Source organism: Ixodes scapularis, unplaced genomic scaffold (genome assembly GCF_016920785.2).
Source record: "Ixodes scapularis isolate PalLabHiFi unplaced genomic scaffold, ASM1692078v2 PGA_scaffold1__304_contigs__length_218370807, whole genome shotgun sequence".
Taxonomy (NCBI): Eukaryota; Metazoa; Arthropoda; class Arachnida; order Ixodida; family Ixodidae; genus Ixodes; species Ixodes scapularis.
Genome location: NW_024609846.1, coordinates 105,298,902 through 105,369,358, shown reverse-complemented (window position 1 = coordinate 105,369,358; position 70,457 = coordinate 105,298,902). Strand labels below are relative to the sequence as shown.

At 47.3% G+C, this 70,457-nt stretch overlaps 3 protein-coding genes across 5 annotated transcripts; 1 reads left to right on the top strand and 2 right to left on the bottom strand.

The window, feature by feature from the left end:
• Positions 1-16,536: 16,536 nt before the first annotated feature.
• Positions 16,537-35,261, bottom strand: LOC8042591 (serine/threonine-protein phosphatase Pgam5, mitochondrial). Of its 2 annotated transcripts, none has more exons than XM_029991936.4 (5): positions 35,041-35,261; positions 34,214-34,392; positions 28,325-28,542; positions 21,076-21,206; positions 16,537-16,844 (listed from the first exon to the last, which is right to left on the bottom strand). In XM_029991936.4, the coding sequence occupies exons 1-5, from the start codon at positions 35,184-35,186 to the stop codon at positions 16,694-16,696; spliced, it is 825 nt and encodes a 274-aa protein (XP_029847796.1). In that variant the 5' UTR covers positions 35,187-35,261; the 3' UTR covers positions 16,537-16,693. The 2 variants fall into 2 exon arrangements, with proteins under 2 accessions (XP_029847796.1, XP_029847797.1); XM_029991937.4 differs by having other exon boundaries at positions 28,328-28,542; positions 35,041-35,236.
• Positions 35,262-35,467: 206 nt separating this feature from the next.
• LOC8042589 lies at positions 35,468-44,355 on the top strand. The gene is made up of 7 exons (XM_002415620.5): positions 35,468-35,726; positions 35,816-35,943; positions 36,021-36,162; positions 38,456-38,577; positions 39,406-39,516; positions 40,244-40,438; positions 41,098-44,355. The coding sequence occupies exons 1-7, from the start codon at positions 35,618-35,620 to the stop codon at positions 41,212-41,214; spliced, it is 924 nt and encodes a 307-aa protein (XP_002415665.3). The 5' UTR covers positions 35,468-35,617; the 3' UTR covers positions 41,215-44,355.
• A 9-nt stretch (positions 44,356-44,364) lies between these two features.
• On the bottom strand, positions 44,365-61,614 carry LOC8042590 (sin3 histone deacetylase corepressor complex component SDS3). 2 transcript variants are annotated; one of them, XM_040214279.3, is made up of 10 exons: positions 61,163-61,614; positions 60,646-60,712; positions 58,750-58,897; positions 54,477-54,633; positions 45,639-45,734; positions 45,457-45,518; positions 45,342-45,375; positions 45,194-45,278; positions 45,028-45,112; positions 44,365-44,555 (listed from the first exon to the last, which is right to left on the bottom strand). In XM_040214279.3, the coding sequence occupies exons 1-10, from the start codon at positions 61,293-61,295 to the stop codon at positions 44,457-44,459; spliced, it is 966 nt and encodes a 321-aa protein (XP_040070213.1). In that variant the 5' UTR covers positions 61,296-61,614; the 3' UTR covers positions 44,365-44,456. The 2 variants fall into 2 exon arrangements, with proteins under 2 accessions (XP_040070213.1, XP_040358304.1); XM_040502370.2 differs by having other exon boundaries at positions 45,457-45,734.
• Between the last annotated feature and the right edge of the window lie 8,843 nt (positions 61,615-70,457).

The following is a 70,457-nucleotide window of genomic DNA, read 5'->3' as shown; positions in this document are numbered from 1 at the left end:
GGCTCACATCCAGTCGTTCGACGCGCCAACATTTTGGGGGTACAGATGGGATGGGCGGGCTGCTATGCACATTTTGAAGCACGGCCTCTAGATTGCGTTTCACCGTACTCTATTAAACTCACAGTTTTGAAACGAATGCCTAGATTTCGCTTCAAACGGCTGAAGGGAGTGAGGGGGTACCCGCCTTCGCGGGAGTACCACAACTGAGGTAATCAAGTAATGTTGACCACATTCCACATTCCTCCCCTTTGGTACGTTGGCGCGATGTCTGTGCTTGGATGGTATACTTAGGATAACAGGTTGTCTTGGGGCTGGGAAAGGAAGAGTCAGATTTCCAATACATTTCCTCCAGGGTACCAGATTCTAATATGTCACGTCTCCCTTGTTTTTAAACTTTTTCCAGTTTCTATGTCTTCTACTTCAGAGCTCAAAACTGGCCACATCCGGAGACAAGCATCAACGCCTTGCTGAGGACAGTGACTATCACCGTCTGCGCTTATTGGATCTTGCCTGCCAACAACGTAAGTTGATTCCTCAACAGCCCTCGCAACAGACCCCTTTCGAAATATTGACCTTTGTTGGCAGCTGAGACTCCCTGCACAATTGCGGACTAAAACCGCAGTGTCACGGCACACTTTATGCGATTGGTTATATTAGAAACCAAGAACACACCCACAGAAAAAGTAATGAGCTCAGTGACGTTGCGCTTTCGAAGCTGTTTAATTGGCTTCTCAGCTCCTAGCGTTGGCTGTGCTCCGACGTTCGCTATCTTCTGGAGTGACTTGCACGTTTCACGGTGTGAATTGTTCCGCCATTGTGTAGTGGTTCCGACCCGCTTATGGCCTGAATGCCCAACGAGACGGAATGTCCAACATGCCTGAATGTCCAACGAGACGAAAGATTCAATCGAGACGGAATGTCCAACGTGCCTGAATGTCCATCGAGACGAAAGATCCAATCGAGACGGAATGTCCAACGAGCCTGAAGGTCCAACGAGACGGAAGGTCCAACCGAGACGAATGTCAAACGCGCCTGAATGTCCAACGAGCCCGAATATCCATTATTGCATCTTTCGTCTCGTTGGAAATCAGGCTCGTTGGACATTCCGTCTCGTAACCTCATATAAACACGCTCACTTCAGTCATTAAGAATAGTCATTTCTGCTGATATGCGTTTCTTTTTTTTTTTCTTTCGATGGTTTCTAGCTCAACTGATTTAATTTATTTGACTACACTGTACACTCAAATCAAATTTCAGCGTCACTTTTTTTTTTGTCGACACCGTTCATGCCTTGAGGTCGAAAAGCTTGTCACATAGCAAAAAGCCCGGGTTCGCGACGCGATAGTTTTTATACGTCGCAGGGTACTAGAGTTCGAAAACACTGGTCTACGCAACACACCCCCCCCCCTTTTTTTTCTTTTCTTTTTTCCTCCGCGTTTTTGCTGACAAAACGCCCGGGCAGCGTCGGACTCGGAACCACGATCAACGCCCAATCTCCATCTGAGAACATCGGGTTGGTTTCGTTACAAGTACTTCTGTGTGCACCACCAGAACTTTAACGTTTCTTAATTTTACAACAGCTTTCAATTGCAAGTGCCAAGCGATGACCTGGAGTATACGTTTGGACGCACCACTCACCGTTTTGGGACAAAAGATCGGTTGCTTGCTTACGAGTCGGTTAGGTCTCGCCCGCCTCCCATGCCTTACGAATTCGCGTGACGCTACGTTTGTGCGCCTTGATTTCGCCGCTAGAACAGCAAGATTCTAACGACGAATCCTTATTTTTCCAAGTATCCTCTTTGTGTATACCTGCTGAGCGCTTCTGTCAACTTTGGGCACAAAAAGGAGCCAAATTTAATAAGAAAATTCGTATATTTTTTGAAGAAAACAAATGAAATAAAACTTACCACGATAAAGTTTTTTTCCCCAACCATTTCACGAAAAGCATTTTTTTTTTTTCGCTGTTGGCGGTTGCTTTTTTTATATATTTTCCTTGAACACAGGGCTAAAGTGTTACCTGTAATAAGACTGCCAGCCCGAATTAATTTGGTGCTCACAGTGAATTTGGCTTTGACGGTTTCTATTTTTACGGTAATCGTAGACGAGGAGGAGGGCGTCTATCTGCAAGCTGTCGGCGTGCCAAAAAAAAAGCACGTGGCTGTGTCATTCCTTCGTTTGGCATAATCATAGCACCATGGATAACATTTGTCCACTGCATAAGCTACGGAATGTAAACTACCCTATTGGAAAGACCAGTTTGAAAATCTAACCGGTCAGACTGGTTTTTGGACTGTTCAAACTGGTATTTGGACTGGTCGGACTGGTCTCAAGGCCCGTTCACACGGTGCATTTTTCTCGCGCATCTAGTGTCGCGAAACGTAGTTTCGCGAAATGGTTGCGCCGTATGAACGAGTCCGAAAAGGACGCGCGCATCTAAAAAAAAGTTGCGCGCACACCTCGCTTCTGGAGCGAGCTTTTCCTGAAACTGTGCCGAGTCCTGTCAATCACTCTGAGGGCGCCGCCAATGGCCGCTCAGAAACGCTCTCACGTGGCCTTTGAGGGGGGAGCGATCTGTTTGAGAAGACCACTTCACTGCCGGTGTTGTAGCCGAGCCAAATCCGAAAAAAAAAACCGAAACCACGGACGTTGGATGCTGCCGGCGCTTCCGCAAGCACGTCAAGCACCACTGAAGGAAAAGTGAGTAGCATATCAGAAAACAAATCCAGCGATGGACGAAGACGTAATTGGTGATGATGATAATTCGCGTCTATTTTTAGTTATAATTAAGAAATAAAACCTTGAGACAAGGAAACAAAAAGGGACGTACACAGTACCGTCTCAAAACCAGCACAGCGTACAGCTCTTATTTACTTCCACAACAGTCTTCTTCTCTGTCAACCTCCATCCAAATTATACATATTCAATAGTAAATAAAGTAAATGGTAGTAAATGACAATTAAAGAACTAGTAAATGACAATTTAAGAGTAAATTAAGTAAATGGAAGTAAATAACAGCTGTATGCTGTGCTGGTTTTAAGAGGGTGGTGTGTATGTCCCTGTTTGTTTTCTTGTCTTAAGGTTTTATTTCGTAATTATGATTGTTCACCAGCTCGCCTGCGTTTTGACTCTCAGAATGTGGCGGGAGATGGAGAACACGACGCTGAATGGCTAATGGCGATGATGATGATGTTGGCTTTCAACTGAAGCGCCACTTTATGGTCAACACCCAAACTATTTTCGCGAGTCTAAACGTCATCGTTGTTGCACGTGAAGCGGTACGTGTGAACGAGCACATTTCGCGAAACTTGTAATAATAATAATAATAATAATCTTTATTAGCACAAAGAGCAGACTGTGTCCTGGGGGGCGTGCGAGGCGAGAGCAGATAGGCGAAAGCCCGTACGCGAGAGCGTCTGCTGGCCAACCCCCCAGGAAACAAACAATAAAAACAGAAAACAAGCAATCAGAGAAACAACAATGAAGCAACTGGAGAAAAAAAAATCACAAATTTCAAAAAGAAAAAAAAAATAATCCAAGCAGTCTTAGTGCCGGATGTGCAGAACACTCTCCAAGGACAATAATGAACCCCCCCCCCTCCCACACACAGCACCACGAGGTGCAACATTAGGGCTCCCCACCCTGTGGTAGGAAGCTTGTCCCTTCACAAAAAGACGCTGTGAAGAAAGGGCGTGTGCGCCCCGTCCCCCAGCTCACCAGGGGTGCCATGTTGCGCCCCCCGGACCCCCAGGAGACCCGGAAGAAGGAAGTGACGTCAACAACGCAGCAAACGCAGATGGGATGTTGATTTTGTTTTCTTCTGTCAACATCCAATCTGCGTTCGCCCTAGTCGACGACGCCAGCCCCACCCCCGTAAGCCTCCCAGGAGTCCCAAAAAGCGCAACATAGCACCCCAGGAGACGAGGCACACACGACCGCCCCCCACCGCAACACACACCTCGTGATGAGTTAGGGACGTTGGTTGCCCCGGGCTCGCGAAAACGCCCGACACAGAAGCACAGAGTCCTGCCTGTCTTCAGGTAAAGGGACACGTATGTCTAGGGGAGCCGCCAGGAAAGCTTCAATTGCAGCTGGGACAAAAGAGTGGCCATGTCGGAGTGTGCGCGCCCTTAGCTGCTCAGGTTGCCCGGAACGCCTGTTAATCCGAACAACACTCTCCAAATAAATGTCACACATTGAGCCGTCCAGGAGTCGGCACAAAAGTTTGACACGCGCTACGACCCGCCGCCGCCGGTGGTCAAGAGAATGCCAGTTCACTCCCCTAAGACGATCCTCGTACGACTGGGACCTGGCAAGTGGCCAACAGGTGCGTGCCAGGAGAGTCCGTGTTGCACGACGCTGAACTCCCTCCAGGCGCTGTGAGAGGTGAGCTTGATGGGGGCTCCAGATGGCCGCACAATACTCGAGTCGTCGGAGTACCAGGGCCGTGTAGAGTACTCGAAAGGCCTCCGGGCCACAAAAGCGCGAGACCCTGGCAACGAATCCAAGAGTTCTGCGAGCCTTCGCCACAATACTCGACACGTGGATGGTGAAGTCGAGAGTGGGAGTGAGCGTGACCCCCAGAATCTGGAGATGTGTAGCCACTGGTACAGGGGTGCCAGACATCGAGTAGCATGGGGCCTGCACACTCCTTTGTGCGCTGAAGCGCATAGCGGCACTTTTGGCATGGCTGAATCTGAGGTGGTTGGCAATGGACCAGTCCACGACCTGCGTCAAGTGATCTTGAAGGAGATGGTAGGATGAGGGTGAATCCAGACGAGCCAGAATGGTGGTATCGTCGGCGTACTGGACCAGGAGGGTACCATCATGCTTTGGCATGTCGTTGACGTATATCGAGAAGAGCGTGGGTCCTAGTACCGAGCCCTGAGGCACTCCCGAGGGTACTCGATAGTCGTTGGATGTCGATCCGTGGAACACAACTCTAAGTGAGCGCCCGATGAGGAAATGTGCGACCCAGCGAAGCATGGAGCCACGCACGCCAACCCCGGCAAGCTTCTTGATGAGAAGGTGGTGATCAAGCGTGTCGAAGTCGTCGCTGTAATCAAGCTGGATCAGGTCAGTAGGAGTGCGGTCATCCAAGCCATCACTGATGTAGTGTGTGATGGTGGCCAGGGCAGTGTCGCAGCTCCTACCTGGCCTGAATCCATGCTGTGACATGGAGAGGGTTTTGCTGTCGATCAGTTAGTCCAAGAGACTCCGATTGACTAGTCTCTCGAAGGTCCTGCAGAGGATTGATGTCACGGAGACCGGTCGATAGGAAGAAACATTATTCGCCGGCTTGCCTTTGCCCTTGTGGATGGGCGTCACCAGGGCCCTCTTCTATGAATCTGGGACCACAGCATTGTCCAGTAAGGACTGAAAGATGTTGATAAGGGATGGAGACGCATGCGGGCAGAGCATCTTGAGAAAAGCAGGCGGCAGGTTGTCGGGGCCCGGCGAGAGAGAGGGCTTAATCTGACCCAAGGCATTATTGAGGTGGTCAAGTGTCAGGGTGATGTCAGGCATAGGCCTGTTGGGGCACGCTGTGCTCTCCTCAATGTCTTGTACCAGGGAGTCGATGCAGGGTGGAGATGAAGCAGCATTGAAAACACTAGAGAAGGGCCGAGCGAACAGTTGCGCAACGTCACGGGAGGACGCTACGCTCCCATTATCGGTCAAGAAGCATGGCTTGCTGCTGCTGGTCTGCAGCCTGCTCATATAAGAGCAGAACTGCTTCGGGTCCTCTTTGGACTTAAGAGCAATGTTGCGGGCGTAATTGGAGTGAGCAGTGTGAATAGAGGACTTCAGTGCTCGCTGAAGATCTTTCGCTGCCTTTAGCGTTTCTGCACATTGCACCCGTGCCGCCTTTTTGAAAAGCGCCCTTTTGCGACTGGCGGCTTTGATAATGTCAGGTGTTATCCAAGGAGCCCTCTTCCGCCGGGTTGACCGAAGTCAGTGGGGGACGGAATCATGCTGAATGGCACAGGCAAAGTCACACCACAGATCGAAGTTTGAGAGATAGTCGCTGCCCATAGTTGTCATACCCCAAGGCGCAAAGTGGGCCAGGCTTGCAAGGTGAGCGTGATCAGTCTCGAGGAACCTCCATATGGTGCGGGCAAAGTGGCCCTTCCGGGGCAGAGAGGTGGCAAACGATACCTCCACAGCCATGTGATCACTTCCACTAAGTCCAGGATAGACGTCGCAGGAAAGGATCTTCGTGAGATCGGTGGTGAACACCAAGTCCAGGAAGCTGTTCCGTGACAGGTAGGTGGGGCTGCGGCAGACCTAGAAGAGTCCAGCTGATGACGTTGCGTCTAGGAGCAGGTCGTCGAAGGCGTCACCAGGAACCGGTTCGTCATTGTTCCACCAGTCGATGTGAGAGTTGAAATCCCCGATAAGCAGGATGTCCCGATAGGGTTTCAGCAGGGCACGAGTTACCGAAGCGTCAAGTAATTGGTAGGCAGAGTTCCGCGTCGAAGGCGGGCAATACACACACCCGAGTAGAACAGTGCCATGAGGCAAGTGAAGCTCGAGGAAGATCGCCTCCAGGTCGGGGTGTTCGAGGTCGTACCTTCTATCAACTGTGAGGCCGGACGGAGTGGCGACCAGTACCCCTCCCCCCCTGCACTCCCTGTCCCTCCGAAAAATGCTATGCGGTGTGCCTAGAAGCTCACCGTCGTGCACGCTGGAGTCAAGCCAGGTTTCCGTAAGCAGAAGAATCGCATTGTCAGGCAGTGAACTTGCGGTGGCATGAAAATCTTGCATTTTGTTCTTGACGCTGCGACAGTTGGTGTACCACAGGGTGAGTGCCTTGTTCACACCTTTTGCTCTCGGCGCACGTCCACTGTCCTTTCGAGGAGGCCGGCGAACACCGCCGTCGCCGCGGGTGACGGGGGGGCCGGCGACTTTGGGCAAAGTCGCAGGTGGAGGCAGAGGAACTTCAAAGAAGTCATCAGAAAACTGGGGTAGCGAACAGACCAAGCAGAACCACGGGTCGCTGGAAGAACCCAACCGACGATAATGGGCTAATGACAGGTGGACGCAGCCGCGATGAAACCAGCCTGTGCAGGAGTGGCAGCAGAGCGCAGCCTGGTTATCCCGCACTCGCTTGGTGCAGCAGGGGCAGACAGAATGCCGGGGACCGGGATTGGACGCAACGTCACCGGCGAGCAGAATGCACCAGACGAGGTGATGCCGACGTGCATGACTTGTGAAGTCACCGGCGAAGTACCGGCGGCGTTCCTGAGCAGCCCGATTGAAGCGGTCGGGCCCGCTTGGCCTAGCCGGCATAAACCTAACGGCAGCCCAGCTTGAAAGGGACAAGGGAGCACGGGTCCAACTGTGGGATAGGCCGCCTTGAAGATGGCTGGCAGAGTACTTGGAGCCATCACGAGCCCCGACGCTTGTACAATTGTCGATTCGGAACTTCAGGATCGTGGCGAAAACCAAGAATATCCGGAGCCACGAAAATGTGCGTGCGTCCGCCATTTTGGCAGGAAAAAAGGATACATCGTGTGAACAGAAGATGCATCGTGTGAACAGACCTTAACTGGTAACCATATTGATCTAACTGGTCACCAAATTGCCTTCCAACTGATCGCCAGACTGGCCTGACTGGTCACCATATTGGCCTATCTAGTCACCAGATTGGCCGAACTGGTCACCAGATGGGTCGAACTGGTTACCAGATTGGTCAAACTGGTCAGCAGATTGGCCGAACTGGTCACCAGACTGGCCGAACTGGTCCAACCGGTAACCAGATTGAGCAAACTGGTCACCAGATTGGCCTAACTGGTTCAACTGGTTACCAGTTTGGCCCCTCTTTCTCACTTTATTTATTTGTTTTTTCATTTTGATTTATTGGCTTTCAAATAATTACGGCATGATCGAGCGTTTACTTTTTACTAAAAGATTCATCCCCTGAGCCGTTCAAAATACTCTCAGAGGTATGACATTGCTGAGAAAAAATCAACATGCTGGGAATATTTTTTATTGCTTTGGCAGTCACCGAGAAATTCCGTACATTCAAATCGACCAGCATAAAAGACGGAAACGCAGAGCTCGGAAGTAGCGATCGGGTAAATGTGCGGGAGTAGCGATCGGGTAATGTGCTGTTGTATTAATGTTTGTATGTGCCGTTTATGTTTATGCGCTCAATGTATGTTCAGCTGATGCTTGTAGTAGGCGTATTGTGTCTACATTTGTGTATAATGAAGATTTCCGAAGTGCAGTGGTGGCGTGAACAAATGAAAATATTTTTGTCGAACCAGTGCGGCCAGTTCAACCACCATGACCAGTTCAACCATCAAGACCAGTCAACCACTATGACCAGTTTAACCGCCATGACCAGTCAACCAGTGTGACGAGTTCGAACGACCTTGACCAGTTCAACCATTATGAAACTGGTCAAACTAGAGCAATAACCAAGTTTGAAACTGGGACCAGTTTGAACTGGTCTTTCCAATAGTGATGGCGTCTGAAATCTAGCTCAGTGCAGCGCTGTACCGCCATGATCTCCCGAGGGGCTGCACGTTGCACGTGCCTTGTGCACCGACGCCACCTTGCGCTACTGTTGAAATATGAAGGGGCTTTACTCCCTCGACGCGGCGCACGCCATCTGTCGGGAGCACTTCTCTCTTCGACCGCATAGTCTGCGAAGTGGCGGCGTAGATTTCCCAGCCTTGTGCCTGCTGCACGAGTCGAAATTTTAGCGCACCCCCGCGATTCCCACGTGCTTGAAGTTGTCCTAAAAGTGACTGATTTAGGGATTTTCAATGACGCTCAACAAGTTTATAGTGGAACCATATGTTTATTTACACTAATTAAAAAGCTAAAGAGTAAATTTAAAGTAAATAATCTAAGTTTTTTTTTTTCAATTTTTGACGTCTGCCATGGCTGGCAGTTTGTTTCAGAGAAGAGCTTCTTTTTTTTTTTTCTCCTTTTTTTAACACCCTATTTTAGGGATGTTACAAATTCTTCGCAGAAACACCCGGTAAAAGTGAGACTTTTATAAAAATGCGACTTATATGTATATATACTTTTTTTTTTTTTCAGCGATCGTTTATGGGGAGTTTTACTTATACAACGGTGATAGACCGGAAAATAAAGTACATCAGTTTAGTAGCGTGAACACATCTGGCTGTGGAGGTTGCATTTTTATGTCATGAATTGTTTTTCATCATTCGCTGAAGCTCTCCGAGTAGCTAGAAGTGATATGTTTCCTGCATGCTTCTTTTATGCAGTAGGTACACTTTGTTTTGTTTTTCTTCTATAGATCAAGACTTTCACACCCACATTTATCTTCAGGTTGTTGCGATGGCCTTCCTTGGCTCTGTTTGGAGTTGACCTTCACCTGTCGCCAACGGCAGCAATATCGCTTGTCCCGTTGGCCCAAGCGCGGGCCAACGGGCCAACGACGCGAGATAGAGTCACGCTCAGATCCCCGAGACTAACCAAAAAGCCTTTCCCCTCCCCCCTTTACTCGTCTTCCTCGATGTTGCGCTTTTTGGACTCCCACGGCGACTAGGGAGAAGGAAGTGACGTCAACAACGCAGGAAACGCATATTGGATGTTGATTGGTGAGAGTCGCTGATGACGAATTTCCAACGCAGAAAACAAAGAAAAAGTGAGCTTTGTTTTCTTCCGCAGAAATTCGTCATCAGCGACTCTCACCAATCAACATCCAATCTGCGTTTGCTGCGTTGTTGACATCACTTCCTTCTTCTTAGTCGCCGTGGGAGTCCAAAAAGCGCAACATGGGGCCACTGGGCGCTTGACAACAGGCCGCCATCTTTTTCGAACATCACGTCATCGTTAGTCGATTCGATCAGGCCTTGGACTTCACACCAAGCAAGCCAGACCGAACGGGTCGGGCGGGCTCAGAGTTCCTCGATATGTTCCCTCGAAGGGGGAGCAGAGTTGCGCATTTGTTTTCCCCGCGCCGCCCCGCCGCTATTCGCCGAGATCCATCACGTGAGAAGAAAAGCATCCGGCGGCGCCGTGCAAGAAAGCCACCTTTACGGTCGCTCCGCCGGCGTTGCTCGCGCCCCGGCGTATGTTCCCCTGCTTTCGCCTCCTTCTCCTCTTTTTCTGTTTTCCATGCGCGGCGGCGCGCGCGGCGCCGCTATTTGCCAAATTTAGTCACGTGAGGAGCAAAGAATCCAGGGCGTGTAAAAAAGCCGGCACTACGGCCACTCGCCGAGGATGAATGCGAAACTATGCTACCTTAGGTAGCTATATGCAGGAACTCTAGGCGGGCTTGGACACGAGCGCCGCTACGCGGCAGTGAATGGCAGCGCGTCACTTTTTTCTCGGAGCTTGTCAACTTCTCCGATCCAGTAACGTTGGCATATACGGCCTATTGGGCCCGAGAAACGCCGAGCGGCCTTCCACGCGTTGATTGGACACGAGGTTTGGTCGAACTCTGACGCGTCACTCGTGTCCAATCTCTGCTGCGCTCGATTTCACTGTGATGACGTCAGCATGAAGACATCAGCACGGGCTTTGACTGTTTTGGGGGCTTTTGGTAGGATGCACCAATAATAAGTTGTAGTATAGGTGGTATTCACTGAGCCTGCAGGTTCGATTTTGCCAGGGAGCGCCACCGTCGATCCGCCATCTTCGAGGTCTCGGTTTGACTGGTTTGGGTACGCTACGCAGTCGTCCGCTGCTAGTGTGTGCTAATTTCATATCGTTGAAGCTTCGTTGAACAGAAGAGAGAAGAAAAGATGGTCTCGGGGGCGGGCCGTTTTCCTTGTTGCCGCCGAGTACCGTGTGTAAAGGCTGAACCGCATGTAAGCAATTTGGCGAGCGACGGACGAGACGAGCGACAGCGATGAGACAAGCGACGACGACCCGCTTCGCTGTCGTTCGGTCACTCGCGCGACGTGGCAAACCGCATGAAAGCGTCGGGAGCAAGCGACCAAGGCGATAAGCGACCCTCTCTAGAAATCCAAAAACCGACCGACGCGACGACGGACCGCGAGAAATCTCCGTCGCTCGTCGCCGACTCCCGTCGCTGTCGCCATCGCTCGCTAAATCGTTTACATGCGGTTCACCCTTCACTGTCACTCGTCGCGTAGTTCGGTTTTGGGATTTTTAGAAAACTTAGCGCTCATCGCCTTGGCCGTGTGCTCCCGTCGCTTTCATGCGGTTTGCCTCGTCGCGCGAGTGACCGAGCGGCAGCGAAGCGGGTTGCCGTCGCTTGTCTTCCCGCTCGCCAAATCGCTTACATGCGGTTTTTAAATCGCTTGGGCTAATAAAAAATGCGCCTCATTTTTCATAAGCTGCGCACTTTGTGAGCCGCACGGTATGTTTCTGCACAGGAACGAACACCGAAGGCACAACGTATGTACGACACAGCGGCGATGGAGCAACACGGTTACACGGCCGTAGTACAAAAAATCCGCTAGAGAAAAACAATAAAGAAACTAGCAAAACAAAACAAAGAGTAATCACACCGTGCTACAAAAGCACCAAAGTAGAAAAATTAGTTCTTGCAAGAGCTACCGCCGTCGGCAGGGCGGGCGACACGGAGCGCTTCATGGAGCCGAGGGAGCAACGCGGCCGCGGTAAACGAGTCCGATTGCGACAAAAACAAACTAAAACACACAAAAAATACTCCCACAGCGCTTCAAAAGCACCAAAGTATTAGAATAACCCGTTTCGATCAAAAAGACCCTTTAAGGTTGTAAAATACTGCTAAACCACGCTCGAAAGGTCCGACCAGATGGCATTCGCGATAGGAAGAGACCTCGAAGATGGCGACCGCGGTGGGCGATGCCAGCGAACCTAGCGAGTGACGTCAAGTGAATGTCACCTATACGGTGTCGGGAGTCTCGGGCGATCGTTTTTTTTTTTTTCTTTTTTTTTTTTTTTTTTGTCGCGAACGGTGACAACATCTCTGTAAGACGGAAAAGCGTTGCCAGCGATTTAGTATAAGGCGTCGGATAACTGACAACCATGGCTTTAAGCACTAATAGATGGCTAAAATGTCGTTAAGTTATTTAATGGCTCTAGTACAGATTTGTCGCGAGTGCTGCTCAAAGTTGTGCTAATTCTCGAGTCCACTCATATTGAGGTATTTAGCCCACAAAGTAGAGAGAAGAACCTTACAGGAAAACAACAGGAAAAAAAAGTGCTCTTTTCTGTCCTTCTTCTCTACTTTGTGCGCTAAATACCCAATATGTTAGACTACCAACTAACCCAAATGTAAACTTTACTACGGGTCCACTCACTGAATTTGCAGACAGTTTTCGGGCTGGAGCCTTAGTCGCTGGGACTACTCACCATTATTGTGTGCATTTTGTTTTTGAAGCGATAGCTTTATGGGCGACACTTTGCAGAGATTTCGTCCTCGTCGCTTGTCGCCGCGTTGCACGCGGGGAAAATGGGAAAAACTCTTGTACTCTTCCCTCTTGCCGCGAGGAGAGGGAAGCCGGGACGTCCCTTACGCCGTGCCGCGTGCAAAGAGCAAAGGGGGCAGCCCTGGCGTCCCACCAAGAATTGGGCAACTAAGGGAGATTCGTCGAGTTGTCTGCTTGAAAAACTTGTTTTCCAACATTACTCGCGTTATGCGAAATCCCATTTTAGCAGAGAAGGAGGGGGGGGGGGGTCTGCCACCTCCTTCCTTGTGACGCCATTGGTGCTGAATGAGATGGCGTCATGAGAGAAGGCCGACGCTGGGCACAGATTGGACACGAAGATTGCGTCAAGGTTCGGTTCAAACTTGACTCGAAGTCCAGCGATGGCCTTCTCTGATGACGCCATCTTATTCAGCACTACGGTACTAAGGCGCCGCCTCTCTCTGTCTCCGCGCCAGCTTTGAGCGTGACAGACGAAAACGAAAGGTCTCGTTTTGACGAAAACCCAGCGGTGTCTGTCAGTTTGTCAGCGCCAGGGAGAGGGGGAGAGCTTGACGCGTGGTGACGTCAGCGCTTCGGACCAACGGGAGCGTCGCACGCGTCCCTTTCTTCCTCTCTCCCCGGCGCTGACAAACAAAAGATACCGCCGGGTTTTCGTCCAAATGAGCGTTCTGAACTTCTGATGCTAACACGTTAAAGGAGCTGTGCAACAATTTCAAAGCTTTGCTTAAATCATTGTGGAAGTTGATGCCTCACACTTCTGAAGTGAACTACAAAAACAGATTTTGCCTGGGTACACTAGTTTTTATTTTAAAAAATGAAAAAGATCCAGGTTTTTGCCGCCTCTCAACTCGTACGTTGTCTTCCAGGTCACGTGCGCAGTGACGTTGCGGGGGTAGGCACGGAGTTCCGGAGAAGTTCTTTCTTTAGAGCCATCATGGGCAGCGAGAACTCCTCCGCTCGCGACCGCGTGACGAAGTGCTGGCAGGAGCAGCGCGAACAATGTGGTGAAAAGAGGAAAGTCTCATCCGGGTTCGGCGGTGTTGGTTCGGCCGTCCCCGTCCGGCTGTGCCCCCCTCCCCCTCCGGCTTCTGGCGCCTGTTCACGGTAGCAGATGGAGCTGATAGTTTTGTGGACCTAGGATAGATGGCGCCACTAAAACTCTGTATAATAAAAGTTTTGCCGGTGATACCAGGTTTTTGACGCATTTATATATATGTTGGAACGACAAGACTTATAGAAAAGTTACCTTTTATCGAGCAGGTATTCGCACAACGTGCTATCTTTCTACAAGATTCCCCATTGACGTCATGCCGCGTGTTTCTCATGGCCGCCGCTCTTGGCTGCAGGTCGGGGAATATTCTAAGTTTTGCCTCGCTATTACGTGGCGGAATCGCAACATTTCGATTAAAGGAGGTGTGTTTTCTGTCATTTGTGACAAGGTGAACAATATCAAAAGCAGAAGATGCCAATTCTTTCAACGTTAAAATCGTTGCACAGCTCCTTTAATAATAACTACCACTGCCAGAGCGGGCACACGACTCGTGTGTCCGCTCTGGCATCTTTGTCCCGTAAAGCGTGCTTCACCTTGCAATTAGTCATAATGCGGAGAAGCGACAGAGTCAGGAGCCCGAACACCCGAAGCCTGCGTTGAGGTCGTTCGGTTTCTTGCGAGGCTTGTTTCGAATTTCCGGAAATTCCAAGCAACCTGATTACAATGAAGTCACACGCGACGCCTGTTCCCAGGCAAAGGCCGTCTGCTCGACATACTTCGCAATCCCGGGCGTGGCCGGGGCCCCCAACAACGTCATCATGCCCATCTCAGTCACGATTATCATCTTGCACAAGGTGGCAGAGTGTCCTGGAAGATCGTAAGCCCTCGCTCGAATATCTGCCTAGCGGTAGGGCATCTCGTTCGGATGTTCCGGCACACGCTCGTTGCCTTTAGCTGCGCGTTGGCTACAGGTGCACGCTCGAGGATCATGAGACGCCGAGGCGAAGCTTTCCCCTCTGGAGGCGGGACAGCTGAAAGACCTCCCTGCCCTTCTCATTCGGTCAGCGGCTATTCACCGGCTCTCGGCTCTAACGTCGCGCAGCTGCGGTGCCGCTGCTGTCGACGAGGTGCATGCGTAGACGTATCCCTTGACCCGGATCTAGTTCCTGCGCGCGCGCAGTGCCATATATATATATATATATAAAACGCAAGCACGTCAGTTAGTTATGTATAGAAAAGTAAATATTGTTGCAAGTGGCCTTGCTAACTTTTTGATGCGTGTTAATATCCGAGAGAAAACAAATTGTTTAAACTAGTCGCGGTGAAAATACCAGATCGTGTGAAAGAGTCAAGGTAATTAAAAAGTTGCATCATTCGCCCACAACGTGCGAAGAAACGATCACGATACCTGTAGCACAGTCGCGCAATGCGAGTGGAATGGTGCCGTCACGTATGGGAGGACGGAGGCGCGACGTGGTTTGTTGGCGTCGTGGATGCCACTGACGACCGCCACCAGTGATTCGTGAAGTGGGTAAGCGCGGTGGAAGCATCTACAACCATGCATTCAACATTACGCGTAGCAAAAATGTTTGGAAACATCAGTTTGTTTTCCAAACATTCCTCGCTACTGGCGGTCGTTACTGGCGGGATGGCGGGGGAGCCCCCATCGCGCCGTCGTTACTGGCCGGAGGGAGGGGCTCGCCTCCCCTCTCTCACCACTGCGCAACCGATGGGAAAACCGTTGGAAAACTCTCCTCGCGCAAAGTGGTGAGAGAAGGACGGCTTTCCATAGCGGCGCCGACAGCCCACGAGCTCGAAATCTCTGCACAATGTCGCCCGTAAAGCTATCGCTTTAAAACTTAAAGGGATGCTGAACCGAAAATCGAATTTCAGAAAACAACGCAGAATCGATAGGCGGGACGCTACAAATCCCGAAACGTCACTCATAAAGCGATATCTCCAACAGATCGTCGCATTTTTTTGTGAAAGAAGAGCAAATACAGGGATACAAGAAGAATACAGGGATGTATCACTTGTTTTATGGGCACCTCTGTTGTAACAAGGTACTGGCTCTATTTATCGAAGTGACGTCACACGTAAGCCTACGTAGCGTGCAAGCCCAATATTTGGCAGTTTTAGCGTCTGTACCAAACAGAGGAGGATAGGAGTGGAAGTTCTAAAGCTGATTCCAATGCACGAGTCAGTCCCCAGGACATACGCAACCGCCTAGCACGGTGGCTGTGGGGTCGTTCTCCAAGCACCGGGAAATATTTTCACTTTCTGTCGGGATATTCTTAAATAACGGTGGGCAATCTTTTAAACTTTATTTTTTTTACCACTGTCCATACCAAGAACCTTGCTGTTCCCTGTGGGTCCTTTAAGTCTCCTGGATGCACCCTTTCATTCAAAAGCACCTCATTTACGTCGCGATTACCAGTCATTATAAGCTGCATCTGCTTCGTCCCCTCAGTATGCAACAGAACAAGCACGTAATAAATGGTGCATACTCCGCAGATAACCTCCGCCTAACCACGACTGGGATTCTCTCGACGTTACGCATGGCTACCCACCAGGCCGCTGGTTTGACATCCGACTGTAGACCAACTCAACTCTCCAACGTCGCGCGACTGCGGCTGTCGACTCTGCGCATGCGTGGACGCCTCACTCGATGCGAACCTGGTTTCTGTAAATGTGCGGTGCCCACACCCGGTGGGGGCAAACGTGGGCATGTTTGTAAACATAAAAAAATGTACCGCTCATCCCGAAAGATTGGAAAACATCCCAATATGGTGGAGACTCCAACACCACGGAATTCGCCCGCCTCCTGCCAGCTCGATGGAGTCTTTTCAGACAGGCCGCTGTGCAGTATTTTCAGTCACACCAGAAAAAAGGGCGTAACTTTGACAATGTACTTTTCACAGTTTATCAGTCTGAAAATTGTCAAACAGATGATTTCATACGTTACTTTTTAAAGCATGGCAGAATCACATTAAAAAAAGGCTTTTTTTTATAGAAAAAGTAATACACCATTTAGCCCCCAAAGTAAAATAAAATTGAAATTAACGAGGAATGCCAGGGCCCACGAACCAACACGCAAGCATTTGGACAAACTTGCCATCCATCGCGCCGTTTGCAACCATTAATGCATGCACATAAATGTAAAGGACTGAGACCCAGCTGTTGCAACAGTCATCGAGACCCCGTCTCTTCAAACAGTATTGTGTGCACTACACTTTATTTTCCGCGCTCTTGTGGCCCTTTTCCTCGGCCCCCCTCCCGCTCCGGTCGGGGACTCGGCTCAGTTCGGGCGAGCGGCGTGCCTACACTTTTTCCGGAGCGGCTAGTTGGTGGTGATCATGTCCTTTGGCAAGTGTCCGCTGTCCCCCACTGTCCGCACCAGGACCCTGCCGGAGGGCAGGATGCTCACGACAGAGATGCTGCAGTTGGTCAGCGAGAACCGCAGCCAGCCCTCGGGGGGAAACTGCAGGGCCCTGGTAGAGCCACGTGCGACGGAAAGAAAGGGACGGTTGACTTGGCAAACTTTCATCAGCAACCATTTTCTACTGGTAGCGCCGCCAATATCCTAGTCGTACCCGTACCCTTAACCACAGTTAAGTGTTTAAAAAGACACGTATAATTAAAAAAAAATTTACCACAAAAGCAATATTTATGCCTATAGACGCAATTAAGGTACAGAAGGTGGAGGTCGCAGCCCGCTAAGCCCCGCCCCGTGCTTACATCTCTCATTGGCTGGAGAGATGATTAGCGTGTAAATTGTTGGTTATAAATTTGTATCTCCGTGCCGTAATAGCATTTTTAATTGCCTTTATTTTTGTGAGTTTAAGAAACAAATAATCTAGATAGAGTAATTATTGTTTTCAAAAATATCCCAAGACTGACTTTCCGCTTCGACTTCAACAATAAACGCTGCTGCCGGCATCTGCGGAGTGCTGAACAAGCCTAGCTCATTGAGCTCTTCAATTTTTATGAGTGTGGGTTCTTTTGAGTTCGTAGAGGTCTTTAGAGAAAGGTCTCATCAACCAACATAGTTTGTAGCAAACAACTGTCACAGGTATGCGTCTTTAAAAGTGCTGCGCGGATCCTTGTTTTCGTAGTGGGAGTGGCCTCAACGCAGCGTCCCACATTCACTATTTTGATTGATCTGGCTTGATTTCTTTTTTTGCGTGTGTTGATGCTGAACAAAGATGCTGGCTCCTGTAAAAGTGGCCCCGCTGCTCTGTGCATTGTGCAACCTTCGTGAATGCGACCACGGTTTCAATACCGAGAAGATTCCTACACAAGTAAGAATTTGTGAGCCAATTCACTGGAGGCGATTGGGCATTCAGCTCGCATGAGAGGAAACCAGGTATGTTCCCTGCATTTTGCTTCAAAAGGTAAGTAGCTCTCAAGTTTTGCAGTGCACTTGGCCTGCCAAAGCGAAAAATTTTAGGTCTCGTTTTAATTGTGCGTCATGACGCTCTCTCACCATGCTCAAGGATGCCGTCCGAAAAAAAATAATGACAAGATAAAAGCTGAAATGACAGCAATTTTGTTGCTTTTTTTAGTTTTCTCGGTCGCCTTTTACCGCACATCGACAGGCGCTGACAGACGCTTGTATTGGACTGTCGCTTGCACATGATGGAATGCTAGAACGCTGCTTTCATGATCAAGTTTTGTGAGTGTTGTAAAAGTTTTCAGACGGAGGCGGAATAGCAGACGGACGAAGGCCAAAACGGATGCCGACGGGCAGCGTTCATGTCCTAGTCCTTTGGGCATGGCAGACAATGATAGATGGTGGTGAAATAGCAGACGTTGCCAAAGGCTGTTACGCATCCGCTCGCACAACTAGCAGCAACGTTGACTAGCAGGCGTTGTCAGACGCCAGACTAGAGTTGCCGGATGTCGAAAAAGGGAGATGCCAGGATTGATAGCGTGTTCGGCGGAGCAGTGCAGTCAATCTAGCGGTAATGGGCGGAGCAACTGATTTGTGTGTGGGCTCAGAGCGAATGAGACCTTCACCTAAATTGCATCTAACAGTGTAAATATTGCTCAAAAAATTTTGTTTTTCTCGTGGAAAGATTACGAAAAAAAATATATGTTCCATTTATACTCTTTAAAAAAAAACTTTTTTTTTCTCAATGTAGTGTCTCTTTAACTGCGGTTAAGGGTGCTCGTGTAACTAGGGTACTGTTGGCAGTAACCACTAACCGTACTCTAGCGTAACTGAAGTTTAGAATGGCCGTCAGATGCCCTTAATCGCAGACGAGTCTGACCTCAATCATGCTTAACAGCGGTTAAGGGTGCCCACGTAACTACCGCAACATCCCGAGTCATCGCCCACCCCCCTGCTGCCTGCAACTCATAAAAGAAAGTGGGGTGGGTCGTGTCTCGGTGTGTAAGCACAAAAAGTTTAGAAAAAGCTAAAAACAAAAACGCCCATTGTTTTGTATGTATCTAGCGTTGCTGCACAGGAGAAACATTGAACTGAAAACTTGAATTATTTTCAAGGCTTTACGCAAGAAATGCCGATGAAAGAATATTTTTCTATCGTCCGCTGCTTGTATGCGTGCGATTAACACCGCCGATCGGCATACATTGCAAAAGCTTGTTCCGTGAAAGCATGCTTCTAAGACCGCTATGTTTCCTTCGCTATAATCCCTAGCCTTTGTGATCTGTAGATTCAAAAATAAACGGAGTAAAAAAAAAGTCAACAAGAAAATAGAAAAACCAACCAGGCACAACCAGCGAGCGAGTGAGCAGACGGGTGAGTGAGCGGACGGGCGGGCGGGCGGGCGGGCGGGCAGACAAGCGGGTTGGCGAGCGAAAGAAGTGACGGAAAGTGATGCTGGGGAAGTGGAAAAGCCGGCGACCGTGTTGGCAGATACCTTGGCGTTGGGGCAAGTCGGGCGCCTAGTCAATCACAAGGAGCACGCTCTTCTGCAACTTTCTTGATTGGTGCACGCACGCGTCCGTGCACGGCACGGTATCGACGCAGGTTGAGGTGGTGTTGCTGCATGGCGTGGACGGCACCACGATAACATGGAGTTCGAAATGGGACGCTTTACAAACGTCTGTGTTCCAGCAAATCTTTATTTACCCATTGGCTTTGTCTCAAACATTGCACAACCTTACCAACTGCAATTGCAATGTTCCAAGCGGGTTCGGGGTGACCCCATTTGGGTAGAGACAATCCTTGACTTTACACTCCGCATTTACATTCCAGGATGTTGGGCGTTCGCTGACCCCGCTGACCTGCTTGTGTTATCTTTTCATCTCTTTTTTTTTTGTCTGAACAATATTTCTTGTAAGCAAAACAAAGTTTACTTTTGTTATCTCTTTCGCTTTCGTTTCGCACAAATGTATTCAGACTTCGGGGTCACGGAAATCGGGAAGGAAATGCGTAAACAAAGTGAAGTGTCTCTCCACCCTCGGTTTTACTTTGACACGGACGTCCTCCAACTGCAAGGTCCGCGGCAGCGTCATTCGGGTAGGATTAGTGTTCGTGGATCGCGGAAAAAATTGGTTGGTTTGCTCTGTATGTTTATACAGCCTTGATGGAGATGCGCCTCAACAGGTAATCGGTCTCTTAGCCGCAGACTCCGCATTGGGGTATTTGTAGGGGCGGACGATCGCGGCGTGTTTTTTCAGAAATCGATATCCGTCCAAAAAGGGGGGCGGGCGATGACTCGAGATATTAAGTATAAATAAGCTACTCTTTAGAGTAACGACCATTCAGCCCTCATGGTGCTTAGAATCATTATTGCCAGTTGTTTGAAGCTTCATCAAACATAGCAGGAAATGATATTCAGTCCTCTGGAAACGTTCAAACAGTCCGCAACGAATCAAAATGATGTCGCCCGAGCTTCCCGATACTGTACAATTGCACCCCCTCTGCAATAAGCACCCACAAGATAATGGGGCAATGAAGTGCCGATACTCCAAGTGTAGCTTACTTAGTTTAGCTACTGGTAACTGACCCAATAAAAATGTGAAAGAGGAGCTCTCGGATATTCTGCCCAGAGCAACCTTTCGTAAAGTATCGACCACTCCGTATAAACTTCGATTGTGTCTGCACAGTCAAGACGCCACAAGAGTGCTCTGGGAAAGACACCCGAATGCTTCCTTTAAACAGTACCAGCCCCAGTTCCACCATCTAGCACGTGAATGTGGACATCGAGTAGCAATGTTCTCATCTTGAAACAGCCTTTCGTTTCGTCCAGTTCTCTTTGTCCGTCTCTAGTCATGCTGTTTCCCGAGTGATTTCACGAGTGAATTCATTCTGTGAAGCAATGTTCTCCGCTTATTTCCACAGGAGATAAGCAAAAAACATTACATGGTTCCATAACCGAGCATTTTGCCTTACTTCGAAACCTGGGGTACTTTCGTGTTCAGAGAGCAGCCTGTCAAAGCCTAACCGCCAGAGACGAAGTAATGCATAAGTAAATACAATTGTGTTCTGTGTCTGTATGTTTATATAGCCGGAAGTTAGCCCCAAATGGGCGTCTGGTGCCCAAACGAGCAGGGGTTGGGATTGAAAGCAGGATCACCGGGTTCTGCAGAGCAAATTTTCCCTCCATGTGCTTCGAGTTGCAATGCACTAGCCCACTCAGCCACCGATCCCCCGTAATGCGTAACGTGTTACAATGAATGTCGCAACAAGTACCGCTTGGCCTTTCAAGCAGAATAAGCGGAATGGCTAGAGGTAGAAGACGTGGGCTGCACCTGCAAATCCAGTAGCGGATGACGTTGGCATGGCACACAATGATCTCGTGGGAGTCTTCCGCCTGACTGGGCGACGCCCGGTAGAAGTACTTTCTAAATCCCGCTTCTATCCTTGCGCCGTCCGTGAAGAACTGAAAAAAGATATAGGACAAACAAGCAAGGAGCTTAGGGACTGTATTTAACATCCAAGTTTGATCTCTGTACACTAATAGCCCCTGCCACTGGCAGATGCTGAGTGCGCCGCGCTAGCTGTCGTCGAGTGGTTAACCTCCGCGAACGATCGGTCACTTGATCTACCCCAGTGGCATGCACCGCGAAGCAAATCGAGCGTAACGCTCCCCAGCAGCACCGCTTTCAGAGCATCTGCCCGCGCTTTTTAACAGTTACAATTCCCGTTGCCATCTTGCTTAAAACATCAACCCTGGATTGGAAGCACACCAGATTGTTTACTACTAGATGATTAACAGTGATCCGATGGTAAGCGACAATTAATTTTTCCTTACAGTTATATAAATCTGATGAAGACAACTACAAGTACTTGTACGAGCCGTAGGATGCAATTACGCAACAGAATACCAAACACGTATGTCATAAAGCAATCGTCATCTCCAAAGGCAACTTCCATCTCCGGAGTATTTCGCATATTGTCTTCTAATTATTCTAATTACTTTACAGAGGCCACACAATGAAGAAACGACATACCTCTTCATCTGATATGTGCACACAATGTCTTCAACGTAACGCGATATCAATTGAGCTTCTTTGCTGGCAAGGCGAACGACTCGACAAACACTTCACCGAGAATGGCTGCCTTGTCATCACTCAAGCTGGAGCTCGAAGAGCTGGTATCTTTGTCGTCTTCGTCGCTGTTGCCGCTTTCGCTGTCACTGCTTTTTTAGAATGACCTTTTAGAATGAACTGCAACGATGCCATTGCCACAGTATTTTCGGTCGATGCGGTCATGACGAGAGGAACGAGAGTGAGCACAACAAGAGAGCCTGCCAAGCAATCAAAACCAAAAAGTCGCGAAACTCCCTCGCAGGAACATTGATATTGAAGCTGAAACGTTGCAAGTGATTACAGATCGTACTCCTCCGAAAAAGGCAGCACGGAGAACTACTCCAGACTGCTCGATGCGCTCCACCACTTCCCCACAGATCGGTTGGAGCCACTCGGCTAGCGTTCCACCGACTCCAGATCTAAAAGCGGGACACGGAGAGATTGCTCGCATCTCACGAGGGGAACAAGAATGCGCTTGGCGAGCACACGCCCGGGGCTCGGTAATTGCCGGGGGAAGGGGCTATAATATACAGGAGTCCTGCATATCTTGTTGTAAACAGCAAAGATCAGGAGTTATGAAACTGTTGGATGCCGAGAATGCCCATCAGTCTCAAAAGACAACCGAGGATACCCCCTCCCCCTCCAGCATTGATGCCGTAAAGCATTAAAAAATGTACAGACTCGATTCATAGAAATGCACACAACAATGCATGGCTCAATGTGCTAAAATGGTTCTTAAACTCGGCAAACAGTTTACTTCGGGGCGGGGACAAACAAGAGGACGCTTGACGAACCCAGGCGCTTCCCAGAGTACCACCAGGCGTTCCCTGGGCTCCTAAATTTCTTTGACCATCTCAGTGCCTAAGAAAAGTGCTTCTCGAGTTTGGGTGCTGCTTTAGCAAATATGAACCATCCAATCATGCTTAACAATGTGTGCAAAACGACCCTAGTATCTGCTTTGTTGTTTACATGGTCTATGGGCCTTTGCATTGCTTGATCACATTAATGCTATGGTGGCAGGGGTTCTCACTGATTAATCGAGAGATGTAGGTGTTCCTCAGTAGAGGAAAAGGTTCAGAACCTACTGCTTCATGTTTTATAGAACAGTTAAATCTTTTTACAGTGATTTCCCGAACACTCTTCCCCCACCCGCACACCCTTTTTCGAGCACATTCGGCACCAAATACCTACAACACATGCCTGTCCGACGTGGGAATTCCTTCAAAGTGAAATGCTGGCCCTTGCTCATGTGGCACAGATGTGAAATTCCCATCGAGCCTCCGATTAAGAGATTGGTCTTTTCAAAAGGGCTTCATCTCCAAAGCAATCCCTATCGGCAAGTCACTTACGATTTCAATGAGACCTTTTTTTACCTGTTTTAACACCTATGCCTTTGGTCCTCCGGTGTTGTGAACTTCTTTATGTGGTCATGAATAAAGTCTAAGCTTGTTATAACGGACCTTGATTTTGACCAAGATTTTGGTCAGTTGCAAGAGGAGTATACTGTACGCAGATATGAAGTTCAGTCAGTGGTATGTAGAGCAAAACCAACCGAACTTCATAAATCGGTACGTTATATCCAAATGTCTGTTGTAATGAGCTTAGACTGTACATGGCTATAGTACCTACTTTGAGGGCATCCCAGTTTGGTCACTTAGTACTTTTGCACCTTTATGCCAAAGCAAAAAAAAAAGTACTAAGAGTAGATATAGCTGCTGATGCATGACTAAACTAAAAGTTATTAGCATCTGCCAAGTGAAATATGAAGCTACAGTAGAAAGTCTGGGAAAGCTTTTGATTGAGTCAGCAATAATAACATGGTACAGTGCTACCAATGCCCCTGACTGCAACATGCAGCGCTCTTAAAACAGGCCATGTTTTCTGACAAGGTCAGAGTGTCAATTATAACCATTTTCAAGCTTACGTTTAAGTTTCAAGGTTAGAAACAGGATACAAGATTTTAGTTGAGGTGCAAGACAATGTATGTACTTAAAAAAAGATATGTAGAAATAAAGGGACATTCCAATGTAGCTTTTTTTGCGCGTGCAAACTTCAGCATTTATTGAAAATATGCAGGAATGACTTGAAACACTCATTTTAGAACTGGAAGTTTCCAAAATTATTCCTTACATTTATATTTTCTGGTCATCATTGAACAGCATGTAAACACAAGAAAAACCAGCCTATTATTACCAAATCTTTTCCACTGCGACAAAGTGCTTTGTCCAAGCAGATTTTCTAAAATATATTAGAATTCATCTTTAGGTAGTGATAACTAATGCAATATTGTCACCTTCTAAAAGTATGAAACAGTGATTTCAACACCTACTGGTATGCACACATCTATGAACAAAAAATAAGTGTGCATATAAGCTGGTGTGAATTGCTTGAGAATGAGCTAAAAAAAAAAAAAGAACAAACATGAAGTCGAGGTTTCATGTTCGTGCTGTTGAGACTTTGAGTTTGTGTATGTTGTCCCTTAGTTTACCTCAGAATCGATGTTCCTCGTAATTATGTGCACATCTGTTTAAATGAGGTCAAGTTGCACACTACAGGAGAAGGAAACATTTGCAAATATAAACAGCAGTGGCATAGGCAGGGGGGTGTTGAAGGGTCGAAACCCCTCCCCCTTGCCTATGCCACTTTAAGCATAGGCGGAATCCTCAATCCTATGAAATTCGTGCATAGGATGGAGGAAATTTCTCTTAGTGAAATTTCCCTCCATCAGCCTCGATGGTCGCTCACGGATGCGATGAAGTCCGTCTTGCTTTCTGCTTTGCATGTCAAGGTGGCATCCGATGCAATTCCTTATTAAATTAATCTTTTCGTTGCACGGAACATCAGAAACTCCGAAGAGATAAGCCTTCATATTCTCACTACACATAGGCGCAAGGGTAGCCAAGTTTGTTTCCACATTCGGTGTGTGGTTTGCGTGATTGTGTGTCATGTCATTTCTCCGAGCGACGGAACGACGAGTTTGGACTGACAACTTCTCACTGGAAGATACGATGCTGCTGCCTTTGGACCACGCTGCAAAATAAAGTGGCCTAGCAAAGATAAGGCACTCTTTTTTTCGGCATCTGGTTCTGTAGCACGAATGTGTTAAAACTTTAATAGATAATAGACTTTGGTTTTGTGATGGTTCAGACTTACCCTTGCCCTATACATGATCCACTAGTGTTTGTGCGTGGACATTGACCTAACTTTTCAACATCAATTTTTTTTTTTTTTTGCTGCTTAGTTTTTTGTGACAGTATAGCTATCTTTGTGTTTTGTCTGAACTTCACGCGTTGGTAATGCAGGGGTACCTCAAAAAGCAGAGGAAGTTGAGTTGTGTGCTGTGAAAAAGCATTTAGAGTTGGTGGGCCGCAACTATGACAACAGTAAAACAGTGAGCCACCACGCCCATATAAATGTAAATGAAGCTTGCTCCGTTTTGAAAAATGACAATGCAGCTTTACCCGTTTTATCTTAACAGTGCCTCCCTAACCTTTGGGTGAGCGTCCCTACCGCAGACCTCACCCTGCTTCATCATTGGGGGGAAGTGGGGGCGGGGAGGTACCGCATGTTGTTGAACCCCCCCCCCCCCCCCCCTCCCGAAATAAAATCCTGGCTACGCCACTGGTAAACAGGTATCCATTTCCGAGGCAGCACAGCACAAAAAAGAAAAAAAATCTACATACACAGGTGAATCATATGTGGGTGTGTGACCTAGCCAAAGGCCATCTTTGGGTGAAAGAATGATTGCCATGTTGAAAGTAATATGGTAGAAGCTACAGAAGGCAACAATGGCCTTTCTGCAATGGTCAAACTTGTTGTATGGATGTCTAGACTGTGGAAAGACTGTCTGCTCTAAGATTATTTCTAATGTCTCCATTGTAGAGGAGCAATTCGGTCAGAGTAACACGATTGCTAACCTGGGGTCATTAATGTGCTCTATACATTAGTGATTACACAAATGTCTGCACCTTCCAGCAAGGGCAAACACTGACCTCATGGTGTTCAAGACTGCGATGAGAGTCTGCCCTAGAGGCTGCTCAGATGTAGTGCATTAGCACACTTGACCTCCAAATCACTCTCTACGTAACAGAAGTAGTTTTGGAATGTCCATATAGCCAATCTTTAGAAACATATAAAGGGATCCTGCAGTCAGTTTCAGGTTGCTTCCAAATTTGTGCAGAAACTGACGAAATTCATACTGCATAAGGAGTTACTATAGGCAGTTTCAATTTTTAAATACAATAAGAAAAGTCAAGTCGTGCGGCATTACCAGTGCATCTTCGAGCAGCCAATGAAGGAAGTGCAGTGAATGTCCCGTTAACTGCAGGACACAGAGTGAAAAGCCATTAAAATTTACTGCGCTCGTATATCAGATGGCTCCCCCAAGGGAAGGGAAATAGAAAACTAGAGAGTGAGAAGTCCCACTAAGGATATGAACACGGGGGAATGCCATTTTCGTTGTGGTATTTCAGTTTCCAGCCCTTTCTTTTTGCACAGACACTTCTGAAGTTTCTATTCCTGGAGTAGTTGTGCACGCTTGGCAGCACATCATGCCCTCGTATGACAACAGGTAAACTGGCTACCCATTGAAAAAGAATACGTAGTGCACTTTGATTCCTAAGCACCGTACATCGTAAGAGAGACGCGTCACAACAGATAACCAGACAGACAATATCAAAATTGTTATTGGAGCTTTCTTAACACCTTCTTGTAAGACTGGCAATTCTTCTTTCTGCTTGTTCTATCCAGTTATGAAAGAAGAATGCTTTTTTTGAGCAACCGTTCGGACAATATAATTCGAAACTGATATGAAATGGTAATTGATTGCAGTTTGAAGGAAAGTTAGAAGCAACATAAGATATATCTGACATATCCCTTGAGCAGCAGCTCATCTGTATACAAGGGCTGCTCTTTTTTTCCAAACATCCGAGAACAGGGTAAAGAAACCAAGATTGATAAAAAATGTCTTAATAGACGCAACATTTAGGTAAATATTGTAGCTAATCCTCCACATAATCACCCCACAGATCTGAACACTTGTCATGAAGCAACACTAAGCTTTTAATGCCCTCCGCAAAGGAGGTTGCGGCCTCAGTTCTCAGTCATTCTATCACGTGTGATCAAGACCATCAGTCACCAAAGACGTGAAATGTGTACAGAGATAACTACGTCAAAATTCAGGTAGGACGAACAGATGTCTATGATGATGAGGATGAATCAGGGAAGAATGTCTGTGACAACTGGCAGTCTTGTTGACATGCAATGTAATGACTCAAAACCGAGGCGGCAACCTTGTTAGAGGAGGGCATCCAAAAGTTTGTGAAGCTACATGACAATTGCGTCTAATCTGCAGGGTGACGACGAAGGACGTAGCTACAATATGTATCTAAATTTTGCATACCATGTTTTCCAGCGTATAAATGACGGCTTTTTTTTTTTTCCTCCAATTTATCCGTCAGTTTGTCTTTTACAATGGCGAGGCTTACATTAACTGTTTTTTACGAGTGTGGACATTCACTGCAGAGATTTTCCCACAGGGGCTGCATTTCTCGTTCAATTAGTTGATGAGAGCATTGGAACTTGCTCTCGCTTGCGGTCATATTGCGATCGTAATACTATATGCGAGCATTTCGATGCAGTTTCGCTGTGCCGGCCAAACAAATATATATAGGTGCGACTTATATACTAATTTTTTTTTTTCTGAAAACAGTCGTTAATTAGAGGGGATGCGACTTAGAGGATTCAGTGACATAGACCAGAAAATATAGTATTTAAAAACCATATTTTCTGGTCTATAAGTTGCACCTTTGTCTAAGTCCTACTTTCCTATAAATGGCTGTTTTTAGGAAAAGAATCTGGTTTTCATCAATCTCTCTTCTTTACCCAGTTTGTCCGAGGTTTAAAGGGACACTGACACCCCCAAAATTAATTTTTTTAGACAATTTATTATGGTGTCAAAAGACTACCTAATCAATATTTTGCTAGTGTCACATATATTTTTAAGAAAATAAAAAACTCAACTGCTTGAAACCAAAACCGAAACTGGACCTGGGAGGAAGAAGAAATATAGAGGAGGAGAGTGTTGCCAGAAGTCACATGGCTGTGCAACTTTTTTTTTCAATGAACATATTTTCAGCTTTTTAAAAGATAAAAAAAATAGGTATCATATTTTGTTTTTATTCTTATCTTTGGCGGTTGTGTCTAAACCATAGAAAATGGCACGTGACCACAAAGGAGAGAGTGAGCGCAACTCAAATCGGCCAGTTCTCGATCGACGGTTTTTGGGCAGAAAGAAAATGAATTTTGAGGTGCAATTTGGGTTCTGGGTAGTTGGGCTCTCATATGTCATGTACACATGAAAATCTTGGCAAGCATAAACACCCTGTCAGTGCCCCTTTAAAAAAAAAGAAAAGCAGCCCTCGTGTCTGAAAAAGTCACCGGAGCGTGTGGACTTGGCAATCCTTGCAACCACCTTGGCTTCGGGCTTCCAGGCACCGGAGGGCGGCTCGGGGGGTATGGGGGCTCCCTCCCGGATCAGCTCGCAGGGCTCCAGGGGCAGGTGCTCGAAGTGGCCGTGGATGATGCGGGCCGTCTCGGTGGCCCGCGCCATGGTGGAGAAGACCATTCGCGAGAATGGCACGTTGAGTTGCTTCAGGCGCTGCCCCGTCACGTCCGCTTGTTTCCGCCCTACGGGAATGGAGCTTGAAGCATTCAGATCTCTTCTGTTTCAATTTGTTTCGCACGACTGTCGTGCGCAATAATACGCAATTATACTTTTTGAACTGCTGAACTTCAAGCCATCGTCACACTGCTAATACATCGTAGAAAAGACAGTCCCCGAACGCTGTCCGAAGACGTTTCCTTCTTGTCTGGCGGTCCTGTCTCGTTGGTCATACAAAAATTGCCTGCGGACATGTTCAAATCGTGCATATGCATGAAGCAAACATGCTTATGCTTAAGACATGTCCGCAGATAGTTCTACTATCGTGCTGGCAACAAACACGTCGACTTCTGTATGATGTATGAGCAGTGTGACTGGAGCTTTTAAAGGGCAGAAGCTTTGTCAGGCACCGCGCTTTTATCTCTGCACCCGTCACGGTAAACCTCGAAAACAAATAAAGAATAGAGAAAGAAGCAGTGCTCAAAGCACTCAAATGCCTGCAGTAATGGTTCCCTAAGTAGAGTCTACTTTTGATGTGAAAACATGCTGGGCTGCAACATCCGAGTGTAATTCCATGAAACCGATGTAACATGTGAAACGGAAGTGTCACATCATCGCCTGCAAGCATACCGTATTTACTCGACTGTAACGCGAGGGGTGACTTTTCACTGCTTCTAGCAAGAAAAAATAAATCGCGAATGTAACGCAAGAAGTGACTTGTAATGCGTCCGGCAAAAAAAAAAAAAAAAAGGCCAAATAAAAACTATTGAAGTAGCATGACACTGGCACATGCATGAAAAATTGCATTTATTTTTCAAATGTTGGCTAGAAGCAATCACCTGCCTCAAGACGTTGTGTCCTTGCTAGTCGTCGTCGGACGAGTTCTCGGAATCCGAGTCCTCCTCTGCACTCTCATCCTCCCAGAGAATGTCGTCTTCCGTGCCATCGAGGGCATTTGAAAGCGAACACTTTTTTGAAGGCACGAACTACCATGCTGTGTGGGAGGTCGTACCAAGCGGCAGACACCCACTCGGCAATGACCGAAGCGCTCGGTCGTTTGATTCTTCCTGAGGGTGTCAGGGTTTGATCTTCCTGGATTCAATCGTTGTACAGCTTGCGGATTCTGTCCTTAAACTGTTTGTTTAGGCACACATTGAGCGGTTGCAGAATCGAGGTCATTCCGCCGGGAATGACAGCAAGGTGTGTTTCAGTCTCTGCCAACTTCTTCTTAACCTCGGAGGTGAGGTGTCCGCGGAACGAATCCAGCACAAGGGTTGAAGACGGGTGTAGAAGAGCACCTGGTCGCCGGCACCACACTGTGTTAATCCAGTCAAGAACTAAGGAAGCTTCCATCCATCCCTTCTCCTGGCAACACACAATGACGTTCCTAGGGAACGTTCCTTTTGGAATAGTCTTCCGGCGAAAAATGATGTAAGGGGGCAGCTTGCGGCCATCTGCCAAGCATGCCAGCATTACTGACATTCTGTTCTTTTTATTCCCAGTTGTTCTAATGCGTACTTCTGGGGCACCAACGCTGTTCACAGTTCTTGACACAGGTTTATCAATATACACAGGAGTCTGATCTGCGTTGCCAATATGCCCCAATGGCATGTTTGAAGAACGACGCAAATTCATCACAAAGCGCTGAAATTCCAGTAGTTTTCCTTCAAAGTCCTGCGGCAACTTTTGCCGGATGGAGGTGGTCCGGCGGAGGGAAAACCCGTTCCTCCGCATAAACCTCTGCGCCCATCCACGTGACGCTTTGAACTCCGTTCGCGGGATGCCCATCTGCCTAGCAACATCACTCGCTTTGAACTGTATCAGTTCAACGCTGACGGCCATGAGGCGGTTGCGCTGTTCTATGACGTAATCAGCAACACGCTGCTCCAATTCCAAGTAACGGCCGTGGCGAGGCCCACGGGAACCTTTTCGGCCCGGCGCGCACATGAAAAGGCGCTCCCGCTGGAGCCGCCATTTGCGAATGGTCGACTCGTTTACGTCGAGGTTTCGGGCAGCGGCTGGATTGCCGATGTCTTCGGCCAATAAAATGGCACGCCTCTTGAAGCGGGCGTCGTACTGTGCTCGACACGCTGCCATTGTAAGGGTAGCCGAAGGTAGTTGAAACACAAGGCAGCCAAACTCACCGATGCCAACACACACAACGAACGCAACGTGCACTCCGTCAGAGAAAAAAAAGGCGGAAACAAAGAGAGAGCTATTGGCTTGCAGTGGATCCGAATGGATGGATGGATGGATGGATGGTAATGGCTATTCCCTTTGTAACGGGCGGTAGCTTGCGCCACCTAGCCTAAGTCTAAAAAGACAAAAACGTGATTCCTCCCGCCCTTTTAAGACCAATATTTCTCCCCCTAACTATCACCAGGCAGTGTGGTATATCACCAGGATGACCTTCGGGGGATCGGGCAAAAAAACTAAAAAAACATCACCCCCCTGCCTCTTCCCCCCGGTGAGGGAGTCGACAATTTTCCTCTGGTCAAACCTTTTCGGCGTTACCCCAGCACCGGACCCACTGGGAGACAGGGTTGAGACTTTGGGCCGGAGCCACGCGGGAGGGAGTCCCAATTTTCCTCTGTCCCGCCTGTTCCCAGCTGTGCTAGTTAGTTGTCCATCATTTAATTTTCCCTAGATAATTTCGACCAATCTTCTAATTGTCTCTTTGTCACTGTAATCTTTTTCTCTACCGTCCTTCCATCGTCGCCAGTGAAACTAGATACTTAAATGTAAGCTTTCGGGATCGGTTTGTCCATTTTGTGTTTAAACTTTTCATGTATAAATACTTGAATACTTTACGTGCCCACCGCGTATCATCCATTTCAGTCAACCTTTGTTCAAATTTCAATTTACTAATTGCCTCCCTGCTCTCAAAAGACGACCATCCCATGTCCCCCTGTACTCCCTCATTTGGTGTTTTTCCATGTGCTCCCAGTGCCAATCTGCCTATGCTTCTCTGTCGAATTTCTAACCCTGATTGAACGTCAGATTTCATGCACAGTACTGCATTGCCAAAAGACAGTCCTGGCACCATCACTCCCTTCCATATACCTCTGACCACTTCATATCTGTTATAGTTCCATAGTGCCTTGAGACTCATAATAGATTAATTTCTTTTCCCTTTTCTAATTGTATTCTCCCCGTGTTCCTCTAGATATTTCCTTCCCTCATTGAGCCAGACCCCTAAATATTTGTCCTTTTCTATGTGTTCTATCACTGTGTCCTGTATCTCCAGGGGTTCCCCCTTCTCATCTTTGAAACCTATTATACCCGACTTGTCCCTACTGAATTTTAGTCCTAAACTGTCCCCTTCCCTGCTGCAAATCCTAATCAGTTCCTGTATTGTCTCATGGCTTTCTGATACGAGTACAATGTCATCTGCATACATTAACATTGGCAATAGTTGATTTACCTTATGTCCTTCCTCCATGTAATTCAGGTCAAAACCTAGGTTGCACTGTTCTAATCTTTTTTCCATCTCACTGAGGTATATCATAAGGAGCAGGGGAGACAATGGGCAACCCTGTCTAAGTCCTCTTTTTATTGCTGCTGGTTTTGTAGTTTCGGCTTCCCATTTTATAATCACCCTATTCTCCGTATAAACCCGTTCTAGGAACTTAACCATGGTTCCCCCTAGGCCTTGTTCCCAAAGTTTTTCCTGATTCACAATGTCATTGGCCCCTTTGATGTCCAAAAATGCTACCCATAATGGCCTTTGGCTTGTCATTGCTATCTCTATGCACCGAGTGATTATAAACAAGTTATCATTTAATCGTCTATCCATCCTGAAACCGTTTTGGAGCTCCCCCAGAATCTGCTTTCTCTCTGCTCATTCTTCCATTCTTCTTTTTACGATTTGCATAGCTAGTCTGTATATTACTGAAGTTACTGTGATTGGTCGGTAAGATTTGATACTGTCTTTGTTTCCCTTGCCCATATAATAATCTCATCCTGCTCAATTTCCAGTCACTGGGTACCTCCCCTCCCATAAGTATCTGGTCAATCACCTGCCTTAGTTTCAATTTGCTTGTTTGGCCTAGAACTTTTATCAGTTTCATTGGTATGCCGTCTGGACCTGTCGCAGTTCCAGCCGGAACCCTTCCTTCTGCTTTCTCCCATTCCCCTATGGTCATTTCCTCTCCTTCACTATGATCCTCCTCTTGTGTTGTGTAGATGCTATTATTCTTTATGATCTGATCTGATTCTAACTCTGAAAATGCTGCTTCGATTGTATGTCTAATGTATTCCCTTGCCTCTTCCCCCTCTACCTTTGTCCCTTCCTGTGTGATTAGCGTCTGCTGGTACCCCTTGGTCTTTTTTCCCTGTGCACTGATGTGTTCCCAGAACCTTTTTGCCGCATTCTTATCCTTTTGGTTTATCTCTATCATCCACTGGACCCCTGCCCTCCCAATTTTGGCCTGTATTAATGCTGATGCCTCCCGCTTTCGTTACTGAAAGTCCTCCCATTTTGCTGTCACTTTGGCTGGTGTGGCCCCCTTATTTTTTGCCCATCTGTGTTCTCTGGATGCCGCTTGGCGTCTCGATATTGCTGCCTTGACCTCTTTATCCCACCAGCTTTTGAGCTTGCGTTTATGTTTTCTTCCTCCTTGTCTGGTTCGATGTTTCTCTAATCCTCTTTTGAAAACAGTAACTAAGTCTTCATATGTCCATTCTCTTTCCGGTAGCTTGGATACTATGTTCTCGATCCGCTTAGATACCTCCTGTAATTGTTTATCGTTTAAGTTATTTCTACCCTCTTGTTTTTGATTTTGCGTTTCTGATTTTACTGTGCCAAATCTGATCTTGATTCTCTTATGGTTGCTCCCCAGACTTTTTGTGCTTTCCTCATCTATTTCCATACCTCCAAGTCTGTTGTATATCTTCCGTGACATTAAACAGTAGTCGATAGTCGAGAATGGCTTTTGGCAGGCACATGTTGCCAACATAGGTCGCGGAACGCCCAAATCTGGCGCCTTCAATTAGGTCTGGGCGTATCGTTGCAATTTTTAGATAACTTTAATTTCGGTATTCGATTGTAACGCGAGGGTTGACTTTAGGCAGCCATAATCTGGCAATAAACTCGCGTTACAATCGAGTAAATACGGTAAGTGGCAGTGTGGGGGAGGAAGGAAAGGAGGGAGGGAGGAGGGGGAGGGAAGGACAGTAACAAATTTTTATGACATGTTACACATCTCTTTTGTCTTTTACACGAGTGCACTTTTGTCTCAGTTCAGTTCCTGCTCTTCAGATAAAGCCAGTAGTATAAAAAAAATAAACAAACCTATGAAATGTTATATTACGACAGGCAGTAGGAGCATAAGAGTGGTGAATAGTAGGAAGCATGGACATGTCTGGTGTTGCGTATTTGTACGCCCTCACTAGATGGTGCCACCGACTCGCTCCGTAACGAATGTGCCGAGGAACGCTAAGAAACTCTCGTAAGACAGGGCCGGCTCTGGAACTGCGAGGATGGAAGGCTGCTGTCGTTCCGACCGCTTGTTCTTAGTCAATAAAGTATAATGTTAACACCCAAACCCCGAAGTACATAACACTCGGCTTACGGAAACATGTGCTAATGTGCTTCGTGTCTTGTACCAATGTGGCTCCCTCCTCCCATCTGGCCTGGCGGAACGCTCAACTAGCTCAATTTCCACAAATGGCATAAAAAATGGTGCCACACAGTACCCAGCTCTGTGAGAATGAGATCCCGGTCCGAGTCTCCCTTGAGGTTGTACTGGCCATGCCTGATGAGATACAGGTGCCGTATGGCTGTTGGCTTGTGCTGCTGAAGGGCCTCATTGTAGCGGTTCTGCTGTTCTGGACTATCGTTCTTGGCTGGCTTCACGCAGCTCTCAGGGTCACGCCTGCAACAAATGGTACGCTAATTTCGCCATAGTGTTGCCTAATAAATAGATTTTTTTTATGTGTTAATTGGTAATCAGTCAGCTAAAAGTTTCAGATGTGAAAGAAGCTTGACATTGGTGATAAGACTGATCCTGAGACGGTCCTTTTCACAAAGATTCGGTAGTAATTAGGCGTTGCGCACAGTTTATGCCGTTTCAGTCCTTTACTCATTTTACGCACCAGGCGTGGTCATTTTACGATTAGCCCCCGGTACGTATTGAGTTAACTTTCTATGAAAAAAAAAAAAAAACGAGACCAGGGACTACGTCATCGTTCGTCGGAATACTGAGACTCTGAAACTATGAGAGGATTCCCATCTATGAAATGTGGCGAATATTTGTTCGCACTCAAGTAGAGATGCTAGAGGCACCGAAAGACCAAAGGTCCATACGAGGGATTCGCCGGAAAGCAACACTTTGCCACCGCAACTGGCTGTTGTTGTTTTCTTTATCTCTTCGACAAATGTTGGTTTGATCAGTTTACTTTGCGCAGAGATATAACTAAGGTACCAATTCAAGGTTCTTTGGATGCATGCAGTTGCAAACGGCGCCGGAAACTCATGTGCGCAAATGATTGGCGTGTCTGAGAGCGCTCCCTTCCGCTCTTACCTGTCCCAGTTCTTGTCCCATTTCGTAGACGGAGAAGCGTTTGTCGTCCAAGATGCATGGGCCTTGTTTTTCCGCACGTCATTCGCGTAAACAACGAATGTAGCGATGCCACCTCCGATAATACCGGCAAATGCTTTACCAAGCATGCTGCATGCATCAAACTGACAACTGCTACAACCTACCGCGCCCCGATCACATGGCCAACGAACCTCTGCACCATCATGCGCGGTCAGCCTTCGCGGAAACAAATAGTTAAACTATGCCGTAGCCTTAAGGTTTTGTAACACGCTTTTTTATATTATTGTACGCAGTTTAAATTCAAAAATTATGTAAACCTTGATTTTTTTTAAACAATGTGTGTCGTAATAGTTTATAATTGAGATGGGGTGTGTTGAGCGGAGTGATACACTTCATATCTCTGTGCGGTGATTAATGGTATAAACCAGTCGGAATTGTAGTGGCACGTTTTGCAGTAGACGACTTCAGTAGTCTAGCCTCTGCAGTCTGTAGCCATAGAGCTCACTGAGGTTGGCCAAGCTGCGAGTGTATGCATTCGTAATAAATTGTGCTCGCCAAAATGAACCAGGAGCAAGCCCAAGAGAAGTTTACTGAGTTACTGAGTCAGATCGATCCTGCTCACTCAGCTCCGTTCATACTGTGGATCCAAAGAAGATACCTCATAGCGAGTAAGCACTCTGGGCTGTAGTTTTCTGTGTCGTATTACTATTTATTGAGCGTTGTGAACTAAGCTCTCTGCTTTTTTCGGCGTTTATAGACTGTGCTGGAGTGCACGTAGCAGAGGCGGTTCACAAAATGTCGCAGATAGCAGAATACGTAAAGACGATTATTCCGGGAGATGCAATCCTTCCGTCCGAAAACATAATTCAGCCGACCAAAGGTGAGGTAAGCCCATGGTTTTGTGTGTAAGGGTAACACTGCCTATAAACAAAGTGCGTCGTTTGAACGCGTTTCCTTCGCAGAACGCCGACTGCAGACCAGAAACAACTGTTCACGTTGACGCGTTCCTCTACACCGACTACGATATTGATCAGTTGGTCGAGGAAGGGAAGTTGAGCCGCAATTACTGCAAGGCGTGTGGGTCACGCGACGTTGCTCCACTGAGTAAGTACAATCACTTCTACGTCTTTTCATCTGGTTCAGTCTGGCGGTAACCAGCGTAACTAACTAATCAGACGTCATAGTCAACTTTGGGGGTTTTACGTGCCAAACCACCAAAGGGCATCTGGCACACCCCAGCTAAGCACCTTGAATAAATCTCGACCATCTTGAGACCCTCGGACGTGCAACCGAAATCTCGGTTACAGGGCGCCTTCCCCAATCTGAGGTCAAGCCAGGTCACGAAAGATAAGGAACTTTGGCGATAAGTGATAATCTAGCTCTGCTGTCACAAAACTTATAAACACGCTTGTTGACTGGAGTCCACCTTTCTGTTTTTCTTGATTCATATTTTGCATGTGATTATCGGGTTATCTTGAGCCTGAAGGACATGAGACAATTATGGAAGGGGTCCTCACTGTAGCACGAGGCTCACTATAGGCGATGACAAGCTAAGAATTTAGCACACACTGTGCCTCCATCTAGAGCTTTCTGCCTTTGGTAACACTTGGTCGCACGCGCAGCCGAAGCCCGATGGAAGGCAACAAGCGCATGCTGGAGGCTGAGCTTCCTCGTAATTCTAGCCTGTTGCCGACTAGAGACCGACACGCGGCGCGGCTCCGTTTACCAACACAGCCGCAAGGCCGTGCATGCTCAGAAGCTCTGTGGGCAGAAGTGGCCAGGCTCTTTGTGTTTTCGCCATTGCGTTGTGTGGCGTGCAAGCGTTGTTGATGTTGTAGGGACGCTTCTAGATTTATTTGTGCGTCGCATTTCCTGCTAACGTATACCGTATGTTGTGCCCGACTATTTGAGCTCGCTACCCGAGCCTGAACAGCAGCGGTGTTGAGACAAACTGAGCTTGGACGGTGTCGCCTTCGACAATCCGTACACCGTTAAAGGGAAGCTACGGAGCTTCTTGGAAAAAATGAGTTAGAAGTGAATTCTAGTGTATTTTTACCCCGTGAACCCGAATACCCAAACCATTTGCTGCGTAAGTATTGTTAAATGCGAGAAAAACGCGAAAGACAGTCGCTGTCCGTGACGTCATCGACGGCTCTTTTGGCTGCCCAAGGCTAGGGAAGCGGGGCTTCAGTCCTATTTTGAAATTGCTCGTATGGCTCTCCGGCGGGTCGCATTGAAATACAATTTTGATATCTGTTAATCTAAAGGCCAAATGAACGCAATTCAAGCGTTTTTTCTCAAATGTAGAAGTGCCCCATCTTCCCTTTAATAAGGCCTGGTGGAGTTATGACGTGAAGTTTCTGCCACCGACGTCGATGGCTCACATTGTCGTTTATTTAGTTTTTTCGCCAAGCCAGTTCATGGCTGACACGATGCAGGCGTACAAGTCTCTAGAGGCCTACATTTACTTCGAGCCGGTTTTCACTGCCAGTGGGATCAGCAGACTGTGGGCCTGAAAAAGTGTATTTATTAAGGAATTAAATACACACAGTGCCCTTCAAGTCATTTTATGATATTTTTCTTACCCTCATAACCACAAGGCACGACGTTCAGCCGCCAATCTGCTTCCACTTGGTAGCACGGGCGTAGCGAGCCGCCGACGAGCACTTGGCCGGTGCTTTGAGCACAAACACCGTGGGAACAAAATCTGTGTGGTCTCAATGAAACGACAGTTTCCCTGAACATTAGCATGCCTCGGGACTGAGATTGAAATTGAGGCCACACTTGTGTTCAAGAAAGTGCTTGCCGCACAACCAATCGTCCTCGTGAGGCGACCATTCTTTTCGATCCACGAATATTATCACACTTCTGTGCCTTTCAGAGTTCGCCGGGAACTTGTGGAAACTCGCTCGACTACTTTTGCTGTACCTTTCGGTGCAATCAATGGCTACACAGTTTTGCGGCGTCCTGAAATGCTATGGCACTCATGCAAAATGTACGCCCTTCTCCCCACACCGCCCGGTTCCGGCTAAGTCGCAGTGCCACCGCAGCTCCGTGACATTAGGGCCGCATGTTGGTCCATAGTATGCTAGAGATGGTACAGAATCAGAAGCTCCATGCTTCCTGGGATACGCCACTATGCTCTTGATGATCTTGGTGTAAAACTCGAGGTATCACACACTTCAGTCTGTTCATTAAAAACTAGCACATGCGAGCAGTAGTGGTTTTCTGTTCAGCTTTTAAGTGACGACTAATCCAGATTTATTGTGCCATAGCCCAAAGAATGGTTTCGTGGCCCTTTTAACATGGCTCGACCTCTGTTGTCCCCAATTTACACAATTTTACGTAAAAGAGACTTTTCACCCCTATTTTACGCTACTCTTCACCGTTATTACAGCGTTCATCTCGCACTCGGCGTCGGGCCGAAGAGCGCAGTTCATCTTCAGAGACATGGTGCCCTACCTGGAGGGGAAATCTGTTCTCGATGTGGGGTCGAGGCTCGGTGTCATGCTGTATGCTGTAAGTCATGCTGTAAACTGTAAACTTACCACCCTTGAAAGTTGTTGTAATTTTTTTGCTTTTCATGAAACGTGATACCCAGCGTGTTTAACAAAAATATTTTTAAGAAGAATATTTTTGTTAAACACAAAAATGTTTTCTATATTTATAGCGAGAAATGTTCCCTCTAAATTTATTAGAGGAATTTCCCCGCTAAATTTAGAGGGGAAATAGTGACATCATGTGAAGCATTTACCCTACTAAATTTAGTGTGAAATTTCTCTTCTAGATGCAGGAGGGAAATTCTGATAGTCATGTGATACTGCGATGTCATATGATGCTGCCTGGCCACGTGACGTTGCATGTCATGTGGCGATGTAATCTTTGCACCGTTGTCATATTCTGAGTGGTGGCAGAGAATGGTACTGTGTAGTCTGTGTACAGCCGAGCGTGCAGCACCTCGGCTGTGGCCACAGTATTTGTGTCATAGGTATGTTTATACAGCCGGAAGTTAGTCAGCCTCAATGGGCACCTGGTGTCTCAGCTGTAGATGAGAAATTTAGCCAGTGCAGTACAAGCACTAGCCTGGGGTCTTTACTCTGCACCTTGCAGTGGTGATACAAGACTACACGCCGGTACGACGCTCATCCAGATCGAGACAGGCAATTGAACCCAGGATCCCTGGGTTTTGCAGAGCGAGCGTTCGCTACACACAAAAAAAATTACCGGTTTTTTGCCATGTCCTGAAATGTGGCCACATTTCACGTGTGAAACATGCAAGGAACTGGAACTTTTTTTTTTTTATTACTTTGTTATTTGTCTGATTTCTACACTTCCTTTCTGTTCTAGGCTCATGCATTCACTCCTGCTAACCCTATCATTGGCATTGAGATAAACCCAGATTTCTGTCAACTTCAGGAAAATGTCATCAAACATTTTCAAATGGATGACAGGATCAAGGTAAGATGATAGTGTTACATGCTGGAAACATGCACTACAAGTATGCACTCCTTCACATGGTCATAAATGGCTGATCACTTTTCATTCTGTAGTGATGAGGTGGCTTTCATGCCCAACATTTTTCTACATATTAAGAGGTAGCTGGTATAACTGATGAGTGGGTAAGATTCAAATGAAACTCTGAAATTTCTTACCTGTATTGTTATGTTTATGTCTTTGTTACTCTACCTACTTTGTTATACTCCCCGCTCCTCCACTCATTTCAGGCCCCTAATTGAGCTATTGAGGTAAAAATAAATGAAATTATCAGCCCAGTTGTTCGTAAATCGGGTAGATACTCGCGAGATGGCGCACATAGAACAGCTTTTTATATACTATGTTGCCGTTTTGGGCTGATTATGGATCGAGTTTCTGCTCCACTTAGACAAAGTGCCATTTAGTGCATTTTTAATTGTCTGTGCACTGTGGTGTGAGGTATTATTTATTCTCACTTGGGGAATACCTCTGAAGATTCAGGATGTGGTTAGGAACCTCAACTGAGCCATTTTAAGCCTTGGACGAGGTGACCACAATTTGAACAAGGCTGTTTGCAGCAGTGCCACCCTCCAGTGTCCTGCTGTGTTATCCTTCTCAGGTTTTGTTGCTTTTGAACGCAAACCTCACAGTTCTTTTGAATAGCATTTTGGAAGTCCAGTCTCTCTCAAGCTTTGTGCTCATTTCGTTCTAGATAATGAACACCGACGTACGTAATGCTGCCGACGTGGTCTCTGCCTCGGACGTAGTGATCCTGAACAACGTCTTTGAGTTTTTCATGCCTGAGCACGAGCAGGTCCAGCTGTGGCAATTTTTGAGGAAACACATCAAGCAGGGTGCCATCCTTGTTACCGTGCCTAGCCTGGAAGACTCCCTCAAGGAACTAGAGGTGCCTTTATTTTACACTTGCGACTCTTTTCGGCTGCTAATTTTGCTCTAGAAAAAACTATGCACTTGCTGTGCCATAGTAATACTTAACATCTCATGAAGCTGTTGTCATTCACAAGCATCGCATGGCATGCTTGCCCGGCAGTCAACAAAAGAAAAACAGCACGAGACGAACCATGACAATGCGAGTACTCCTTTGCACAATGTACATTGTACAACATGGTCAGCATAAACACACAGTGTCTGATATCTCCCTTTTTTTTTTTTAGATACATGGCATTGATATTTTTTAGCATTTTCATGTCCGTAGGATGTAGCCTGAATGAAGAAGAGACGATGTGAGCCTTGGTGAAACGAAGGCTTTCCCCTAAATTTAGTGGGAAAACCATCATATCATGCTGATAGCATCACATGACTCCATGATGTCGCATGATGCTCCGATGTCATGGTTTCATAGTATCGTGCTACACTGATTTTCCCCTCTGGTGGGACTCTGGGGGGAATCGGTAAAATTGTGCAGATTCCCCTAGAAGGTAAGGAACAAAATTGTTAGAAATATTTTTGAATTATTTTCAGTTTTCCTCTAAACATCAAGTTGTTATTTTCCTTGGGTGTACAGCATTTTTCTATGTCGCACATTAAGAGCAGCGTTTCTTGCAGACTGGGATCGGCATCTCGCAGTGGGTCAAGCAGCGCCACGTTACTGACCCCTTGGCCTACAGCTTCATGGAGGACCACGACGAACTCTCAGAAGTGTGCACATACGAGGTTCTCTAGGCTGCCGACAACTGTCGCATTCAACGGCGCTTTCAGTGTTCGCGATGTCGTGACTAGGGGAATGTGAAAATCATAGCCATTCCAGCTGAATAGAGCATTGTATCACATGCCACTTCTAAAGTTAACAGTTTGGGGAGAACACCCCGATCCTAGCACCCGTTAAAGCGTACTGCGCCATCTTCCATTTGGTTATGGAATTACCAATGTGCGAGTCGAGACGTCCTTACACACGCTTCAGTAAGACATTGCTGCCGCCTTGAGTCACTTGGGAGCATGGCCTCGCGGGGTCTGACTTTATTCATGAGCCCTGCAGAATTATGGAGATTACCAACTTTTCTTCAGAGATGTGTAGTAACTGATTTAACATTGGTTATCTCGACGGGCAAAAATTGCGCCGTTTGGACTGGTATGCATAATAATGACGTAGAGTGTCAATCACCAGACTTGCCATCAGTCGGTGGGAGAAGAAAAGTGAAGTTCTGTTTTCTAGGGCTGGAAGTAAAAAAAGAGACTGGGTAGCGACCTGCCTGGTAGAAAAGGCCCAGATCTATCCTACCACCTCCCTTTCTCTGAGCCTCAATACAAAAAGAGCAGAAAGAGAATGGCAAAAGTTACCAGGAGGGGGGGGGGGGAAAGATGCAAGAGGTGCTGCAGCATTTGGTGGGTGATGCCATTCTTATCTTTGGGAACAGCTAGCCTCGACAACCAGAAGGAAAATCATTGGCGATTGGTTAACGCCAACCTAACTACTAGAGCTCTGCGCGAATAACAGTTTGATCATGTGCATCCGATCTGCATCCCTTGTACCTGCACCAGAACCACATTCTCTATGTTTCTCAATTATTGAATCTGCATCCAATCCGCATGCACATATTTAGTTTCCGCATCTGAACCACATCCACAAAATTTGGAACCACATCCGACCTGCAATTTGTGCATTCATGTTAGGTTATGAAATCAAGCGTGAATGAAAAAAAATTGGATATTACCTTATAAGCCGTTTGCTTATCTTTGTACAAAGAACTCTTCAAGCCAGCTAACTGTAAAAGTCATTTTATCGTATTCCGTTTTATTGTATTTATATTACAAGCGATCATCCTTCCCAAAACGCTTCGTGCCGCTCGAAAGCTGATCGCAGTTACGAGATCGTCCAGGGAGTCTACGACATTCTGCACAAAAGATGCAGTAAAAAGGAAGGAAATTTTTATATTTTTATTTTTTTGCAAGTGCATATTTTTTAACATTAAAATAAATGACAGAAGAATAACTGTGAAAAATTTGCTTTTGCAATACCATCAACGATGCACTTTACAGTGCAACTCACTTATTCACTACACTTTGCAATCGCACGTTTATGTGCCACCTCAGCAAAAATGTAGATCTGGAACCACAGATATCCACATCCGTAGCCCCTGGCATCTGCATCCAATCTGGCAAATTTTATTCATTTTATCCACATTCGCCAGTTGGCTGCAAATATCTGTGGATGATCCATGAGTAGCCCACGGATTTGCAGGGTTCTGCTAATTACCATCTGAAAAATATTCGTTCGTCGTCCAGTCATGAGAAAAAGATTCAGCGTTGATGGGACAGAGGATAATTACAGCTATTGGCTCAATTGTGTAGATACACGGTGTTGTTTCTTTCCTGATTCTAATGGGAACTGTGGTAATCCTTTCCTGCTTCCTCAGTCAGTCAACACCAAGCATACACGCTACTGGCATAGAACAGAAATGGCCGTAGGAATGCAAACTCTTAGCTTTGCAACCAGTAGACTTTGCTGTGCTTCAAGCTAGGGCAAAAAGAAGCATAGTTATGCTCTTCACTACAGCAGACATGACCATCAAATCTGGTGGCTAGCACAACATTCAATTTCACTGTGACAGTGTGCAATCTCGACGCAGTTAGTGAATACTTTTGAGCTCACGACTGGAGGGAAACCGCCATGTGCATGCACCACTGACCCTTGGGAGAAAGAGTAGCGGGGGCCCTCATTTTGAATAATTGGGTCTGCAAAGGTGAAGGCTGCTGAAGGGAAACCCAAAATGGGAGTTGGCAAGTATATTACTCATCACTGAAATGACGAGGAAGTTATCCACATCCATACTCCTACCATAGATAAGATGGTAGTGTAGGATCTTAAATTACAGCAGTGTTGATAGATACTTTTAGCTTGAAAGCTTTTAATAGACGTTTGCTTGTGGGAACTGAACCTCACTCTGCTTGACCCCAAAGCCCTTCACCAATAGTTTTGTTTTACATTAAGCGACAAGCCCACTTGCTTGCAAGGCCAATGCCCATGCAGCTCTTGGAAGAGCTACGTGGAACTTGGCTCTGAAAAGGCCGTATTATTTTTGACAAATGGTTTTATACTTCGTTTCAGCTGAAGTCCAGATGCAGCCAATGCTACAAGCATGAGCATCTGGTCCTGAACAGTTTGCATTGCACAAGCTCGCATGCTTGGCAAGGACGCTAAAAACCCGGAGCTCGCGCTTGTAGCATCAGTTGCTTCTGGACTTAAGCTGAAACGAAGTACAAGTGATAGTTGAATGTGGTTGAACACTTCAAATCGGCCAATGGCTTGCACCACGTTTGTAATTTCAACTGCTAGCATTTATCTATTTTTGTACCTCAACCAAGAGATTACCTTCTCTGCAAGCAGTGGCTGTTCTCTGAACTGCTGCTTGTAGCAGAAGTGGTCAGCACCTCATTGAAAGTTTGCCAATTGAGTTTATAGAGTAACAGAGATTTACAACTATGCAGTTTTTAAACATCTGGATTGCCATTTTCAGTATGATAAACTAAATGCCGATGAAATTCGCTCACCTGTCCTCCGTTAGTTGCTCCACCCTCTCATCGCGTTCCGCCACGACTGAAACAGTGGACCAGCTTTTTGCTCCCGCCCTTGAAGACTAATGGAACTTGAAGTGCCAAGGTGCAAGCGGTTGCAGTTTAGTGGCACCCTCTAATATGTTGTTGCCATAGAAGCAAGCAGCTCAGAACTGTTGACATGTTTGCCTTTAGCATGCTTCTGTGATATAAGGTTGCAATGTTGCACTAGTGAAATGCATATATTTTATGCACATGCATTGTTTGTTTGTACTTCGCTGCTAAATGCAATAAAAGCCATGTCAAACATAACGTTACTGATGAGAATGTACACTGGATTTTTATTACAATGTCACACATATCTTTGTACATAAAATAAGACTACATGAAGAGGAAAAGGCATGCACACACTCTCAACAAGCTGATTTTCTTCTCAGAATGATTTTGCCTTTCAGCAGCTGAGAGAGGTGAATCTTGATCTTGCTGCCATCGTGCGATTTCTTCATCCAAAACTGCAAAATAAATGAAAAGAATGCCATTAACATTAAAAAGTTTGGAAGCTTGACATAACACAAAGCAGTGAGCCTAGGGCTAGCTACAAGTGAAAGATTGCTCCCTTAGCTGCTCTGGCATTTAAAAATTTTAATTTCAAATAGCGTATGGGCAATGTTGGGTACTATGTTCCGAGGAATAACTGAAGAAACTCTACGCATTCTATCCAGTGCCAGGCAGATTTTGTGTGCCAGGCAGATTTTGTGTGCCAGGCAGATTTTGAGAACATGTTTCTAACCGACTGTTGGCAAGAACTTTCAACGTCGTGGGATAATATTGCGTGCATGTGAGCTGATAAATGTGCTCCTTGGAATCTAGGAACAAAGCTGCTGTCCCTCATTGTATCAGTTTTACGCTGTTGAAACCACACCCAATGAAAGACCGTATTATATTTACTGCTACATACAGTAAGCCCAAACATGCAAGTCATACCTCTGATGTCCCCACGGTGGAAATGACCCCATAAAAGCGCCCCATATCCTTCGATTCCACACAGACCGACTGGCCCCTTTGATACCTAAAAAGGAAATGCGAAAGAGATTACATATTTGGCCGGCCATTCTTTCCTCTTGGGGCAGGAACCAGTATATGTACTCACCACTTGCGCTCATAGAACAGCTTCCCATCCTCGATCTTGGCGTCAAAGATGTGCGAGCTGTGGTCTCCATTTCCGTAGCCTTCACCTGCGGCATTCACGAGAACACCGTAAGGACTCGCGAGAGCACAGTCACTTGGCGATCACTTACAGTCCAACCGTTTGCTCATGGAGGGCAACTTCCCCTATAGGTAGAAGAACAGAAAGGAATTGGCGGCATGCACTAAACAAGGAACAGCTGCATTTGCAATTATCCACAAACATACCTTGTTCAGTGTTTTTAGGTCGTCTATGATGTCCGTTTCGTCCAGGAGGAAATTGAGCTGAGGTGATACTGTTAAGGATGACGCACCACGAGCAGACCTTGTGTGAGACCCACGCTTGGTGTGCAACCCTCTTGGGATGCTCATACTCTTTACGAGTGTGCCGCGCGGTTGGCAAAGGATATTGGGAGAAGTCTTCCTCCTCTTCTCGGGCATGGGTAGGGGATCATTGGGCCGTCTGCGCAGCTTGCGAGTCGTGACGGACTTCACCTCCATGGAATCTGCGGACAACAGGGAAAGGGTCAGATTAAGGGGCTGCCACTAAGCCACAACTATCATTTTTTTCACGCACTGCACGCACCCTTTAAGCCGGAGCTAGATACAATCTGCAAATGCCCAGCAGTGGCTGTGGATGTAGGTATGCTTATGAATAGCTTGCTTGGTATGAAGATGAAATATTAGCTGCTAGTACTTACCGTAGAATACCATGCATCCGCCCAAACCGCACTAAGCACCCACCCCCAAAATTTGAAACACCTGTAAAAAATATGCACCATAGCACCATAGCCTCCTCTATACTGACAAAGCTTGGCAGATCGCCATGAGGTACGGCCGCCGAAATTGAAAAGGTAGAGCGGCAGACAACGAATGAGAGAAGGGCCAGGTGACGGGCGGCCCGCTGCGGCGAGACGTTGAAACACACTTTTCCCGAGCGATGGAATGTCCGCTCGCGCTACCGCTTCTTTTCTCGTCGCGTTTGAAAACAAGGTTGGGTCCTCGCCGCTGCAAAAGCGGTGCGCTGAATACCAGATTCCCCGAGAAATGCTCTCTGCTACCAGATCCTCGCGCTCCAAATCTGCGACCGGGCACTCTATGGCTCCGTTGTCGAACTGCCAGGCTTTCCGAGTATAGAGGAGGCTATGACAGTACATATACATGTAAAATTAAAGGGAAGATGGGGCACTTCTACACTTGAGAAAAAACGCATGAATTGCGTTCATTTGGCCTTTAGAATAACAGATATCAAAATTATATTTCAATGCGACGCGCCGGAGAGCCACAAGAGCAATTTCAAAATAGGGCTGAAGCCCCGCCCCCCTAGCCTTGGGCAGCCAAAAGAGCCGTCGATGACGTCACGGACAGCGACTGTCTTTCGCATTTTTCTCGCGTTTAACAATACTTACGCAGCAAATGGTTTGGGTATTCGGGTTCACGGGGTAAAAATACACTAGAATTCACTTCTAACTCATTTTTTCCAAGAAGCTCCGTAGCTTCCCTTTAATGACCTCGCATGTGCCCATCCCCTATTTTGTCGCGATTATCTTCAAATTTTGAGTGGGCAATTGCCGGTATTTTGCGGTACAATGCACTAAATGTGAAACAGTATGCTACCTCATTTCAAATAATTTCAGCATGGAAAACAGAGAGATCACATTGAGGATTAAGGTTGTGAAAGTGAATTGTTGCAACTGTTGATCCCTTGAAACACCATGTTAGTAAACAAACAAGTGATTTTTTCATGACATTAGATCAACTGAGACATAGGTCATACCACGATGTTCCAAGAGCTACAAACTCCGTTATAGGATAACTTCACAAAGGGCAAGTGCTACGCCCCCCTAAGTCAAGCAGGATGGAGCAAAGCACACGACAGCTGTCCACGGGAGGAATGCACACCAGAGGCATGTTTTTACGTGTCTCGCTCGGACCTTCCGAATGGTTTTGCTGGAGCCATAGCTTTTGACATTCACCAAGTTATGCTGAAATTGAGTATACTGTCGCAAACGTTTATAACGAAGTCGGTTATAACTAGGGCTCCGTGTTTTCGGATAAATCCGAAAAACTCTGAAAAACACCCGCCGGTAAAATTTTTGTCAATTCGGATTTATCCGATAAACTCCGAATTGTTATGTGCCCATGCCACCCTCCCCCCCCCCCCCCCCCCCCCCAAAACAGAAATATATATATATATATATATATATTAACAATTTGAGCAGCGCAGGATTAATGGCACCATAATTATCTTTCAAGCCTCGGATCGTTGTCAAAAGGGGGCTTGTCTCGTCAAGGTTGGTTCAGGGAAACAGGTCATTGTACCATTCGTGCCACGACAAAAGCCACCCTTTTGGCTTCCAGTCTGGGCCATGGGATTTAGAGAAAGGAGAGGGTATGTTTCTGTAACAGTGAAGCTGTGGATCATAGAGATTACATAAAATAGGGAAGAGGGGCAGTGGAAACTTCTCTATTACATCCTTAACCACTCCACCTCGCGTGGCCGCGGGATAAATTGATGGGATGACTACGAGCTTCCTTGCAGCTGCCTCTGGCAGTTTATTGATTTTAAGGTATCGACGTTTATCGAAGCCACACTTGTGTGCGATTTTTGTAGTGGGACAAATTAGTATTGCCAATGACACCAACGCCCAATTCAACTGAAGAAATCTTAATTGATACAAGCCCATTTTATTTTTTATCCAGCATTCGTTTGCATCCGGTTATTATTTATTATCTTTAATAGGAAACACTGCGAAATTAATCTCCTAATTTCGGAGAATTGGACATTTACGAAAAATAAACTCCAATAAACACCGAATTTTGGCTAAAAAATAAACTCCGAAAAACACCCTCCGAATTTCACGAAAAATAAACTCCGAAAACACGGAGCCCTAGTTATAACGAAATGGCGGCTAGAGCGAAGCAATCACAATTTCCCATTCCCGTCCGCCCTTTCTCGATGTATTTGTGTTTGTTTTAGCAATGAAAATTGAGCGGATCCCCCGAAAATAGCAAAAAAAGGTTTTGTGATAATTTAGAAAAAACTTTTAGCCTTTCCACTCTGGTGAAGAAGGGAGACCAACGAAGCTGTACTATGGTGGGAAGAAGTAATGGCTGGCCGCAAGTCGGCACACGAGAGTAGAGAGGCTGTAAAAATTGAAGCCATCTATGAGCAACGGCAGCAACCAGAAAACCGGTTGCCTTGTTGCCGCCGTTGCTCATAGATGGCGGTAGCTGTCCGGAGTGTTGTGTCGACATTTTTTTGCTGGCAGACACGATCCTGGGAAAACTAGCCCTTAACAGCTCTGCCGTAAAAATATTCAAATCCGGAGAGTCACAAATCGCCGCACTTTGCTGCCGCAGCCACCCAGAACGGGCAGCAGACGTGCTGCAAAGGCCTCCGGCGGCAGGATCTGCATCATTGCCTGCTCCCCGCTTCTTATCTGGGAAGTGGCTTTTCTGCATTGCACAGGGGGAAGCCGTCGTGGCGTGCCGATAGGGGCATTCGGAGTGCTACCAACAACGTACCGACGGAAATGATAGGGAGAGCCTACATTAAAGAGATGGAGCAGCCCCAACCATGAAAAGCATTTGCAATTCAATGACAGACGCCTCCTGGGCAGACTGGCGCAGGTACGCCTGCATTTGGTTGTCTTGCAGCCACCGTGGCGAGGAAACCGGCAGAGTGGCGGACAGGTTTGCAGACGGTGAATGCTTTTGACTCTTTGCAGGCTGCAGCCCGTTTTGCAAACACAGCCCACAAACCAAGTGACCCTGATCGAGCGGTTGCCCTCTCTCCTAAATTTAGGCTCTCTATACCGACGAAACATGAATTTCAGCCCCTGAGTGTGAATTCGGTGCAGTGCGCACTTCTTGGTTTATTTCGTGTTCCATGTCGGCGTTGCTAGTCGGTGTGGTCACTCTCTGCACGGAAGTCTAGCTTCGATCAAGCACCGAGTCAGCAACTCTTTGTCACTCAACGATCACTGGCGGCACCTCAACTGGGAAGATGAAGTCAATTACTTGAAACAAAAGCGTGCCGCCATCCTCGACAAAGTGTGCATAAACATAAAGAATGGCGTCCTCCGCGGCGACCGTCGCAGCTGTCGACACAATCTGTACATAGCTCGCAGGATCTTCTTTCGATCAAACCTTCTCGCAGTAAGCGATAAGCGGCTTTGAGTTAACAGAGAACGCGTGCACAGAAGCCTTGACCGCTTTCTGCAGGCACGATGAATACATGCACTGTTGTGAAAACGGAAAAGCCCCGGACCAGACCCTCCCTATCTAATCCGTCCGGCAACGGTGAACTCATTGAGTAGCATCGCCACATGGCTCCGGTCGGCTTGCCCGGAAACGAGGCGAGAGGCGACAAGGGGGTGCCGTGGGACCACCGTGTTGGCGTCGCCCCACCTAGGCGCGGAGCTAAGCCGGACTCTTCTTTCTGGCTGCGTTAACGCTGGTCCGAAACGGGGTCAGCCGACTCAAGAACCGGGAGGATTACCGGGCCAGAATTCCGGGTAACGACGCGCCAGCTGCGGGACCTCCGTGAGGGTGGGATTATCCCCGGACGCGCCACCTGCAGATAATCCGGCCAAGCCCTTTCCCGTGCCTCAGCGCCGTCTGATGGAGGGGTCAGCACTACCACGGCCAACGTCATCACCCGGGCAAACACTGGACCCCTTGCTGTCGCCTCCTCGGCGCAGCTTTCGAGGGCAAGGGTGCCTCGGCGCCGGAGTGTAAAGTCCGGCCACAGCTGCAGTGTGTGCATGTGGGTGTGTGCGTGCTCAGGGGATGAGTGGAGGCAGGGCTTGAACATGATTTGTTGGCAGCTCAACCACCATTGGCTGCCAGCCGCGAGAGTACCGAAGAGCGACCCTATAAAAGGGGCAAACAGAATGTCGCATCTGTGCTCTCGGACGTTGTAAATACTTTGTACATATGTATTAAACAAAGTTTCGTTGCGAGAGACCCTCCCGTCTCGTCATGTTCCTGGACGGGAGTCTGCCCGCTGCTCCTTTCCTGGCCTGGCCCTGCGTGACGCTACCCGGAGAATCCCCTCGGTCCCAACAACTGGTGGCAGCGGTGAGATCGACTTCGCCGGACCGTGACTTCTTGTGTGGGTGAGTGCCCGGCCCTTTCTTTCTCAATCTGCCAGACCCATTAGCTCAAAGTTTTGCCTATGGGGGTTGGAGATAATCGTTGTTAGAAGGACTGTGTGACCGTTCTAATGCGAGCACTTTATGAGAAAGGGGGCCAAGACAAGCTAGATCATGAGTCTAGAGGCGTTCCATTGGCATGAGCTGGTACAGGTCTGTACCGAATTAGGAATCGATTTGGGGCAGACAAAAAGAAAACCGCACATCATCAAACTCCTTCAGGCCGAAGACGTCAGTGTTGAGGAGTTCGCAGAGGCTCTGGAGGAAGTTCGCGAAAGGGAGCGGGAGGAACGCAGAAAGCGGGCCGACAAGGAGGCTCGCGAGAGGGCTAGAAAGGAACTCGAGAGGGCTCTCGAGGCGGCGAGATGGGAGCTCGAGAAGCGCGAGTATAAGCGCGAAATGGAGCGGCTCGACTACGAGTTCGAGCAGCTCGAGCTCGCGAAGAAAGCGTGGGAGTTGGAGGCTCTTTGTCGGGCAACAACAGGCGTTGAAGCGGTAACAGGGAAGGCGTGTCAGAGAAAGGAGAAAGTGGGAGCTGGGGACACTAAGATGACCGGAGACCAGCGTCTTTCTCCCGACACGGCCGTCACCGTTCTTCGCAAGCCCGACCCGAACTCCGAGCGGCGGGACGGTGAGAGTGACGTGAAAGCAGCAACAGAACTGGTGTGTCAGGAAAAGAGGAAAATGGAAGCTGGGGACACCGAGGTGTTCGGAAACCAGCATGTTTCCTCCGACACGACCGACGCTGTTCCACGCAAGACCGACGCCGTTCCGTACAAGACCGACCGAACGCCCGAGCGGCGGGAAAAGGAAGAGAAGGCTCTTCGGGCATCCAGCTGCAACTTCCTGGGGGATGAAGGCGACGCCAAGACAGAGACGACGCCGGGGGAGTCCAGCCAGCTCATGGAGAGCAGCGCCGAGATGCCGGGGAGAGCGGCCCAGCAATCAAGCCAGGATCCTGACCGCTCTGATCGGCACACGTGCGGCTTTGAGGACAAGCCCACGGCGCCATCGCAGGAGTCCAAGCGGCCCACCAGGAGGGAGGTGGTTGAGATTTCCTTCGACGAGATCAACCACACCTGCCTGGTGTGGTTGGGGAACCCGGACTCCAGGTCATTCACGGAGTCCAGGTGCAGGGAGGACGACGAGTGCGCGTCCGGCAGCGAGTCGTCATCAGGGTTGGAGGACGGGAGACCCCAAGCCGGCCGTCCCAGGGGACCTGCAACCGGCGGTGGCTGCGCGGGCAAGGGACCCTCCGGAGTCACGATGGAGCCCGGGCGGGACCAAACAGACCTGACGCAGGTGCCTCTAAGGACGTCGTCGTGCTCGCGGCATGGGGGATCCGCCACCGAGAACTTGGAGGCCGTCATGATCCAGCGACCGAGACGCAAGAGGAAGAGGCGGCGCCGAATCAGCGTTGTACGTTCTAGCAGCAACGCTTCCTGCGAAGAGCGCCAAGGAAAGCGCGACGAGCGCCCCTTCAAGAAGAAAAAGCGGTCCTCGAGGCTGGGAGGGGGAAGACTCTGAGCCCCTCGTCCCAACGAGCCACGGACCCACAGCTCAAGTACGAGCAAGCAGCCTGGAGGAGGCAACAACGAGCCTGGAACGACTCGGCGAGGTTCCAGACGGAGTCACAGCTCATCGCCTGTGGTTCAGCCTGGCGTCACGTCGGACGCGGAGACTAAGGGAGATCTCAGAGACTGCAACTTCGGGCCTGCACGCAAGTCCAAGGAGAAGAACTTGAACAGTCCGAGTGATGCCAAGAACGAACAGGGCGTGGGTTAGATACAAAGAAGGACTTTCGAGGGAAAATGTGGTTCTTTAAGTGCTATTGAGTCGACTAGGTTATTCGGCAAGTTTATTAGCTTTTTTTTTTTTCGGGAGTCCGAGTTTTGCATTTCGTTGGGCTTTAGCTTGTTGTGTTAGCGTTGTTCCTTTAAAGCGGTCTTCTCCTCAGTAGAGATTGCATTACGGAGGACGTGATCAAATTTAATAGGGATATACCCTATGTGAGTTACGTTCCGGTTTGTAATGTGGTTTTGTTTTCACGGGGGTCTGTTTTATTTTGGGTTGAGCGTTAGAGGGCTTTTATTGGTCTACAAAAGTTTCTTTCGCTAGAGCAGCCTGTCAGAGGAAAATAAGTTTCTGTGTGTCTTTCGTTGATAGAATCGCACGGAACTTTCAAGTGGCATTTTTTATTGTTGTTTGAGAGTGGTCTGGCGGATTGAAGGTATGGAGGGCTGGGCGCTCGGCCGCGCGGAGTCTGGTTCAATGTTGTGGGTTGCGTTACTGTCACTTCCCAGAGTTGACTCCACCCTGGACCTCAGTCGCCAGCCTTGCCGTGAGACCGCGTCTTTCAAGGGACCAGTGTGGACTGCTCCCCTTCAAGACACTCTTCCCAGCGGCGGAGGAGCTGTTGTGAAAACGGAAAAGCCCCGGACCAGACCCTCCCTATCTAATCCGTCCGGCAACGGTGAACTCATTGAGTAGTATCGCCACATGGCTCCGGTCGGCTTGCCCGGAAACGAGGCGAGAGGCGACAAGGGGGTGCCGTGGGACCACCGTGTTGGCGTCGCCCCACCTAGGCGCGGAGCTAAGCCGGACCCTTCTTTCTGGCTGCGTTAACGCTGGTCCGAAACGGGGTCAGCCGACTCAAGAACCGGGAGGATTACCGGGCCAGGATTCCGGGTAACGACGCGCCAGCTGCGGAACCTCCGTGAGGGTGGGATTATCCCCGGACGCGCCACCTGCGCATGATCCGGCTAAGCCCTTTCCCGTGACTCAGCGCCGTCTGATGGAGGGACCAGCACTACCACGGCCAACGTCGTCACCCGGGCAAACACTGGACCTCCTTGCTGTCGCCTCCTCGGCGCAGCTTTCGAGGGCAAGGGTGCCTCGGCGCCGGAGTGTAAAGTCCGGCCACAGCTGCAGTGTGTGCATGTGGGTGTGTGCGTGCTCAGGGGATGAGTGGAGGCGGGGCCTGAACATGATTTGTTGGCAGCTCGGCCACCATTGGCTGCCAGCCGCGAGAGTACCGAAGAGCGACCCTATAAAAGGGGCAAACAGAATGTCGCATCTGTGCTCTCGGACGTTGTAAATACTTTGTACATATGTATTAAACAAAGTTTCGTTGCGAGAGACCCTCCCGTCTCGTCATGTTCCTGGACGGGAGTCTGCCCGCTGCTCCTTTCCTGGCCTGGCCCTGCGTGACGCTACCCGGAGAACCCCCTCGGTCCCAACAGCACGTGACGGCCCGTCTTATCTTTTCTTCTTTTTTTTTACAGCGGAGCTGTTAAGGGCTAGGTTCCCCAGGATCGTGTCCGGTACTAAAGAAATGTCGACACAAACCTACACGAACCTCTGGACAGCTACCGACAACTATAAGCGACGGCAGCAACCAGGCCGTCGGTCATAGATGGCGGAAACCTTTCCAATTATCATAGAAGAATGGATAGTTAGGCGAGTTGGTGGGAATTTATCGTAGGAAACAGCGCGAAAAACAGACGAGGAAGAAGAATAAACACACGTGACGAACGCAGCGCATGTCACGTGTGTTTCTTCTTTCTCCTCGTCTGTTTTGCACGCTGTTTCCTACGCTCTTATCAGTTTCGGTTTGGATTCCCAATGGGTCGGCCACGTCCCTTTCTTCGGGGAAAGAAGACCGGGTGCGGAAGGAGCGGCGACATACGCACAGCGCGAATGGGTCCGCAACTGCCGTTTGCATTGAGCGCTTCAGATTCCCTTGCAAAAGAAGAGCAGATCGCTCGTCCGGACAGCCACCGCCAAGAACAGAAACTACAGCTCCGCTGCACTTCCTTCTTTACCAAAGTGGAAAGGCTGAAAGTTTTTTGAGTGTGAGTTGAGCTATAACGGTGAAGCGGTTATAACGAAGTGATTTCCGATTCCTGTTGATTTCGTTATAACCAGTCTCGACAGTAGTAGATGACCGATGTATGAACGGTATTTATGGTAAATGACACATGTAACCAGAAAAGAAAGCTATGAGATATGTACCATGGAAAACAATGAGGCAGTGCATCACCTACAACAAAACAATGTGGCATGCGGCTGTAAAGCCCAGCATCTTACCTCCAGTGAGCTCAATGGTGCTGCGCTCTGCCTCCACCATGCGCCGCTTCTCTTCCAGTTCCATGATGAGCGACTCCCGCAGGTCAATCTTCTTCTCCTCAAACTCGCGGACCGCAGCTTTCTTCTCCTGGATGTACTCTCTTTCCACACGCTCAACCTGGATTAGGCACAACAGGTAAAAATGAAGCCTCATCTGTGAAGCACCAAACAGTGCCATACACAGGATCTTTTTATATAGACTGAAAATATTTTGTTTTAGAGCGCAGCTCTTAAGCGCCCGTTTCTGAGTTTCGTGGAGTCGCTGTTGCCGTCGGCGTCGCGCAACTGCGCTATATTTAGCGAGAAAATTGACAAAAAAAGTCACGTGACCTCAACACCAATTCAATTCCCTGCTAAATTTAGTGGGGAAATTCAGTTTCTCTGCTAGATTTAGCGGAAAAATGGACATCAGTTGACCTCAAAACCAATTCAATTCCCCGCTAAATTTAGAGGGAAACTGAACTGGTGTTGAGATCACGTGATGTCAATTTCACCGCTAAACTTAGCAGGAAAACCCCACTGTATTTAACGGGAAAATTTTCCCACTAAATTTAGGGGGAAACCATGTTAAATTTAACGGGGAAATTTTCGCGCTAAATTTAGAAGGGAAATTTTCACTAAATATCTCGAGAACTTTAGCGGGAAAAGTTTCACTACATTTCCTACTAAATGGGAGAAGAAGAGGAGGGGAGGGGGAGGAGGGGCATACTAACACCACCTAGAGCAAAGGCCGCAGCGCTCGGAGTTGTGACGTCACAGATTCAGGAGTGGGCCAACCTGAGAGAAGGGCTTCTCCGCAACACATGCTCTTTTTGTTTCTTATATGTATTTTCCCGAGGACGCCAAGCGGCGCACGCTCTGGCCTTTTTTGTTTTTGTTTTTAGCTTTCTCTAAGCCCAGGGTTCTCCCGGGGCAGCTCCCTTTGCGCATGGCGGCTTGCACAAGTCTCATGGCGGGAGCATGCGAATTGCTCTAACCGTCTCTTTTGCGTTTGGTGCGCATGGCGGTTAACGCGTGGTGGTTGTCAAGTTACGGGCAGCTTTCGGGCTAGCCATGCCTCATAAATGCTGTGTCCCTGGGTGCCATGGAAACAATGAAATGTCGTCGAAGAAAGTGTCTGTGTTTAAGTTCCCGTAGGATGAAAAACTGCGAAAAGTATGGGTGTGGGCGATTCCTCGCAAAAACCTGGTTCTATCAACGCATACCAGGGTGAGAACTCTCATATCTTTTCACTTTTTTTTTTTTTATTGAATTTATTTTGTTGAATTTTACGCTGACGTGGCAGCGAAAGCGACAAGCACAAGCTGGCTCTCGCTTTTAATTTTAGAAACATATCTTTGTAGCGCAAGCTCCCGTTTTCAAAACCGCGACCTACCGTAAAATCCTGAGAGATAGCCCACTTAGCATCAAGAACAAATCGGCTGAAAATATCGAGTGGGCTAACTTTCAGTGTACAATCAAGAAAAGTTTAAAAAAAATTGCTGTCTTTAGGTTGTGTCTCTTCCAAGCTTGTTATGGTGGCGAGGGACAACGAATCAAAGATGACTGCACTTCCCAGCCAGTAACGTTTGCTTATATCCTGCCATAGTGAACTAGCCGCATTTTCGCCGAGGTCATCATTAATCCTAACACTACTACTACCATGAGCGGGCTATCTTTCAGTATTCAAAAATACATAAAAAATCAAGCCAAAAATAGGGGTGGGCTATCTTTGGGGGGTGGGGATTGTACGGTAGTCGCCTTGAAGTTTCTAATAAATTTTTCAATGTTTGTTTTCTATGCACATTTCATTCCAATTCTGCTTTTGACTATTCAATGGCAAATTTTAGCAGTCGTGGGCCATAGGAACAGAAGCTAAGACATGCAAAAGCAACCCAAGTCCAGCCGTGAAGAGACGTCAGTTCTTACCGGGGGAGCAGTTTATAAGTAATTGCGAGCCAATCGATCAGTGGCTCGGTATTCTGAACCACATGCTCGAGCAAGGGCACACTTCACTCTGACATCTCTTCGGGCACAGGGGCTTCGTCACTTCTTTTCTCAGTTTCGGTACGACGGATAGCCTGAATTCACTAATAAATAATGCACAGCCATCTTTTTTCTTTTTTTTTTTTTGTAAAATTAAGCAAGAGCATGAGCCTACTTTCATGATGGCTTAGAAATCCCCTGACTAAAATGTTCTGGCTCATGCTTAAACCAATGCTGTGCATCCAGGTTTGCTCTCACACTTTGGTTTCTTTTTAAAGAAAAAAGTGGAAGCAGTGCACTTTATGGAAGTCCCCTGCAAGCACTACTAAGTGGCACATATAGTATTTCAACCTTGACTATGTTGTAGGGTAGTGTCCCAGCTCTTACTAGTTTGTGAACAAAGTTTGTCCATGGCAAAGGGATGCACAAGCACCGCGATGACGGGAACATGGCTGCGGTAAAGTCACTATGTTGCCAGAGTATTGCATTTGATAGCATCACCTGTTACTGTTCAATTTTAGCTCTGATCAATCATTTTGGCGCCGAAAAATATACGGTGGAAGAGGATTCAGGGCTGCCAACCCCCATCTCCCAAGTGGATGCACCACGGATGACCACCAAAGTTAGGACGCGCCCAGGTCGGTATGTGCCACCTGAAATCACCGGTGAGACGTGGTTGTATAAAAAGAATATCAGTTGTGCCACGAAATCTTGCAAACTAATAGTTTATAAAAACATCATGCTCTGGTCATTTTGTGCTAATCCGCAATAAAAGTTTGTACAAAAATAGCTTTTTCAATATGTTTTTTACGCTAACACATGCTTTCTTGTCTAGGAGAACTCGTCACAAGCCAACTCGTCATAGGTAAACTTGTCAAATAGGTCACGTCATCATAGGGCATCTCGTATACGGGGAAGTCGTAACAGAGGGCAACTGAACACTTGTTCACCTCGTCACAATTTACCTTTTTCGCCGATCTTGCGTTTGCAATTCGGCTTCGATAACTGATGACAAATAATAATTAAGTTGGCAGCTTGAGAGCTTGTGAGTATGGCGCATGCTTTGCTTGCTTACCGAAGTGACGAACACGCAAGTGCTGATCTGTAGATAAATATTGCACGCTGGACCGTACCTGAGAATGGTGTATTGTCGGCGACAAGTAAAGAATGCGCACGTTAGCTTCCGCCGTACTTTGGTTGGGCATGCACGCTCGTGCTATCAAGGGAAGCAAACTCATTAGCCCATGACCGACTATAACAAACACTCTGAAATATGAAAATATTGGGTCTAATAGAACTCATCACAGGCCGACTCGTCATAGGGCATCTGAGGGTGGTGATTTTGGCCTTGCAACGCTTTCTATCTCTAGAAACCCAGTACACAGCGTCACTGTCTTCTCGGCTACGCGTATACTAATACCCTTCATACAGATAAGGTCCCTGTATGTACAGAAGCATGGCACCGCCACGCTGGGTTTTAGTTAGCTCCATCTTACGAAACGCGGTCGTGCTATCTAAAGGTCCGAACATTTCGCCCCCTATATATATAGGGGCTAGGCACGTAGCCAGGATTTTGATTCAAGGGTGGGGGGGGGGGGGGGGTGCCCCCCATTACAAAAAGCTGTATGAGAGGGAGGGGGAGAGGTGGCCCCAGCAACAAAATGGAGGATTTCGGGGGGGGGGGGGGGGGGGGGGGGGCATGGTTTCGCCCCCAAAGGCGAAACCTAACTGCTACACTTCCTAGCATCCTGGTGTGAAGGTCGGCATACCAAAGGGTGAGCTCTGCTTTGTCGTTGCGCAGCAAGTTCCGACCTAGCAAAGCTTCTAAAAAGGGGTATAATAACAAAGTGACGTCGAAAGTAAAGATAACACCGAAAAGCCGACCACAACCACCTTCTGCAAACAAACAAAAGGAGAGGCCAACTTTGAAACTGCTACAAGTTCAATGCGACCAATTTTCAGGATGAAGCCCCCCCCGCCCCTAATAAAAAGGTCTGCGACTAACGTTCCAAGAACGAGAAGATCAGTGCGACTACTTTCCCTACTACCAATTCACCCAGGACAAGATGTCCTCTTTGACCAGTTCACTATGACCAGATTTCCTATGACAAGTTGGCTGTGACGAGTGTGCCTGTTCCCGGTTTCTTAACGCTCATGGTGACCACAGTAAAAAAAAAAAAGAATGAGCCAGCTTCTTGGTGCCTCGAGCCTGGGAGTTTCTGTACTCTGGGGACATTCAGTGACTCTAGGCAGCGGGAGACATGTTTACCTCGTGCGTCTGGAAGACGTCGTTCATGAACCGCCTTTCGTGGTACACTTGCTCGATCCTCTTGAGCTTCTTGAGGTACTCTGGGTGACTATCCTCTTTCAGCTGAGCCAGCTGCTTCTTTAGCGTGGCCAACTTGGCCCTGTACATCCTGGGAAAGACAGCGGAAAAGGTGGCATTGTGTCGTGCAAGCCCCCAATGCCATTCTCTATACCACGTCTCGCCTTAAAGGGGCATGCTTTTTTTAGAGGCTTGTTTTTGGTGCCATATTGTTTGTTGGGCTTTTTAGTAAATAAAAATGACTAGTTCTAGATGGCAAGACGTCCGAGTAATCTTGCAACAGTAGAAATACAAGGGCACTATTTTCTCTTGGGAAGGCCATCCTCGGGTCCCCACCACCTCCATAAATTTGACCAATGATAGTAGTTTATTGCGTTGGGATTCCACACGTCACTGTTATTGCTCCATTTAGGCGCGTCGTGCAATATATTTTGACAAAAACGTCAAATCTTTGCATGTAAGAGATGTAATACCGCAATTATTGTTTGAGAAGGCCGTTCAACGACACCCCCTCGTGTCTGCTCCAAGGCACAGAAAGAATGGCGTGTCATGAATCGGCCGCCCACAAGTGTAATTTCAGGAGGTCTTTTTTCTTTTTTTTTTTTAGGATTGAGTTATTAACATAAGTACACAATCTCATAATCCACTCGAGTGCCCCTTAAGTCCGAGTACAGCCGACGCTAAGAGCCAATGGGACCAGTCAAACAGCGTTAAAAGTGCAATGTCCTAGTGTTTGTCATGTTTCTGTACAGTCCACCACAGTATAAAAGACCCATTCACTTGGATAGTCTATGTGGCACTACTAAACACTCCTTGAGTGGAGGCACTTTATTTTTATAAAGAATTATAATTTTGGAACTGACTACGGTGACAGGGCCCCTCACTTTAGAAACTGCACCACGGTGACGGGGCAACAGCAACCGATACAGATGTCCAATGGATACCCCATTCCGGAAGCGCTTCGTGGCGCTGAGGTACGGCGTCGGCTTCACGAGCTGGGGATCTACAGTTCAAATTTTTTTTTTTTTTTTTTACTCTTTAGTTAGGTTGCAGACACTATATTTACATGTAGGGACAGGGACAGGGACAGGACCGCGAAGCGTGGGTTAATGTGCTTGTAAATTACAAGTTATTAATTCTCAATGTTCCCACCACATACAACACAGGACGGGCCCCCTCACTCTTGCCGGCCGTACTACAGTGAGGGACCCCCTCACTTTTGCCTACACACTACAGTGACGGGCCCTTCGTAACTTTCAATAATGCCGCATGATTAAATTGTCGGCCGAGTGTGTTTACACGGGGGGAAAGGGGGGGGGGGGGGGGGGGCTTAGGTTAAAGCGCGTATAAATTGTAAGCGCTCTCACCGTTTCGTTAGACATAGACCGCACCAGGGAACGGGGCCCCTCACTTTTGTTTACCACACTACAGTCACTGGGCCCCCACTTTTGCCGGCTGCACTACACTGACGGGCACCCTCACCATAGTGAGTGCCTACAATTTTAGGGAATTATACATAACAGAAAGGTTCATTTATTTCCTCACCCCACTCAGTGTGGGGATTGGAAAAAGCGAATCTAGGACATTCGCCCGAAAACTGCCTCATCAAACGGGTCTTTCATATTGTTATTAAAGACTATGTTCTCCATCATCGGTTAAACCAATCACGTGCACTGAAGGCCCAGTGACTTCTACACACTTTTTGTATGTGTGTATGTGTGTGGTATGTGTTCGTGGCTTTCACCGCGCTCGCGCGTATGATGAAAAAAGTACAGGAAACGAACTTTGTAGCCAGAGAGTGCGGTGTAAACCTGGCACGCTGAGAAATGGTGCACTTACTGCTCCTTGATCTCGGTGTACTGCTCCTCATGCTTGACCATGTCCGTCTCGCTCGCATCTTCGGTATCTGCGGGGATTGTTAGACGGCATGATGAGAGCCCGAAACCCCTATCGGCTAGAGACTCGCACCGAGGAAAACACGAGCGAAGCAGCGGAACTTCGGTAATTGGCACGCCAAGCTTTTGGAAAGCGGCCAGACTGACCGGGCTACGTTCGCCAGAACGAGGGCGACATGTTTCAGCGCACAACGAGTTCGCCCGAGGGCAACTGAGTTTCAAATCGGAAGAAACACCTGCGTATGCGAGTAATAAATCGATAAAAACGAACATACGATTGCTAACGTTTGAAATTCGAGCTCCCGGACTGTAGCGCGAGTGTAAAGGACGCGAACACGTATTCGTTCGAATCCAGGGGGAAGTCAGGGCCGTTGCTCATCTCAAGCCAAGAGTCTCAATCGATGTTGAACAACGGCTACAGCAACAAATGTTTGAGTTTTGAACGGGCAGTAGGCAGTTACCTTCGTCCGAGTCCCTGTCTTCGTGATCTAGGAAATCGTCGAAGTCGACGCTGTTGTCATCGTTGTAGTCGACGTCGTTCCCACCATCCTTATGCATGAATGCGAAGTCTGCTAAATCCTGCAGATACATCATAACACGAAAAAACTTCAGCTTCCTTCTTTCGCTTCCACTAACAAGCGCGCACAAAATGAACAAGACGACGAAGCAGCGCTCCTGTCAGTATCTCTAATCCTTCAGATCCGCGTCTTTCGCTAATGACGGAAAACAAATCTTTCCATTGGTTGAGTGTTGAGTTTTTGGTTGAATCGTCGCAAGGCTCGCAAGGTCGCAAGTAGCCGCTCCGTGAAAGTACGTCATACAACATAAAATAAACCAAGTAAACATAAAGTTTAGTTTATTTATTGAATAATATTATAATAGTAAAAATATAGCGCATGATAAAACATTGCACTTTACAATTTACGTTTTCTTTCCAAAGTTAGCGAAGCCGTAGCAACGTAAGGAGCCAAAATCAAAACTGGCGACTAGAGAAAACTTCGGCGCGCACTTTATTGGATGAAATTTGGTGACGTCACGACCAATAGGAGCACGGAAACAGACGCGGTCTCCTCAACGCCTGGAGAAACATCGGAAACATCGTGCCTGACGTACCGTCGTCGAACGAAAGGTGAGTGGTTTGAGTTTTCCTGTGATGTGATCTCTGTGTGTGTTCGTTCCACGCGTCCGAGCTGTTTCTTAGTTTCAGATCTATTTGGCGCCGCTGCCTACATTGTTTGAGCCTGCGTTCACGATTAAAACAACCATCGCAGAAAGCTGAAAGCCCGCCGAAGAACGGCTGACTTGCGAGCTAAACCTAATTCAACAAAACAATTTGATCCGACAGAATAATGTGCTTGATCTTACATTTCATGTCAACAAAGAACTGCGCTGTCTGTCTTCGTCCCTACATGTTTTATTCTTTCGTGTTTTTCAAATCTTTACCAACCCGCGTCCAATCGAATGCCCCGATCACAACAAATAGTTGGTCGTGCTCCGATGGCCCTTATCATCCGCCGGTAAGGCAGTTACGTCAAGTAACGTCATATTCTCAAACTGTGAAATACTATTACCACCTCTAGTTTCACATTCTGGTGCACCGTGCACTTGCAGCTTCCTGCACCCCTGCGAGGTTTCCTGCGGTCGTACCCTGTATATGATGGATTTCTCGCCGCACGCGAGTGCTCTCGAAGGCGTGCTATACACTCTGTAACATACGTTGTGTGCAGAAAAGGCACAGGCCCGAGCACAAAAGCGCCCTTTTTGCACGAGCAGCCGTGCAAAAAGAACATTCTGCGGAGCTACGCCCTCGCACCCGTGCCTCTGCTGCACACAACTTATTAATAACCGAGCCGTTCTCGTTTTTGTTTTGCATATTACTGTGAAAGAAGTGTCATTGTTGTTTTCTTCTCAAACAAAACTCACACGCTAGACAAATGCAAACAGATAGGAGTCTGCACATTCACACCCTTTTCTCCCTTGTGCGACAGGTAATAGCTGGTCGCGATTCAACACCGTTTCGTTTGAAGCTGATGGGCACCACAAGGCGTGAAAGAGGTGACTTGCAGCTTTGCCAAGGCAGCGGCAAGACACTACAAGCCTTCGCATTAACTGGCTAGCCAGTGCCGCTCTGTTCTGAACAGCACTGCGTGCCATGCAGAGGGTTTGTGCAAGCTCGCTGGGTGGCGACGCTAGCCACGGTAAGTGCATCCTATGCAGCTTTCTTTTAGGGATATATGTGGCTTGCTGGCCATGTCGTGCATGTGCCATTCGAGGGACAGCAGTGCCAGTGGCAAGGCTGTGCTGATGGTAATCACCACTGCACTGTGCTTTCATTCAATAACTACTGAAAAGGAACCAAGTACTTCCGAGAGATTCTCGGTTGTGTTTTGATGAACTCCAGCTCGCTTATGAACAGGTGGATGGCACAGCTGGCCTTTCCTAATGGACTTGATGTCTGTGTTAACAATGCAATGAGACTTCTTTTTAGTTTGGGGCGTTGTTTCTGCTGCGGATGACTAGCGTTGCAGTAGAGAAATATGCAAAATAGTGTAATGCTTGCATTAGCTACCTAAATTAATGGCGGGAATAACTGACCTACATTTCCACCGACTGCATTTCTCAGAGGAATAGCCTGGACTAGATAGCTCGCTGCACTATGTCCTTCCTCCTTAGCCTGTACAACTCGGCGTCTTTTCCTGATTGTCTTATGTGGCTGCTTCTGTGTTTGCCAAGGCACTCGGTTGAAATAGTGAAAGCTGTCTGCATCACACATAACTGCCATGAAAGCCAGTGTGGACGTAGCTGGGGTAGCCCCCAATATGGCTTCTCTAGCTCGACACAGGTAATGTTCCTACCACTGTCGTATTGGCAGAAAAAAGACCTGCTTAAAAAATCCAGCGATTTTTTGGGCAACCCCACCTAACCACATTTTCGAAATCGCCATCTTTTACTCTTTCCGGTATGCTATTTACTATCACGAAACTCAAAATAGTTATTATGAAATCGGCAAATGAAAATGACGCCAATACCAAAATTCAAATACCGTAAAATACCGGGAAAGCGCCTACTCAAACTTTGGAGATAATCGCAAAAAAATGGGGGATGGGCACTTGTCCGGTCATCAATTTTACATATAAATGTACTGTACATATTTGCTCAGATCTCACAAATTTGGTAATGGGCGCTTAATGTGGAATGGGCGGATGCGCACGGTATTTTACGGTATACTTTCGCTTTTCATTGCCGTGACATCATGGCAGGCACGTAGCCAGGATTTTGTTTCGGGGGGGGGGTGGGGGGGGGGGGGGGGCTTGTTTATGACAAAGTGCTGTATGAGGGCAAGGGGGGAGAGGAGGCCCCAGCAAAATGGAAGATTTCGGGGTGGGGCCCAGGTCCCATGGCCCCCCCTGCCTACGTGCCTGCGTCACGGGATGGCAGGCTTGCGGTTCGAGCGGGCTGTCTAGAAATGAACTATGCCGAGCATTTGTTTCGTGCTGCGCGGGAGCTGGAGCAACCTTCCAAAACATTCTTTTAACGCCATGAAACTGTTTGTGGTCAGTTGAAAACAAAGTCTACAGCCCAAAGAGTGAACCCCTGCCTTCCCATGATGTCACTATTTCAATGTTGCCAGTTGAGCTTTTCACTTTGAAGAACACGATGATGACCCTAATTGTAAATTCTGTAACTTCGCGAAAAAAAGTTATTTTGGCCAAATATTTGGGTTACTATTTTAGCGATGTTCGTTGGTGTGTTAAGCAAGGTTTTAGGCAAATCGGGGACAATGGAGAAAATGCCGGAGTACCCCTTTAAAGGAGAACTCCGACTTTTCGAGCTACCTAGTCCAAGGGCATAATCTGAATGCGGATGGCTTCCTGATTCCGAAATGCTATCTCATTCTCTCAGATTCACTCTAGTTAACCGAAACATCATTCTCCCTAGTTTTTCCCCAGTTTTCCCCGCCGCCCAAGTGTCACGTCACTTTGTGCAGCGAGGCGTGCGGCCGGCAATCGAGTACACTCGCGCCCGCCTTTCTCGCGTCTAACAGCAAAAAAATCTGGGCGTTCGTGCTGTTTAGAGTTGATAATTATATGTATTTGCACAAAGTATGGCCTTGGTCTATGTGCATAACTATAAGAAAGTAAAAGAAAAACTAGCAATTACAATTTCATAAAACCATTTTTGCAACTCGCTACGCTCAAGCCGCGCCTCGCTAGTTTCGTGATATCGCTGGTAAATCCATTCTCTTTTTATTAGAAGATGGCTTGTGATGAAAGGTCGAAGAGTCACGCAATAAAATTTTTGTGAATTGCCAAAGCACTGCGGAAAATGCTCGGAATGTGGGTACAGATGCCCACACGCTCATATGACCTGAAGGAACGTGCCATTTGTTTTAGATTTTCTTTTGAAAAGTTACTGTTGCAGGCGTCAGCACGTGTGACTATTCTTGTGGCATGAATATGCTCCTTGGTGCTTAAGTAATCTAGCAAAAGATCTGTAAACCATTTCTGAAAAGCGCTTCTGGTCGATGCCATTTTCAGCGTTCGTGCGTGTGGCACATACATTGCTTGCCTTCCAAAGCGATGAACATGTGCATGCTGGGCTGGGACCTAAGACATGTAGACTGTGATTATCGTAAACAATGAAAAGTATAGAATGGAATGAACTGCGTTCGTGTAGATCAGATGGCAGGTTACTGGTCATGACGATTGTGTTAAAATGACGATTAAAAGAACTTCGCAACCACCAAGCCAAACATCAAGGTGCAGGGGAATGCGTATAAAATACACAAATACACTGTTCATCTCCAAATAAAGAATATTTGCTTGAAGATACAATAGTGCGTGAGGTACAGAAAGACATTATAAATCTTTTAATTCAAAATAGGGAAGGGGTAATTCTATGTAAAGTTTTTTAAGTTAAGTTCGTTTGGCACCGTTTTCATCAGCTGTAAATTTGCATGCCTCCCCTTAACATTAATATTTTCATAATAAAAAAAAAAAAATCTTTTCAGCTCTATATAAAATTTTTTCACAATATAATAAATTAAAGACATTTTCATCACTTCTTCTGCAGCGAATATTGCACGCCAACCATTTGACAAACCAGGCAAGGATCTATCGTATATTAAAGGGGTACAAAAATAGAAATATTCAAATTTCGTTTGGAAATGAGTCAAGCATGACAGATAATAACCGTAAATGATAATCACACGTTTGTATTTTAAACGACTGGCTATATTTTTTGTTCCAAACGGTGCACTCAAGCAAGCGCTCAAAGAGAAGTGAACGGAGAGCGCGATGCGTCATGGGATATCCCGCGCAAACAAAAACGGAAGGAAAAGATTCCCCGCATTGGTGACGTAGCAAGGCTGGCGTGGTTATGAGCTTTGCCCTTGGTGGCGTTGTCAGCGTTGTGGTGGTGTCAATAGTGTCAGCGCGTAACAACCAAGCCGTTCGAAGTACCCGTTGAGTGACGAGCATGTTTCTGGCCCAAGAAGCACATAGCTTCCAGAACACTGTCAGCTTAGGGCTGAACGTTGTGGGGAAAGCAACTTTTGTTCGAGTTTTGAGCGACGGGCTGATCTTCTAGGGGGACAATGGATGTGTCCGGTTGCACGAACGAGGGTCCGAGAAAGAGGGGAGTCCTTCCTTACAGTCTTCTTGGATTGTTTGGTACAATGCACGATTTGTGAGTTGAGCTAGGAGGGAAGCTAAGAAGGAAAATGTTGAAATGCCAAAGAGCGGCGCTGCTCCGAAAGAATCTGCTATGTCACGACTACGTAGCAAGTTTCCCAACGTTGCTAAATTACCTCCCAAATAGGCTCCGCATGCATCCACCAGGTGCACATTGAAAGATTGTTTATTTAGTTTGAAAATTAGTTTTCTTGTGCCTTTCAACGGAAGACTGGTGTTTTTGAGGTTAGGGTGCTAGCTAGAAAATGAGCGCTGGAATTTCGTTTTCCTACCCTTTAATGGAGCTCAACACCTGATCCATGAACCTCTGTAACAGCAGACAGGAATAGCAATATGTCAAAAGTCATGTCTAAATTCAGACTTGAACTTCGTTTATACGGTTCTCTTCTCGTTTTCAACATTTTGGCCGCGTGAGTGGAACTCCTAGAGTCGCCCGAGCTAGATTCGACGTCTCAAACATATATAGTGTTTTTTAAAAATTAAGAAAACAAAAAAAATCTCTGAACTAATTGTGAATAACAAATGTGACTTTGCAAAATGTCGACTATAGTGCCAGATTCTGTACTATTTTTCTCGGTTCTTCGCGCTCTTCTTTGAACGGATGTCGTAATGGTCACAGCCGGCTTGAGTTTGCGCTTGCCACTCTTGAGCTGCTGAAGGATACTCAACTCGCAGCATGCGGCTATAAAGTATTTCGAGCAAAAGTGAAAATGTTTCATGTGACACTAGTTCTCTCGGCACACAGCTCGCGCAAAAGCACCTTGACATGGTTGGCCTCCATTGCTGCCGGGGAACGCTTTTTTTTTCTCCCACGAAAACAAGGGCAAAAAAGAAGCTTTTTCCCGGCACTGTTTCTAGAATCTATAGCGGAGCACAGATTGCAAAGGAACTTTCAACCTTGAAGCTGCGAAAAAATTACCTCGATCGCTGGCGTTCAGAAAGCCACTTGGCGGCTGCCCGAGTCGCTCGTCCGCCTGCACATCCGTGACGTACGCGGGTAGGGAGAAGTAGAGATTTTTCATTGATGCCAGTAGAGGGTCGCCTCCTGGAACCTTCCCGGCCGGGGTTACTTGAAAGCTCAGTAACTTCACGGAAATATATATATATTTTTTTTTAATATTTTGGTTATCAGTTAAAAAAGGCTTATTGATGTGGTCTGCAAATTTCCAGCCAAATCGAAGTCTACCAAAAAATCGACGGAGTTCCCCTTTAATGCACATAGTACACAATGGAGAAATTGCTTGCCAATCATTCTCTTAGGAGTGTGAGTCGAGCCCCTTCGAGGCAGTTTGCTGCCGCAGCGTGCACTGTAATCCCCCCGAGAAGAGAAAACAAAATGAATGACCAGTAGGATTTCTTTGTTCCAAGGCTTCTTGAGGCAGGAAAGGCTAGGGAACCAGTATTGTTGCTTCTTACTACCCGGTACGAGACTCAAATCCGACATGCAGGGAAGTCAAAAGGCCTCTTGAAGTGCCCTCTTTCTGCTTCCTTGTGCCTTGAGTTTTAGCTGTGTCTACAATTTACGCTCGCCTGCATGTCTACTCTTTTGGTCTCTTGGTTTTAAAAGCGCACAAAAGACGAGGACAGAGTAAGAAACGCAAACGACGGACGAGCGCTTTCGTTTGTGTTTGTGTTCCTTACTCTGTCCTCGTCTTTTGTGCGCTTTTAAAACCAAGATGAATAACTACCAACTAGTCCACCTTCCCACCCTACTGCAGTCCTTTTGGTCTCTTTTTTGTTCACTGTGTTACTGAAGTTTTTTGTCGTTGCTGTCCCAGAATTGCTTTGTGGATGCACAGAAATACAAGGTGCTCGACGCCTGCGGCTAATTGGTATTCCTTTTCCCGGTACCACGGCATGAAGGAGGTGGCCTCTCTCCCTTCCAAGCAGCTGCGATATACTACAAGCGCTGGGTTACAACTGCAGCTAGCCCATGGGTACCGTTCTGCATCCTGCACTACATGTAGTTCCGAGAGCCATGTGAAAAGGCAGGTGTGACCTTTTTAGGGCACTGTCACTTTGTTTTGTGCATTTTCTGCCGCTTTTTCGGGCCAACTTCTTTTTAAGATTCAAATATTAGAAAACGGGCTCAAGTGAGAGAGGGGGATTTCTGAGAAGACTGGCTTCTTTGCTAAACCATTGAGACTGGTATTATATCTATAGAGTTCATGTACACCTTACGTTATGTACTTTTTCTTTAGTTTTATTTTACTCGGTACTTATACTTCGATGTTACACAACAGCCACTAAAAATAAGGAAAAAACAAAAAAAAATGTTGACTTGTCGGTTTTTTTCTTTTGTTTTTTTGCAATATGTTTGAAGAGTCAATGATGTGGTCGGTCATTCATGTTATTTTTCCTGCACGCACGTCCAGCCTATGTTTACATAAAGCCCCAATTGCCCCTTAGCAACGGAAATAATCTGTGCGACAGACTAGGTGGCAGCATTGTGGACGGAAACTGGCCTGATTATATCTGCCATGTTTAGAAACTACATTTGATGTCAGGTTATGAATTCAGTGGCAAATTCCCCCCTAAAGAATCTACATCACTCTGCCAGCCAATCGCTGCCATCAGTTGTCGTGACGTCACGTCCAGCAAAAAAACTGCAAACTAGTATTTTTTTTTTTAATGGCAGGCCTCTGCTGTTGATGCGACATAGCACGTCAACACTCAAGCAATTCTTCCGCTCTTGACCTCTCCGGTTTCACCTTGCGAAGTCGTGACGGTGTCTGCTTTTGTTTGCGGTATTTCCCATGTGTCGACGTGAGAAGGCAGCGGTTGTATCGCCAAGGAAGTAGCAATCAATCTGTGGATTTGCTCCAGCGGCACAGTGTTACAAACAGGACTCTTTCACCAAAGGCAAAGTCTAACAACTCGCCCTACAGTTGCCAGCATCGTGCAGCCGTGAATGCGTAACTTGTCCGAACGCTTTTATGCTTTCGTCTGTGTGCAGTGACAAAATGACTCGCTGAATGCGAAATGCCGTACAGCAAACTACAGTAGAGTCTCATTAATTCAAACTCCAGGAAGTCACAAATTTTAGTTTGAATTATCAGAAATTCATCTAAATATGATACTAGACAGCATTATGATTTGTTACATGGATAGCTACTCATACAAAGCAGATTTTTGCCAGTTTCGTCTACATAGGCCTAATAAGCAAGTACAGGCATAGCACATTAGTGAAAGAGCCGTGACATTGAGTTTATTCATCCGGCAAAAAATTTGTCGATTGTGGACTGTTTATCAGCACATACAATCTCAAAATAAAATTTTCAATACCAGCCAACGCAAGTAGCTCTTTACGGGAATCTTCCTTTGCAAACAGAAACTTCCGGAGCTGAGCGATGTGCTCAAAGCTATGGCTGTGACAGTTGGTAGCAAGTCATCCCTTTCTTCATTGTCATCTTCACTCTCACTGCTGCACTGTGCTGGCATTACTTCCTGTACTATGTCCTCTAATGAGTCATCACGACAAACACACACATCGTCGTCAAGACTAGCATATTCCGCCAACTCGGCGTTCACACTATGTGCTTCAAGGCCAGAAAGCATGATGCCAGTGAGCTGTTCCTCATCCTCTATGTCGTCTTGGTCATCGTTGCTAGTCTTGAAGCACATAATGTGAACGCTGTTTTCCGCTAATATGTGCCCGCTTGAGCCCCGTTGAGTGTGCTTCTTTATGAGCACCGGTGCACTGAAAGCACGCTCCGCAGGTATTGCTTCTCTGTGGTGCACCGGTGCTCGGAAAGAAGCGCACTCAACGGGGCCGCGAGAACAAAAAGAAGCGCCATTCGGATTAAGCGGCTTATAAATACATTAAAAACATAGCGGGACAACCAAAGTTTTGAAACCTGTTTGAATTATCCGGAAGTACAAAATATCCAAGCTTCAATTATTGTGAGTCTATTGTATCAATCACTTCCTGTAGCAACTTTGCGCTTAAAATCGCAATAAAGTGATTTTGTGGCAGAATTCATTTTTTCGGACTGCTTGATTATTCTGAGTTTTGCGCCATCCCCATCGAGTCTGAAATATTGGTTGGTGACTATCAAACTTA

Excerpts from the sequence above, each read along its gene's own strand:
- LOC8042591 (XM_029991936.4), bottom strand. The coding sequence starts at position 35,186 with ATGCTTGGTAAAGCATTTGCCGGTATTATCGGAGGTGGCATCGCTACA. Across the intron at positions 34,393-35,040 it reads TGGGACAAGAACTGGGACAG|GCGTGACCCTGAGAGCTGCG; the intron begins GTAAGAGCGGAA and ends CATTTGTTGCAG. Across the intron at positions 16,845-21,075 it reads ATCCGCTACTGGATTTGCAG|GGCCCTGCAGTTTCCCCCCG; the intron begins GTGCAGCCCACG and ends TGGCTCTACCAG.
- LOC8042589 (XM_002415620.5), top strand. The coding sequence starts at position 35,618 with ATGAACCAGGAGCAAGCCCAAGAGAAGTTTACTGAGTTACTGAGTCAG. Across the intron at positions 36,163-38,455 it reads ACGCGACGTTGCTCCACTGA|CGTTCATCTCGCACTCGGCG; the intron begins GTAAGTACAATC and ends CCGTTATTACAG. Across the intron at positions 38,578-39,405 it reads TCGGTGTCATGCTGTATGCT|GCTCATGCATTCACTCCTGC; the intron begins GTAAGTCATGCT and ends TTTCTGTTCTAG.
- LOC8042590 (XM_040502370.2), bottom strand. The coding sequence starts at position 61,295 with ATGATGTATCTGCAGGATTTAGCAGACTTCGCATTCATGCATAAGGAT. Across the intron at positions 58,898-60,645 it reads TACACCGAGATCAAGGAGCA|GATGTACAGGGCCAAGTTGG; the intron begins GTAAGTGCACCA and ends TGTCTTTCCCAG. Across the intron at positions 54,634-58,749 it reads ACGTCTTCCAGACGCACGAG|GTTGAGCGTGTGGAAAGAGA; the intron begins GTAAACATGTCT and ends TGCCTAATCCAG.